General features: G+C 40.8%; 6 protein-coding genes, 1 non-coding gene and 1 pseudogene across 12 annotated transcripts; 6 read left to right on the top strand and 2 right to left on the bottom strand.

Moving 5' to 3' along the window:
* Positions 1–3,051: 3,051 nt before the first annotated feature.
* LOC135677627 (plant cysteine oxidase 3-like) lies at positions 3,052–4,704 on the top strand. Its single transcript, XM_065189992.1, has 5 exons — positions 3,052–3,423; positions 3,507–3,661; positions 3,759–3,891; positions 4,118–4,324; positions 4,396–4,704. Exons 1-5 carry the CDS (start codon positions 3,303–3,305, stop codon positions 4,515–4,517), a joined length of 738 nt encoding a protein of 245 aa, XP_065046064.1. The 5' UTR covers positions 3,052–3,302; the 3' UTR covers positions 4,518–4,704.
* A 4,357-nt stretch (positions 4,705–9,061) lies between these two features.
* LOC135675672 (ABC transporter G family member 1-like) lies at positions 9,062–11,778 on the top strand. The gene is made up of 7 exons (XM_065186050.1): positions 9,062–9,463; positions 9,564–10,028; positions 10,099–10,185; positions 10,269–10,397; positions 10,471–10,662; positions 10,761–10,847; positions 10,929–11,778. Exons 1-7 carry the CDS (start codon positions 9,131–9,133, stop codon positions 11,610–11,612), a joined length of 1,977 nt encoding a protein of 658 aa, XP_065042122.1. The 5' UTR covers positions 9,062–9,130; the 3' UTR covers positions 11,613–11,778.
* Positions 11,779–15,300: 3,522 nt separating this feature from the next.
* On the bottom strand, positions 15,301–16,506 carry LOC135675671 (protein EXORDIUM-like 2). The gene has a single exon (XM_065186049.1). It carries the CDS (start codon positions 16,442–16,444, stop codon positions 15,527–15,529), a length of 918 nt encoding a protein of 305 aa, XP_065042121.1. The 5' UTR covers positions 16,445–16,506; the 3' UTR covers positions 15,301–15,526.
* A 3,775-nt stretch (positions 16,507–20,281) lies between these two features.
* On the top strand, positions 20,282–20,404 carry LOC135677964 (small nucleolar RNA snoR83). The gene has a single exon (XR_010514793.1). It is a non-coding gene; the product is annotated as a small nucleolar RNA snoR83 (small nucleolar RNA).
* Positions 20,405–24,040: 3,636 nt separating this feature from the next.
* On the top strand, positions 24,041–28,681 carry LOC135675670 (cryptochrome-1-like). The gene is made up of 5 exons (XM_065186048.1): positions 24,041–24,603; positions 25,554–25,772; positions 26,166–26,872; positions 27,221–27,990; positions 28,440–28,681. The coding sequence occupies exons 1-5, from the start codon at positions 24,255–24,257 to the stop codon at positions 28,489–28,491; spliced, it is 2,097 nt and encodes a 698-aa protein (XP_065042120.1). The 5' UTR covers positions 24,041–24,254; the 3' UTR covers positions 28,492–28,681.
* Positions 28,682–29,802: 1,121 nt separating this feature from the next.
* On the top strand, positions 29,803–36,023 carry LOC103986707 (DIS3-like exonuclease 2). The gene is made up of 7 exons (XM_009404796.3): positions 29,803–30,289; positions 30,390–30,715; positions 30,796–30,849; positions 30,935–31,003; positions 31,910–34,171; positions 34,971–35,042; positions 35,117–36,023. Exons 1-7 carry the CDS (start codon positions 30,166–30,168, stop codon positions 35,510–35,512), a joined length of 3,303 nt encoding a protein of 1,100 aa, XP_009403071.2. The 5' UTR covers positions 29,803–30,165; the 3' UTR covers positions 35,513–36,023.
* A 317-nt stretch (positions 36,024–36,340) lies between these two features.
* LOC135675669 (uncharacterized) lies at positions 36,341–40,041 on the top strand (annotated as a pseudogene).
* A 3,561-nt stretch (positions 40,042–43,602) lies between these two features.
* Positions 43,603–51,522, bottom strand: LOC135675667 (protein LNK1-like). Of its 6 annotated transcripts, none has more exons than XM_065186041.1 (12): positions 51,393–51,522; positions 51,181–51,247; positions 51,006–51,072; positions 47,227–47,440; positions 46,902–47,115; positions 46,541–46,805; positions 46,354–46,434; positions 45,866–45,938; positions 45,264–45,775; positions 44,853–44,995; positions 44,315–44,461; positions 43,603–44,204 (listed from the first exon to the last, which is right to left on the bottom strand). In XM_065186041.1, the coding sequence occupies exons 3-11, from the start codon at positions 51,027–51,029 to the stop codon at positions 44,320–44,322; spliced, it is 1,668 nt and encodes a 555-aa protein (XP_065042113.1). In that variant the 5' UTR covers positions 51,030–51,072; positions 51,181–51,247; positions 51,393–51,522; the 3' UTR covers positions 43,603–44,204; positions 44,315–44,319. The 6 variants fall into 6 exon arrangements, with proteins under 6 accessions (XP_065042113.1, XP_065042115.1, XP_065042116.1 ...); XM_065186043.1 differs by having other exon boundaries at positions 44,315–44,458; XM_065186044.1 differs by having other exon boundaries at positions 45,866–45,932.
* Between the last annotated feature and the right edge of the window lie 1,520 nt (positions 51,523–53,042).

Below are 53,042 nucleotides of genomic sequence, written 5' to 3'. Positions count from 1 at the left end.
TCTGGAATGGTCTCTCACATCTATCTTTTGCATCCACAGATCCACAGTGTTTGCATCAGGAGATATATCTTCCTTCAACAAAGATTAAATGACTTTGTTATGCTTCAACCAAGCTTCTTAAGCTGAAACTATACAACATAATGCAAGAAAGAGAATTGGGTCACATTTCCTTGAACATTAGACGAGTTGGCTCCTCAACCAGTGCAACGTAAAAGATATTTGAATGGCATAATCACCATGGAGCATCAGGAGACATGGACACACAAAATGTAGGATCTTACACCCTTCTAATGCATGTAGACTCCAAACCCATGGTGTCTGATAGAGGACAAAATGGATCATCTCAAGACTGACACATGTTTACATCCACCTCAGCAACGAAAGTCGACACCTCAGCAAGTCACTTACGACATGTAGCCGTGTAAGGTGTCATTGAGATATCTTGATTGACGGTTATGCCATCTTGGCAGGTGGTCGAGCCCCGTCAGCAAATGTTACGCCCACATCGATAAGTAATTGAGTCACATCAGCAAAGGTTATCCCACCTCAGCTACTATCTTAGCAGGCGGTTGCACCACCTCCACTATCATCTTTGACTGCTTAAATCGCTTGCGTATAAATACATTCTCTTCTTAATGAAGAAACAAAATCAGATTTTTTTTCTATTAGAAATTATTGGAAATCACCACGTTTAAAACATTTGCAAATTCAAATAATAATTATGGGAATTTATAATTATAAAAAACATGTTATCTGAAAATAGGGTTTCTATGATACCAAAGAAATGTTCTAATTTTTATAATACTTTCATGAGTACTTTTTAGCAAGGTTCGCAATATCGTACCGTACCGATATTTTGACCTGGGCTCGGTACCGATACGATACGGTATATCGAGCGGTACACTCAGATGTACCAAGTGGTACACTCAGGTGTGCCGTATACTGTAGCACTACTACGGTGCTACAGTGCACTCGGACCGGTAACAGGTGGTCCGTATACCGGCAATCGATCGGACCGGTACGTACCTCCCATATCAGGCGGTGTAGTTCGGTACTGCAGACCCTACTTTTTAGCTCCACATTTCAAGGTTACTAATAATATAGAGCTAATTATAGAGGTGAAGAATAGAGAAATTAGAATATATTATCTTATCGACTGAAATTTTTAGATAGGATGAGATTAATAAAAATAAATTAGGAACAGCAATGGTTTGTTAATATCTTGAAAGTAGTGATCCAGCAAGCAGAAAGTTGAATGTAATTGTTTTGAGATGGTCAAAGAACACTCCTAATTTGGTGTAATGTGTGAAGGTTTGCTCAGCATTTCCATTCTTTTATCTTCTCCGGTTAAGACCACTTCAAACTCTAACCTCCTCCTCCTCGATTTGCTGCCGACGACTGCCGTTTCTCACTCTAAACCAAAGACATGAATCCTCCCGAACCTGCGTATAAAAGGCCACCGTCTCGTGCTACTCCCTTCGCGCGCGTGCTGTACTCGTGCGTTCCTCAAACATAAACTACAAGGAAGTGGCGGACATGGCTCTCGGCAAGGGAGTGATGGCTCTGTTGATCGCGGCGGTGGTGGCCGCGGCGACGGTGGAGCAGGCCAGGGCCGACTTCGACGACCCCGAGAATTGCTACTGCCCCTGCATGAGAGACCAGTGCATGCTCCTCGTTGGAGCCACCAAGGGGGTGTGCTCCCGCGCCTGCGACAAGGGCTGCCGTGAAGCTGGCTACGGTGGCCAGCCCAATCGTTTCGAGTTCTGCGGCTTCTGATCTCCATGCACGATGCCCGATCCTGCACGCGTCCATCCATGTCAAGACTCTCGAGCATGGCCTTCTCTCTTTTCTTTTCTTTTCTTTTCTTTTCTTTGGTGGTGTTATAGGTGGGTTTTTGTCATTTCTCTTCTTGTTCTCGTGATGTTAAACATAGCGATATAATTTTAATGCGTGCTTCGGATCTGTGGGATTACATATGGTGACTTGGTCCTTTGCTCATACGATTTAAGTAGAGAGATTTCGATATATATTGATGGGTTGCACTAAGAGAGAGACTTCTGCTGGTGCATCTTCCAATCGATCAAAAGCGACCACAGTTTCATCAAAAAGGAAAGAGAAAAAAATAGGCCACCGCAGTAACGTGGACGAGAAACTGTGTCCTTTTTAACCTTCCAATGGCGGCCACACTGCTCCCTCTGATTTGTCGTTCATCGAGTAAGGAGAAAAGAACTGCAAGGCTTGTCACCGGTTTGACGTCGCCCCATCTAAAGTGTTGGGTTTCATACTCGTTCGCTACTCATCTTTCTCGGTAAGCTCATTCCTGTGGTCTGCTTCCGGTTTTCCCAAGTCATATGACGAGTCTTGTGGTTGAGATTATTCCGCTCTTTCCTGCACCACTCCCAGAAGTCTCCACAAAGCTGTGGGCTGTGTCGATCCTTGTCTCAGGGCATTCCCGATACCAAAAAGTGATGCTTCTCAATAATCTATGAGTTCCTTCTTGGTCATCGAAATCTGATGTGATGAAGAACTGCTCCGGTTGATGGATCCGTCTCCTTGGTTCTTTGAGATCTATGAGTTCCTGCACCACTCTCATTAGCTGTGGGAGGTCAACTCATCGCAATCTTCCTTCGTTAGTTTCGACAAGCAAAAATATTGTTTTTGTTTTATGTCTTTCTGCGTGTGCTTTTTCTTTTAGGAAACAAGTAATGGTTGGATGGTAATAAACGCATCGCCAGTTAGATGATGTGTTCCACAACCTGTGTCTCGGGCGCCACGTGGCTATACCAATACCTTACAAGTGGAGCCAGGAGAATACCGGGGGAATGGCCCACCAAATCGGACGCTCCTGGTTTGCCGGTACGGTGCGCAGGGTGGCCGCTGTTTCCCTGGAGACGGCTCAAGGTTCACGCCGGTTTACAATTACCACCTGTACAATCACCGCAGCGCGAAAGAAGGCTTGTCCTTCGAGGCGGGTTTCATAGAACACTATTTTTCTTCCTTGAATTAATTTCTAATTTAGTCTTTATATCAATTAATGTGCCATATTGAAATATAAATAGACTTTGTGCAGTAGAAGAAAATGATTTTTGCCGGAAGCCATTTGACTGCTTAGATTTCCGTGGGGAGAAGAAGCCCATTGTTTCAAATAACGTACAAAGCGTGGAAAAACTCGCCCCTTCATTTGAGACTCGCAGCCTCACACAAACAGCGGCGATGGACGCCGACGCATATAAATAATCTGAGGAGTTGGATCGACTATTCCATTAATACATCTCCGACGAATTCGTCAAGCTTTCACGACAATGGAGGTGGCGGTGAGGAACAAAGTGCAGAGGCTGTACGACGCATGCGCCAGTGTCTTCCGCACCGGGGAGGATGAACCGCTCACGTTCGAGCAGATCCGGTGGCTGCAAAGCCTCCTGGGTAGCAATCTCTTCTCCGACACGAATCTATATGCGTCGTTAGTGGCTCTGCAACTGATTACTGACCTCGTCGAAGGCATGCAGATGGCGTGGGGCCGGCCGACGTCGGAATCGATGGATACGGAGACGAAGGGCCGCGAGTAGATGAGAGGAGTCCGACGAGCCGCCGTGGACTGGTGCTAGGGCATGCGTTGGAGCAGATTACCTATATACACAACCATGAGTGCCAAGATTTCTCGGTACGTCGGCCTCTCAACTCCAAATAGGATGTATTCATGTTCATGAAACTCCTTGTTCGTTTTCGTCAGTAGCTAAATGGATACGATTGCCAAACAGATGGGGGTATTCTGCTTCCCGGCTGGTGCAACGATGCCTCTGCATGATCACCCGGGAATGGTGGTGCTCACCAAGGTTTTGTACGGTTCAGTGTCATGGAACGCCTATGATTGGGTCTCCAACCCCAGAAAGAGTGAGCACCTTATTCTCAGTTCCACCCCTTTAATTCCTTCGTTGTTGAGATCAGAAAACATCTCTTAATCTTCCCTCGAAGAAAAGCAAGTTTGTGAGTGTGTAACCGACACGAAACTTGTGGAGTGCTCAACTCATAATAGGAGCACAGAAGAGAACAGCATTACTCTAAAAAGCTTAGAAAGATTGAGATAGAGTTTATGACACCGTCGAGGTACTCCTTGCAGATGGACTAGCAAAGGTTGTGGCAGAAGAACGCATACTCCAAGCATCCACCAGGACATCGGTCTTGTTCCCGAGGAGCGGAGGAAACATACACTCTTTCACTGCTCTAACTCCCTGTGCTATACTTGATGTGTTGACTCCTCCGTATTCTGATGAACTTGGAAGGCCATCAACCTACTACATCGACATACCCATACCTTGGCTTCCGGGTAAGCTTGAACCTGCTGCGTTTTGCTGCTTTCGCAGTCATGGGAGAATGACGAGATGTGGATGCATTCAGGTTTCTGCATACTTGAAGAGGCAGAATTGCCGGATGATCTGGTCGTTGCCGGAGCGCCATACCTTGGTCCTGAGCTCATTGTTGGTGATGAAGAAGAAGAAGATGATGATGACATGTATTGATTAGCTTTTCTTGTACACTGCACATATTTTTCCAGTTGTACAGGTTCAGCTAAGTCGGATAACTTCTGCTGCTTCCCGTGATGATAATGATGTAAAGAGATGATGAATCACTTGACTTTTTTTTTTTTACCTAAAAATTAATATTGATGGAAGTATAAAAATTAAATTATTTTTATTATATAAAAATTTTAATATCAAGAGTTGAAATCAAATAATTATAAATAAAATTTTAGATTTATGTATCTTTGATGTTATTAAAAAAATATATCTGATATTTAAGTATATCATCATTTAAAAAATTACAATGATAGATTTTAATATGCAAAGAGAATTAAATTTATTATTTTTCTTTCTATATATATTTCATAGAATTATTGTAAATGATAAAACAGAGCTTAAGGGAAAATGAGAGAAAATTTATAATCTCTCTTATATATATTATCACGTATAGAGTCTGACGTTCTATTTATTTACAAACGAGAACAGGAGATTTAGAATAAGTATTTAAAAAAATTTCTATAATCATATTTATCTTCTAAGAAATCATATCATAATTAGGTTTTTCTATTATTTGATGATCATAATTAGAATCTTATTATATTTATAAAAAAATTAAATAACATCATATAATATAATATTCTTTCATTTGATCTATTAATTGATAAGATTTAAAAAAATAATAAATAATTTTAAAATAATTTTATTAATTGAAATATACATATTTAAAAAATATTTTACATGTGTATATAAATTTCATAAAATATATTAATAAATCTAATAAATATAATAATATTATATTAAGTTTGACTATCAATGCGAGTAAATGATTGTGTGTCATTTATATTATACTCGATATCATAACATAATTAGTTTTTCCTAATATTTATCTATAATGATCCTTATAATTTATTTTATTAAGATAATAATATATATATACATAAATGTAAATATCATAATAGGTTGTTGTCTTATTGTGCTATGACACGCAATGGTGTAACGCTGACGACCAAGACAAGTCATCCCAATGCTTAGGCTACTGCACATATGCAGTTGTCATTGCACGCAACAACACTAGTATTTACATAGTCGCTGCTCTTGATTAGACCAATGAAGGGCATCACCCTCAATAATATTAATGTTGACAACGGCCCGTTTCATAAATATGGGCAGCATACTTTGATGGTTCTACCTAGATTACATAACTCGCAAGCAGACGATGAGCACAAAGAAATAGTTTCACAAATCAGATATAATACATTACAGATTAATTCAGTAATAATCATGTTAGTTGGGATCATGTTGACAATGCCTAAAAGGCATTTAACACGTGCTCCAACGCACTAGTTTCTGGGTTGATATTGGGCCACTGGTGTAACCAGTGGGCCAATGTGTTGGATCGCATGTTTAGTTAACAAATAAATTTAAATTTCATTAAATAATTATATATATGTATATATTAATATATATTTTCCTCTTAATTTAATAATAAAGCCCAACTAGTCCCAACTTGATGTCGCTTGTCACCCTCAATGAGTGAGTAGATCAGTCTGCTTTGTTGGTTTTTACCTCCATATATCAATTAGATTTCTTAGATTCTATTGGTGTGACATATTCATCTAATGCAGCCACGTATCGAGCTACTACCTAAGATGCCCCATCCATCTCCTCTGGTCCCGACGATCATTGCACGACAAGTAAGCACATTTAACTTCATGCTTCTCTGTCATTTGAAGCGTGAGATGTGCACGCGGTCTGAACGTGTACACGAAGAAGATCGACTTGGAAGGAAACCAAACTCCTCGCGTGTAGCAGGAGGAGTTCATGCCGGACAACACAAGAGTCCACGTAGAGTCAAAGACATGCAAAGAGCACACGTGGAGTCAACGTTCAAACCTTTTCGAGACAGCATTCCTACATCTTCGACGACGAACAACGGTTTTGACTCCACATCTTATTCCTCTTCCCATCAAATAGTCGAGCTACCTAATATTTCCCATCTCCTCTGGTCACGAGGAAAGAGAGGATCGATGCATGACCAGTGAGCACATTTAACTTCATGCTTCTCTCCCATTTGATGTGTCAGATGTGCACGCGGTATGAACGTGTACACGAAGAAGATCGACTTGGAAGGAAACCAAACTCCTCGCATGTAGCAGGAGAGGTTCATGCCGGACAACACAAGAGTCCACGCAGAGCCAAAGACAGGCAAAGAGCACACGTGGAGTCAACATTCAAACCTTTTCGAGACAGCATTCCTACATCTTCGACGACGAACAACGGTTTTGACTCCACATCTTATTCATCTTCCCATTAAATGGTCGAGAAGATTAGATTTCTTGCAACTGTACATACTGCAGAGTCGTTTCGGAAAGCTTGGAATAGCGACCATTAACAAACTACGTACGATCGACCCTTATTCATAGGTATAAAAATCAACCCGTGACCAACGTCAAGAGAGGATTTCGAGCATTTAAATCTCTTTTAATTTATTTAATACTAACTTAAACTTTGGAGGGGTTAAGTCGAAAAATCTTCTTTCCGACTTCAGCTTGTGTGTAGGAGTTTTGTAACAAAGAAGCAGACAACCTGCCAAGGGAGAATGTAAGCCTAGGGAAATGAGGCTCGAAATGAACCTTACTCGATACTCACTTCCACCATCTGAGGTGGACAACGTTATGCATCCGGGATTGAATCGAGCCGTGTCGACCCTTGTGCATGGAGTAAAATTTTCCCAACACCAGCCCACTTCTAACCGTACCATACGCATGTGTGTGCGGTTGCTAGTTTGCCTATGCGTCTCTCTCGCGCCTTAAAACCAGAGGTTGAAACGAGGCTGTCGTGTAACAAATGCCTTGTTCCAAATATAAATTATATATCTACACAACGGTGACAGACTGCACGAAAGAACAAAAATGTTTGATTTCTCTAAGTCTTCCTTTCTGCCTGTACATTGTGTTGCTTAGCCGTCACAACCACCAATTTGCGTGTGGAAGCCACCGGTTTGAGCTTATATTTTTGGATTAGTTGAAGCTACTACAAACATCCAAGCACGAAGGCTTTCTTACGGGCAACATCTTTGAACCTCGTTTGATCTTTTGTATTCGGCTTGTTTTTATCTGAAAATTTCGAGCTTTTTTAGTTTTGTTTCCACCAAAATGGTAGGAAGAACAGTTGCAGGTTTTTCTCATGTGTCTATTTTGAAGTCCTTGCCACATGTTTGGCAGATTCTGGCTCTGCGTTGCACAGTTTAGAGCCTTTAGCTCAGCCGTGAGATATGTGGCTCCTACTCGAGATAGAGATCGAGCTTTAAATCTTCATAGAAAAACCGATATGATGGCTTGTTCGATTATGACTTTGATATCTTGTCAAGAACGCATAGTAAGGTAATTTGGATCCCCATCAGAGAAGTAGGAACAGGAAATCTCGAGTGTGGATTTGCTGGAACTGTTCTCTGCATTCAAAGTCACTTGAACAGATCTCCTTCCACGCCTATGGCAATCGTGTTGGCTCCTCCACCAGAAGAGAAAGGACCGAAACATGCATGCATGGGGTCTTCTGTCATTGTGATCGTGACACACCCTTGACGCACGTGACAAACACCTTCAAACCATCAAACTTCTTCGGACAGGCCGTCAAAGCATCCTTGTCAGTCTGGTTTGCACGAGAATAATGGTTTGACACGGCTGATTTGGTAATGGAAGTCCTTCATCAAGAAATTTCTTGTGCTCGCTCCATTCTCTCTCTCTCTCTCTCTCTCTCTCTCGGGCCGGCGTTTCTCGTTTGTTTCCTTGCCGCTGCTGCTTCTAAATTTACTACAAGAGATGAGGATGATCGAGTTAGGTTATATGAATGAAATGATGTTGCGAAAGACAATTAAACATCCTTCAAATCTCTTCGCCCAGTATTGGATTTCTCTTTGGCAGTGCATCGAACATGTCCAGTTCCGGTCACTTCCAGCATTACTAACAAGTGGTTCAGCTCTTCCCGGACATCAATAGTCTCCATGAACAGTGTCACTTTCCGGCAGGACGAACAAGTGGTTCAGCTCTTCTCTGACGATAATAATCTCCATCTCCATCAACGGTGTTGTTATTGTTAATCAAATATCTGCAAGTTTAGTTGGGAAGTGACAGAAGACTTTTTCGTCTATGAGCATAAAATGTACAGATGTTAGTCCAATGGTTCATCAAATTTTTTTCTCTTAATTAGCTTCTATTCAAATAATGTATAAGATATTCACACGTGAATTCCAACTTCAGATACATCAACTGTGTATCAATGTATTTAAGTCGTGGATTCGAGTACAAAATAACTATTCTTGTTGGAATAACATTCGTTATATATATATATATATATATATATATATATATCGCATGTTTTACATGTCGCATGGGCCAGGGTTCGTTACAATGTTGACATCCCGCTAGTTCATGTTTCACGTTGCGGTTGCAGAGTCATTAGGTCCGACCTGCCCAATCAATGACGCTCATCTGTACGTCTTCTTTCTTCCCTTACCCATTTATATAAGTAGATAAGTAGATCGACGGAGAATGTAACCCAAGCCAACCCTCTCTCTCTTTCTCTCTCTCTGATCTCTTTCGTTAGCATAATTAATGGCAGAAGAGATAGCTCAGGAAATGGGACTGGTGACCCAGAACCGGCAGCCGGAGCATGTTGTTCCGGTCGGGCCGAGTGAAAGGGGAGTGTATCTGACGTGGGAGGATCTGTGGGTAACCGCATCCAACGGGAGGAGTGCGTCGCACGTTATACTCGACGGCCTGACCGGATATGCCCAGCCTGGCGAGGTCACCGCCATCATGGGTCCTTCCGGCTGCGGCAAGTCCACCCTTCTCGATGCATTAGCAGGGAGATTAGGGTCCAGCACAAGGCAGTCTGGGCACATCTTGGTGAATGGCCGACGACAGAGGTTGTCTTTTGGGACTTCGGTGAGATTGCTAGTCTCGTTTACATTTCCATGGTTGAATCTCTTTCACAGCTGCTACTTGTCTTTCGTCTCTAACGATCTCCTCCGACGTGATGACTCAGGCTTATGTGACGCAAGATGACATCCTGATGACGACGCTGACGGTACGAGAAGCGGTGTACTACTCTGCGGAACTGCAGCTGCCGAAGACGATGACCAAGTCGGAGAAGAGGGAGAGAGCAGACATGACCATCGGAGAGATGGGGCTGCAGGACGCCATGGACACAAGAATCGGCGGCTACTCGTCCAAAGGCATCAGCGGCGGCCAGAAGAGAAGGGTGAGCATCTGCGTCGAGATCCTCACTCGCCCCAAGCTTCTCTTCTTGGACGAGCCCACCAGCGGCCTCGACAGCGCCGCTTCCTACCACGTCATGCATCGCATCGTCAACCTTGCAAGGCACGACGGAATGACCATTCTTGCCTCCATTCATCAACCCAGCAGCGAAGTCTTTGAGCTCTTCGACAACTTGTGCCTTCTCTCTTCTGGCAGAACCGTTTACTTCGGACCAACTTCCAGAACCAACGAGGTAAATCCACATCCTTCGCAACATAACATCTGTGCAACATCGTTTTAGCTGATATGATTCGGTTCTGCAGTTCTTTGCGTCGAATGGTTTTCCATGCCCAACCTTCAGAAACCCCTCCGATCACTACCTTCGAACCATAAACAAGGACTTCGATAAGGTCAGATGATGAATTCTCATTCTGTCATGTGCATGCTTTGGAGCTTCTTCCTCGAAGCTCATGAAAGTTGTTGCTCTGTGCAGGAGTCTAAAGAAGGATGTAGTGAGAGGTTGAACAACGCCAACAAAGCTATCGATGTACTGACGATGTCATACAAGCAGTCCGAGACGTGCAAACATGTGGCGAGACGAGTCAATGAGATATGCAATACGGTGAGCTAATGGTCACTTATCGGCATCGATCACTTCGCTAAATCTGAGCTCACAGGGAGTTTGACTTTTGCAGGAAGGAGATCTGGTAAAGAACAAAAGGCAAGCCAGTTTTGCTGCCCAGTGCGTTGTGCTCACGAAGAGATCCTTCGTGAACATGTACAGGGATTTAGGCTACTATTGGTTGCGACTTGCGATCTACATCATGCTCTGTCTTTGCATTGGTACCGTCTTCTATGATGTTGGACTCAGCTATGGGTCGATTCAGGTGAGATGATCAACCCTGTCGTGTTATGCTTGGCTATAAGCAAGTCATACTTGAAGGATGGAAACCGATCACACGCATGCACTCGCTAAATCTTACAGGCAAGGGGTTCGATGCTGATGTTCGTAGCAGGATTCCTCACTTTCATGGCGATTGGAGGATTTCCATCCTTCGTGGAAGACATGAAGGTGAGAGGCACTCTGTTTTTACTGTCTTCATGATCTAAATGCTGTCCAGCAACTGAATTGGGCACGATACGCTTCCTGCAGATTTTTCGACGCGAGAGACTCAACGGGCACTACGGCGTGGCGGCGTTCGTGATCAGCAACACGCTCTCGTCGGCGCCCTACCTAGCGCTCGTCTCGCTACTACCGGCGGCCATGGCGTACTACCTCGCCGGTCTCCAACGAGGGTTTGAACACTTCATCTTCTTCAGCCTGGTGCTCTACATGTGCATGCTGCTGGTGGAGGGGCTGATGATGATCGTCGCCAGCATCGTGCCCAACTTCCTCATGGGCATCATCACCGGTGCCGGAATCCAAGCGGTGATGATACTGTCAAGTGGCTTCTTCCGATTGCCCAGAGACCTACCCAAGCCGGTGTGGAAGTACCCGGTCTACCACATCGCCTTCCACAAGTACGCCAACCAGGGCTACTTCAAGAACGAGTTCATCGGTCTGACCTTCCCCGGCAGCGAAGCAGGCGGAGCAGCCGCTGTGACTGGGGAGACTGTGGTGAGAGATTACTGGCAGATGGAGGTGGGCTACTCCAAGTGGGTTGATCTGGCCATACTGTTCCTCATGGCGATCCTTTACAGGCTCTTGTTCTTGGTCATCATAAAGGTGAGTGAGAAGGCGAAGCCAATGCTCATGGAGCTGCTGAATGCTCCACCCAAGAAGGTCATGCAGGTCATGGAACAGCCCCTAGAAGATGACACAGAACCAAACCCTTGATTGATGCAGCAATTTTGACTTTCTCTGGGTGGAATTAGTTTCTTCATCATCATTAACATGTTTTTTTTTACTGTACCATTTTCTTTGCCTTTTTTCTTTTTTTTTTGGACTGTAAGAGTTAGTGATTTTTGTATATTGTCTACAGAAATAAATAGGGTTTTGTGTACTGTGATATGCCAGCAAATTAAGCTTATTTGTTCCTCCCATCTATTCATTAGAAATATGATTAAAGTGATTTTAGGATGCCTTTGAATATATATTAAGATTTCAATATGAATTAATGCTTGATATTTTTTTAAAAAAATTATATTTAACCCATATGATACATTAAAAATGTTCTTCAAATATTGACATTACTTTAGGGTAACATTAGCATTTTAATATTTATAGAATGTTAATATTTATTTTTTTTAAAAAATTAAAGGTACTTTATAATATTCTATAAAATAAAAAATTACCATAGAAATTCTAACCCTCATTTTCCTCCCCTTTCTTTTGATTTCTTCCCCAACCAACATTATATATGTTTTTATATGATAGAGTATTATTTTATTTTTATATTTTAAATATTATTTAACATTCATTTATATGATTATATTTTTTATTTATTATATATTTAAGCCATTCAAATTTTTTTTGTAACACTACTTGAGTTCATTTTCTCTATTTTATATATTAATTTAAATAAAAAATATATTTCTGATGAAATATAAAAAATATCATTATGGTTAATCATATAACATTCAGTGGACTTTTGAAATATGATTTTACTAAACAGTTATGTCTATATATATATATATATATATATATATATATATATATATATATATATATATATATATATATACATATATATATATATACATATATACATATATATACATATATATATATACATACATATATATATATATATATACGTACATATATATATATATATATATATATATATATATATATATATATATATACATACATATATATATATTCCATTTATTGTTTACCAATTCATCCTTCATCGAATGTACCAATTAACTTAGTTAATTAAAACTTTAAAGTTTTGCATTTGAACCTAAAAAAAAGATTAATATGTCTGATTTATTAATTTTATTGTGTTTGAATCATTCACTGCTTCTCACCCAAACTTAGCACGCCGAATACTATCATTTATCATGATCAAATCCTACAACTTAATTAACATATTCATCACATTGAGTCTAAACCACTCGTACAAGTGCTATGAGATATATTCAATGGATTATGGTTTCACGAGGCCCGGACTCAATTTCCGTTCGTGAGAGCCATCACGGCGGCGGCGGCGGCGGCCGAGGTACGGTGGCCGCGAAGAGGTCGAGGAAAGCCTGGCATGGGGCTCAGTCTTAATGGGCCACATGAAACTCCAGAGAGAGAACATTGGGCTTCAAAAGAGAGATAGATAACAATCATAACAATTAATCCTGACTTTAATTCCAGCTTATGATGGTTCATCACGACTTAATTATATCCAAAAGTATTTTGTCTAATCATTTGCCATTTTTTTGCAGTAAACCTAATTAATATTTCTGCAATTGAGATAACAAGATGACTTGGTACAGTTGTTGCCTGGTCTTTTTCTTTCAAGTTCTGGAAGACTGGATTTGGCAGGTGAAATGGACTCCATCTTTATCTGAGGATTCTGAGCTGACGGAATTGACCACACTCAACATCAAAATCTCATATCTCGATCATAATGATTAATATCCACAAAGAATTATGGAACCGATCACACTTTTTGATATAGAAATTTATATTAGATGGTGCAGATTCAATGATCCGATTGGTTACCGACATCAACAATATCGTATCAGATATCTCGGGTCTTCACCCATGCTAATCTTCCAAGATAACAAGTGTTTTCTTACTGCATCTTCAAGTATTGTCTCATAGATCAAACATGGTTACAGTTTGCAGCAAATTCCTGCAGATATACACATACATACGCGTCAGATAAAGCTACTGTTGTTTTAGCTCTCTCTCTCTCTCTCTCTCTCTCTCTCTCTCTCTCTCTATATATATATATATATATATATTGTTGCCGTCCATTTTAATCCTATCAACTGCTCCAAACTGTGACCTATGATGTTCAGATATTGCATGATTTGGTGATGGGAAGGTGTTTTGGTTGAATATGGCACCAAAGCAGTGGTTGTTGTCATGGTGCCAATCTCCGTGTGTTGATGAGCACAGTGAAACTTTGAACACTGTCGATGAGGTTGCCATGTCGATTGATTATTCAGTGTCCCAATTAAGATCTCGAGAGAGGAAGGGTTCCATCTCATCCATGATTCAGCAGCTTTAAACACTCCTCCATGGAATCATACTACTTCAAACCCGAGGAGATGAGTACCGAGTACAGGCTCCATGAAAGCTCTACTGTCGATGAAGTTGCCAAGCCGATCAATATCCAGAGCAGCTGAGTACAAGTCCTCGTAAGCTACCGTGGCCCTCGAAGCTCCCAACACTGCCGAGCTGATCGATATCCAGAGCTCATGGGTACAGTTCATTTGAAAGCTCTGGTACGTAGCCCCATGATGGCTTGACATCTGGAAGCTATGACAGCCCTAGGGTTTACATCCATGCACCTGCATGCTCCCAAGGCCAAATAAATGATGCGCAAGAGACATCATAACTACTGGCGATGGAAAGATACATGAATCGAAAGGGATGATAAGTTTCTTTTCTTCTTTTGTTCGGGTCCTCATGGTGAAAACTGATGCTGTGCAGGAGAAGGGAAACAGCGTGGTTGACCAGAAAAGGGAGGAAGAGGAGAAGATTTGAGTGCAGTGCGTGAGAATCTCGTTTCATGTACTTGATTCCTGCATCTTCTTTTCTTCTGGCATGCTGACAACTTGAAGGAGATATGTATCTATTTATTGGTAGTATTTTAATGCCTGCCGACATTATTGAATTGGGAGGAGGGGGCCATGGCATCTGTCAAAGAGAAGCTGAGTGGTCATAATCCAAATCGATCTCTTCCTTTCAGCAAACAATGCACCAAAATAATTGATGTCAGAATGTCGATCAGCCCATGAACAAGCATGTAGAACAGCAGCATGCTTGAATGGAGCGTGGGGCATAAGGAGGCGGAAGGGTGGCAAATGGGCATGGAGAGGGCACGATGGCCGACATGCATGGAGAAGGTCAGCGAAAGGATAAGAAGCACAAGGAGCTCATGTCCCACCATATATCATCAACGATTCAACCAGCTTTTAGATGATCTTGGAGATGAGGAAACAGTTCGCATCATCACAATGGTTAATAGGGAAAAAGACAACTCCATACGTCGAGTTTTTGGCTTTTTCTCAGGTATTTTGCATAACCCCTCCTCCTCCTCCTTTCTCTCTCTCTCTCTCTCTCTCTCTCTCTCTCTCTCTCTCTCTATGTGAATTAGTCAAGTTGGGAACGCAATGGCAATACAAAACTATGATTACAAGAACAACCATAGATTAGAATATTTGAGTCAATTATGTGGGAGCGTATAATGGAGAACAGGTGTTCTTCATATTTCTAAGTTTGTTCGTGTCATCAATCAATCAAACACCCTCCTAAATCTGCTTGAACATGTTCTAGCACATGATTCCTTCCATAAAGAAAAAGCTTGAAGATGCACAGTCTGTTTTGCTCTGCTCTGCTCTGTATCAATCTGTGGTTTACATAACACAAATCTTGTATTATACTGTACTACATATTCATGCTGACAACAGACATATATAACCTTTCGACAATATATATCATCCCGCTATCTCTTCCCTCGTCTTCCTTTCTTTTCCTTCCCCTTAACCTTATTCACTTCTACAACAGTTGTATAGACTGCGAACAGAGACAACACCACCTTAAACGCTAGAGAGGCCACTGTGATCACGATGCGCGAATCTTCACACTAACGTGGAGCACTGGGACGTGACGGGGTCCCACATGGCGGGCAGCAGGTACTTCCTCCCTCCGAGTCCCCTCGCGTTATAGCTGGCCCCGCTCGTGGGGTCCACCAGGACCATGCCCGGGTACCCCGGGTACGCCCCGCTGCCGAACACCCCCGTGCACGCCGTCACCGCCTCCAGCGGCGCGTCCGCCGGCCCCTGGAAGTAGCCGTCGCCGTTGGGGTTGGTTGCCGCGCCTGCCAGCAGCGTCGCCAGGTTGATGACGACGCCGTCCATCCCCACGTCGCCGCTGGGCGCCACCAGCGGCGGCGCCTGCGGCCCGTAGATCGGCTGGTGGAATGGCCACGCGCACTGGCCCGGGCACTGCCTCGCCGAGTCGCCCACCCAGACGAACCCGGCGGAGCCCGCGAGCCGCCCGTGCGTCCCGCACCGGCTGGAGCAGAATCCCTCGACCGCCACGTCGCCGTCGGTGACGACCACCCCAATGGCCCGGTGCCCGCCCCCGGCCGCCGCCTTTCCGGCCAGCGCGGCGATGTCGGAGGAGGATAACAGCTTCCCCTTGGAGTAGGACTCGTCCAGCAGCTGCGGGCCGAGAGAGAGGTGCACGTCGCCGCCGGCGTAGCTGGCGGTGGTGCGCCACCAGGAGGCTACGGAGGGAGGCGGGAGGGAGGCCCCGGTGGGGGTGAGGGAGCGAACGAAGTCGACGACGATGGAACGCTGGGCGGCAGAGAAACGGCCGTAGAAGAGCAGGCTCAGGGTGTAGTTACCCCTAAGGAGCGGGCCATTGTGGTACTTGAGGACGAGGGGTGGCTGCTGCACCAGGACAAGCTTCCTGGGGGCAGCTGCGAAGGAGTAGGAGCAGAGCAGGAGTGAGCACAAGAGAAGCAGAGTGGAAGAAGCGGCCATTCTATCCATCCACTCGGGCGATGTTTATTGGTTGTACCGTGAGCCAATGGAGCGAGGAAGAGAGGAGCAATGAGGGAGATATATATAGCGATGGGGAGTAAGGAAGCGGAGGTGTGGAGGTGGTGTGCATGAGTGGCCTTGGATGCAGCAACTTCGCAAGGTGGGACCGGGCGAAGTAAACTGGAAGCAGCCAAATGATTGCCGGGGTCGGTGGACTTTGACTGATGCCGTGCGCAGCTTTGCTTACCCTCCAACCAAAAACAAGTGGAAAGTAATTTACGACCCAATGGAATTGCCGTGTGGACGTGAACGCCATGCACGTATGTCGAGCACCTTTTAATTATCAGTATTGCAAGTCAATTTATATCATTATTTCCCGAGAAAAAGGTGAAAAATATGCCAAAGTAACCAAATAAACGGGGACAATTGTGGCTCATGGGACCAAGGACCGCGTGTGATTAACACGTGACAGATGTGACGTGAGGAATGAAAACAAAAAAGATGGTACACAACAAGGAACACCATGGACCAATTTATATTGAGATATAAACGAAGGAATCATGTCCACTCAAGTCCTTCCATGCATTTGTATTCATAATGTATCGTGATATATAGTGCGAAATGTAGCATCAATCTATTTAGGATGTCGGCTTGAATGATTGAGCAAGTGTGGGCGACTGCTTGAACCCATGAAGCTGGTTCAGTGAACCAGCAGATATGAAGTCAATTATATTATTGTTATTTGCAATTTAAACTAATATACATATGTCATGCTACATTCTTTTATGGCACAGGAATACTGCCAGATCATATAGCAGGATTAAAGTTGACCATTGACTGCCGGCAAGTAAGACCGTGGTCAACAGTGGGTACCACTTCATGAATTGGTACCTAACGTGTCCACGACGATACCAATTTGCCAAGTAGAATAATAGGATTAAATATTTTATTTTTGTAAATATAGATATCTTAATTTAATTTTTGAAGGTATAAAGATCGTGATGTTAAGAATAATTAATTATAAATATAATATATAATTAATCTTGTAAAACAAATCATCTTTTTACATAACTTACAAAATGGCAGTATAATGGAAGTCGAATGATGGATACCGGTCGCCTCGAGAAACTTGAGATCGTATTCCACCACGGTCAGCTTTTCTCCGGATCAAACCCTAACCCTCTGTCTCGCCGGGGGACTCCTCATGGGAGTGAGGAGTTGGCCTTGGTTTTGGTGGAGGATGGGATCGGGAGGTCGTGAATGGAGAAGGCCAGACGGTGGATTTGATCTAGTTGGGGGCTTGGTGGAGGATCTCTTTGCTGAGGAGCTGAGGCAGAGAATGGCTGGACCGACGATGGAAGAGCAGCTTCCGGGCTTAATGAGCGGATTGGAAGGGCAATGGGGAAGCCGGAGGAGAAGGATGACTGTGGATGATTCCGAGTTGGGCGATCGCTTGCCAAAGGGATGGAAACTGCTTCTTGGCCTCGAGGGGAAGGTGAAGTATTGTCGGTGCTACATCAGGTTTGCCTCCTTGCTTTTCCCTTCTTTGCTGGTTCACTGTTGAAAAATGAAGGTGAATGATTTGAATTGGTTGTTGCGGAACATACTTATCTTTGTTTAGATCTATTGTAACATTAAGTTGCGATGCCACTGGATGATGCCCTTATCCATCCCATTTTGCAAGAATATCGCATATGCATGCACATATTTGTATGTTTGTTAATGTGCTCGTTGCCATTTTTCTGTTTTGTGGATGATCTTTGTTTTGTGGCCTGAATGAGGTTGTAGAGACATGAAAAAACTTGAAAATGTTTGAACATCTTCATAGGGCGTAAGGGCAATGAAGACTTGAAGAGACACTTTGATAACTTGTGATGTTTGCCCACATGACAAAGTTAAAAATTGGTCATTGCAGCAGCTACAGTGGCATGTTCTTAATATTGATGACAAATTTGCTGGGCTTGTTTGTGTACGATGACCCAAAAAGCTGATATATTTCAGAGGGTTGAAAAATGGATCAGCCCTTTCACCATTAAAAGTGTCAAGTTCTTTTGTAGTTCCCTGTTCAGGGAATTTGATCAGTCTGAAATTCATGGGATCAACTTAGATCAGTCCGTCTGTTTTTCTTCCTTCTCTTTCTGACTCTAGTTTGTTATCTTCTGTATTAACTGTTTGGGGAATCATATTGTTCTGGATTGGCCAATACCCATGGGGTCAACTTACATCACTCCATTTTTCTCCTTTCTCTTTTTGCCCCTGTTTTTCTATCTTCTATATATAAACAGATGCAAAGGCGATGAACCACTCATCACACACATCACTTTCAACACAAAGAATTGGAAAATAACAAAAACAGGATATGAGGAGAGGCAGAGAGGAACCCTAGCTAAAAAAATGTATCCTGTTTTATGGACAAAATGTAGACTCAAAGCAACACAGTAAATTTTCTTTTTTCAGCAACACAGTAAAGTTATAATGCTGATTTTGATTGAGTTTTCTTCACTTCCCTTCATGTTCCTTATATCTGTGAAATTTAGCATTTTCTATTGTGTTAATTAATTTGGAGAGGGGCCACACAGTGTCCTGCTAAAAGACTGTTTTTGCAGCAGTCAGTGGTGTTGATTAGAAGCAGAAAAGATATCTGGTCTTGATGAGCTGTCATTGGATGTTTAAATTTGTTCACTTGGATGGTCAAGATTCTCTGTGCCCAAGCCACCCATTGAATTGTGTTATGTGATAGATCTAAGCAATGTGGGTTGTTCCTCTGTTCAGTTAGTGTGGGATATCTCTTTGCAGAACAATGCATAGGAACTGACATCTATTTGTGTGTGGTACATAGAGAGTTCAGCCTTGTTGCTGCTGATACTGAAGAAGAATCTGATATATTTTGCTTCATTTATCCTGCATGCACATCTCAAGGTACTAAGCAATAAATCATCTCATTAAATACTGACTTGCCTCATGTTCATGCAAGTTTTTTGAAAAAAATTGTCTTTTAACTAACCACTGTTGATGGATTATGTTTCCAGAAGCACTGTCCTCGTAAGTTCTTGACTGATATTTTCTTGTGCAAGTTCCCTGTCCATTTTTTTTAATGATTATGGTCAGCAATCCAACATGGGTAACCATATTATAATGTATTTGTGCTCCATGATGTAAGTGTATTAATTTAGTATTTAGTTTGTTAGTTATTCATTTAAAAATAGCTAAAGCCAAAATTTGTCCTGAATTGGGTCCGGTTTTATGCCAGTTGATATTACAGGATCAGTTGCTCATTGTTTCTCCTTTATTGTGCAGTGGTGCAACTCTTACAAAGGAGTACTCATGTGGTCCGTAATAGTAATAGTTCTTCAATCTGGATGAAACCTTTCTTGTCTGTTTTTCATGGACGTGCCAGTGAGATAAATATAATGAGAAGTATTTTATCTACTGTATTATATCTCAGGCTTTAGCTAAGAAACTTGAACATGTTGTTGACCTTCTTGTTTCTCAACAACTAAAGATATAGATAACTTTATTATTTGCTTGTGATGTAATGTTATGGGATCTTTTGTATCTGTTGGGTAACCGTGTTTATCAAATAACCATGGCACTTCCCTTAGGCACACTTTTGATTGCACTATTCAAGAGATCTGAATTATTTTCATGTGTATATTAACTACCGAAGATTTATGATTGGCTGTGTTATTATATATTTTTGCCTTAATTTCCTTCTTTTCAATCTTAGTTCGATCATGATGCCTGCTTCCATAATTTTGTTTTGCGAGGATCCATAAGCTATTTGATGAAAGTTCATTTCTCTGATTCTCTTTTTTTTGTCCTCTGATTTACCCATGTGCCTTCATAATCCCAGATAATCTTGATCAAATTTTTATCTGATTCATGGGAGGCCAATACCAATGATGGGAGTTTTGCTGATAGCACTTTTTTATACATGGAGGTGTCTCATTAGTTGCTCACTACACATTGCCACTTCTCTCTTTTCGTTTCATGCTTATGTTGACAATTTCTTCCAAAAAAATATGTTTATCTTCTGTTTTATGCTTATTTCATTTTTCTGCGAATTCTCATATTTGATACTTCAAATATCAGCCCTTAACTTCTGTCTTTGTGTGAGTTGATTCTTGTGGCACTGAGTTTACATATTATAAGTTAATATGGTTTATTAGTCGCTTCAGACATTCCTTTGTCTTTATGTTAATGAGTTTTTGTTGAGAACTTTCACTATAAACCTAGACTGTATCATTTTGGGTTATGGTTCTCTGTTTCTCTTCATGCCTCGAGAACTTGAGAAAGATTATAATCAGTTGCCCTGTGGACATTAATTTTGCTGGTGTTTTGTTGTATCCTGTGTTGTCCAAGAGGATAGGAAATTATAGTTTGCACAATTTGGAAGTGAAGCTTCTTTCACCTGAACTATGTAGTTTAAGCAGCATGCATAGGGTCATCAATTTTGGTCTCTAGCTCACATGTTACTTCTTCCACTGGGCTAATTTGACATTGGAACTAACAAGATGTCATAATGCATATGTATCTTGGTTTATAATTTTGTAGCTTTCTGCACACCAGATTTGTCTATGATCTTAAAAGGACATACTTCACTGCTACATGTCTGACTCTGTAGGTCATTCACTAGTAATGGGCTCAAGAAAATTTGTCACGGAAGTAACCAATCCTGAGGAAGGCATACAAAGAAAATGGTATGTTCTCGTGGCAAAGTCGCTATAGAAATTGCTTCAGCAAGGTATGTATCTGGCAGTTGAAAGGTGCTTCGTGCTGAGATATTTTTCCTTTTTTTTTCCTGAAAATGCATATATTGATATCTGTAGATCAGTTGAACATGATTTATGATGTTTAAGACAATTAGAAATAAATATTGCATGTTTTTTACATATTAAAGTAAACATTTTAAACTGTATAAAGTATATTTTGAATTGATCAATTTTGTTACAAGTTTTAAAATAAGTTGCATCATTTCATATATTCATTCGACGTCAACAACAAAGTTATAAAGACCCAACTACAAAGACGCAAAGCGTCATATCCTTAGTAGTGTTTAAATGCTTGATAGTTTGATCAATATAATTTATTTTGATGCTACAATCATGGTTCCTTAAGAAACAATTTTATGTATAAAAGCTTTATGATGCTATTCATTCTCTGATAGTTCCATGAACATACAAAACATATCTAAACTATATGAATTTTTTTCATTGAATATCTTGAATCCTGATCATGCTTACAATGTTCATCTTCGGTTTAGACCCTTTTTGATATGTTAGGTGATAAAATTGACTGAATGCTTAATCCTTGTGACAGGATTACATCTCAATTCTCAATTCTCTTTTCTAACTTTTGCAAGTGCTGATCAATTGTCACGAGATGTTTTATTTACTAAATGTTTTTTCCTTCAATTTTGCTGGATGGTGAGGAGTAAGAAGAGATTTATCTAGCGAACAGAAAAATCATTTTATGAATTCATTCATCAAGTCTCATAACTCGCATGAAACAAAATATTCTGGAACACGACAGATCTGGACCCCACAACCAAATTTTGCATTAAGGGCAAAAAGAGTGCATGCTATATTCTTCATAGCAATAAAATGGAACAACCAGTAGTCAAATTCCATCTGAAATGCTACATATTACATGTAAGCTATGATACTAGGAAACAATGTAACTTTAGAATCGCCATCATCTATTTGAATAAGCTGCATATAGATCCAACGTAGGAATTTTATTTTGATGTAAATCATAAGTTCGTTCATCCACAAATGAGCATAATTTGTGGTCCTGGCTGACAAGTTGCTGTGGTGCCAAACTTCAACCACAAGCATATTTTTGTCCTGTGGAGACTGCTGTTTTCTGGTAAACAATTTTCCTTGCAAAAAAAATTCCTATTCCTATGAATTGTGTTGTTTCTTTCTGCTGCTTTGCATATTGTTCACAACCTCTTTTCAAAAAAAAAAAAAAAAACCCTTGGCGACACCATATCTTACATGACTGAAATACTACAATCCTGATATTGTTCCATCAAATTTGTTAATTTCTTCACAGTTTGTTAAGCCTGACATTATTATGGTTTTGCAGAAAGGTAGGTTTGGCATGTCAGATTTGCAGCTCCAGAATGATTTGGAGCAAGTGATCGTGATTTTAACTGCAAGTAGAAAAGATAAATCTAAGGTTTGCCGAAAAGCTTAGATTCATCTAGACCTTATCTCTTATTGCCATCGATATGGTTTTGCAGAAAGGTAGGTTTGGCATGTCAGGTCTCAAGCTACAAGAGGATTTGGATCAAGAAGTGATTGTGATTTTTACTGCAAGTAGAAAAGATAAATCTAAACAGGTTTGCTGAAAATCATAGATTCATCTTAGACCTGATCTCTAATTGTCACTGACATGGTTTTGCAGAAAGGTAGGTTTGGCATGTCAGATATGCAGCTACAAGAGGGTTTGGAACAAGATGTGATTGTGGTTTGAAGTGCAACTAGAAAAAGATAAATCTAAACAGGCTTGCTGAAAAGCTTAGATTCATCTAGACCTTATCTCTTATTGTCATTGAGATAACTATGACATCCACATCCAGATAGTGAGATTTCAACTGATACGTGTTCCAGAACGCACTGCTGAATCAAAACTAGCTTTGTTCCTCTCAATCTTGGCAGCTTTGCTCCCTTCCCCCAGCTTTCAGCATCATGCACGAATCCTTTTTTTTTTTTTTTTCTTTCTTTTCTTTTTTGTTCTTTTGAGTCAAAACATGGGGACATCAAGCTATTGACTTGGTATGGCCTGACATCATATCCAATCAACTAGGAAAATTAGGGTGGGAACAACATTAGTCTTTACAAGCATCTTCATTATCCACATGACATCTATAACAATGACATGATCAGAATCTGAAGGGGTTTATATGTTCACAAGGGAAATTTCCATCTCTAAGGTTACAGTGGTCTGTTCCTTCACATGATATCCTCCATTTAGAAAAAAAAATATTTTGATCAGTGTGTTATTTTGAATGTCAAGCCTGTTTATAAGGCTTTGTTAGCTGAAGGAAACTCTTGTATATATATATATATATATATATATATATATATATATATATATATATATATATATATATATATATAGAGAGAGAGAGAGAGAGAGAGAGAGAGAGAGAGATTAGTCGTGTTTAAAAGTAGAAAAAGAGGAATATGAAAAGATTATTCGAGTGGTGGCAGGGGAATGCACAACGCAATCCACACGTACACATTGAAGGTCCCAACACAGGCGAATGAGGAGAAGATAAGAGTCACGAATAGCTGCTGACAACTCACGAACGAGTACGTGGGCATCCACCGGGAAGTAAGGATGCCCTCTCACCGGAGCCCAAGTCGTGCGTCGAGTCGAGTGACGGAGTACGTGTGAAATAATTATAGCACGCAGAGGTGGTATTTACGAAATGTATTTATTAGCACGTGTGAAATAATTCATTTATAGGATATAAATCATTTGCACGTGTAAAATAAAGCAACGATTGGGCGAGAAGAGAAATCAGTGCTAATTTATTTCGGAATAGGAAATAGAAAAAGAAGCAGAGGAAAATCCAGTACCATTCATCTCAATCCCCACATCCATTTGGGCAAGCCATGGCTGTCCCCCACCAGAAAAAGAGACGCCAAAGGGGCCAAAACCAATTCCCACAACCCACCAGCCATAGGCTGCAGCTTTCCCCTCATCTCCACTTTGATTCATGGTGGCATAAGCTAATCTAAATCTTCTCCCATTATACTGTGATTTGTAGTAGCAGGAAAAGAGAGAGAGAGAGAAAGAGGGATTGATGCCTGGTGGCCGCGGCGGCAGCAGCAGCAACAACAGTAGCAGCAACCAAACTAGCGTAGTATGGTTCAGAAGGGACTTGAGGGTGGAGGACAACCCAGCCCTGGCTGCTGGGGTGAGGGCAGGGGCGGTGGTGGCCCTGTACATATGGGCTCCTGAGGAGGAGGGGTCTTTCTACCCTGGGAGGGTGTCCAGGTGGTGGCTCAGCCAGAGCCTCCACCACCTTGACTCCTCCCTCAGGAGCCTGGGCACCCCCCTCATCACCAAGAGGTCACTGGATACGGCTTCCACCCTCCTTGAGGTCGTTCGCTCCACTGCTGCCACCAGCCTCTTCTTCAACCACCTCTATGGTCAGTCTCTCTTGTAGCTACTGCCTTTTTGTTAAAGGCTGTTAATTTTGTTGTTATCGTAAAAGCTAGATCTGTGAGATATCCTTCCATGTGTGGTTGATCCTTGTTTGTAGCTTCTTTTCATTTTTTGTATTAACTTTACTTTCTCCTTGATATATTTTTATGTCTTTTTTCCAATCATTATATTGATCTTGGCGTTCTTTGTTCAATCAGTTGATGCCATTTACTTCTCCCCTTTCTGATATATTATGGTCTCGATTAATGATAGTTTTCTTTTTCTGATTTCTATCAGATTCCTATCGTATTATTATTTTTTAATTTCCTATCACTGATAAAATCTGTGTGACAGATTATAACAGTCTTTAGCTACTTATTTGTTTCACTAATTAAAGCTAAGAAATGGTTGTAATTCATTCCTGCTATTTGATTGTTGAGTTCCTGTTATAATCAGGTTTAATCTCGTGCCTATTATTTGTATCCTTCTATCGGTCAATGTTCTAAATTTTTTGAGCAAAATTCAGATGCATATTGTGATTTTATGGATTGCCATTTGTAATCTAAAGGCTACAGATCTTCAATTTGATGCACGCTTGGATTATCCATCAAGATTTAGCCAATTATGAGGTTGGATCATTTAAAGTGTGTTCAATTTGTTGTATACTTTCTTTCTTCGTCATGACTGAATTGTCTCTAGTATCTCATGATTGAATAGTGGTGCTACGATTTTGCAAGCACAGGGTCATTCATGTTCAAGATTTTCTCGTATTGATTTATATATATAAATTTTGCAAAAAAAAAATATCTCTGAATAATTGGAAACAAGTTTTTCATCACTTTAGCCTCCATATATTATCTAGCTTGTTGTATGCAGGTATCACTGAACTATCCTGATTCCTGACAATTTGACTTGAAATAGTTCTTTAGATCCATTTATCCCTTTGTTCTTGCAGATCCTCTCTCTCTTGTTAGGGATCATGGGCTGAAGGAACTTCTGACTGCTCAAGGCATAAGAGTTTGCTCGTTCAATGCGGATTTGCTCTATGAACCATGGGAAGTCAATGATGAAAATGGTCAACCATTTACAACTTTTGCTCCTTTCTGGAATAGATGCCTCAGCATGCCTTATGATCCAGCTGCACCTTTGTTGCCGCCGAAAAGAGTAGTACCAGGTGCTTTAGATTTATGAAGTTCAGCATTTATTCTTTAATTTCCATGGTACAAATTCTTGCAGTCTAACCACTCATGTATTTCAGGGTACGGTCATCAGATTTCAACATTTCCTAGTGTTATTTATGCCTCTTGTTAGTCAATCTTTCCCAGGGCTAGCTGAGGATATGGGTAGTTGGTAGTTATTGGCAATGTTACTCAAGAGTAGCTCTTGTCCTTTTAGATAAATCAATTCAATTGCCAGCTGCTTACAAAAAATTTAGAAGCATTGAAATTGAATTCCTTGATCCGACCTTATAAAATTTCTTTTCTCCCAAAGGTTGATTTTTGATATCATTGGTTAACTTAATTCAGTTATTGTTGCTTCCTCATGTCTTTGATTTTGGTTCTATCAGGCGATGTATCAGGATGCCCTTCAGATATTCTGGTCTTTGAGGATGAGTCTGAGAAGGGAAGCAATGCCCTTCTTGCTCGAGCATGGTCACCAGGATGGCGTAATGCTGACAAGTCTCTGACTTCCTTCATTAATGGACCTTTGATTGAGTACTCTGTGAATCGAAGGAAAGCAGATAGTGCATCTACATCACTACTTTCACCTCATTTGCATTTTGGGGAGCTAAGTGTCCGCAAAGTCTTCCATCTTGTTCGTATGAAGCAGCTTGTGTGGACCAATGAGGGGAATAAAGCAGCCGAAGAGAGCTGTGATTTGTTCCTTAAATCTATTGGTCTTCGGGAGTACTCTAGATACTTGAGTTTCAACCACCCTTACAGTCATGAGAAACCTCTCTTGGTCCACCTTAGGTTCTTTCCTTGGGTGATCGATGAAGATTATTTCAAAGCTTGGAGACAAGGTAGAACGGGTTATCCTCTCGTAGATGCTGGCATGAGAGAGCTTTGGGCCACTGGCTGGCTGCATGATCGAATACGTGTGGTTGTGGCCAGCTTCTTTGTGAAGGTCTTGCAACTTCCTTGGAGGTGGGGAATGAAGTACTTTTGGGACACTTTATTAGATGCCGATCTTGAAAGTGATGCCCTGGGTTGGCAGTACATATCTGGGTCTCTTCCTGATGGTCGTGAGCTGGATCGCATTGATAACCCTCAGGTATTGTTCTTGTTTAGTAGCTGTCAACCAGATTACTATCCACTCTCCCGTCCATCAAGCTATTTCATGCTCATGCGTTCCCTGATATTACTGTGGCACAGTTCCTTTCCTGGGGAAGTACAAAACTACCAAGCAACATTATGAACTATGATATCTTAGCATATACAGTTTTTGGCGGAAATTTTAGCTGTAGCTATTTTTATTTCCTTTTTTGAAGTTTCTTTAGTCAATCCTTGAATAATGTCTAACATGTATGCATTACAGATTTAATTATAAACATACTTATGTACATAAAGCCCCTGATTGTTTACTTCTTCTTTTTTTCCATATTTTTGTTTTGATCTACAGTTCGAGGGCTACAAGTTTGATCCGCATGGAGAATATGTACGACGTTGGCTTCCTGAGCTTGCAAGGTTACCAACTCAATGGATACACCATCCATGGGATGCACCTGAATCTGTACTACAAGCTGCAGGGGTTGAACTTGGTTCCAACTACCCTCTCCCTATTGTAGAAATTGCTGCAGCTGTAGCCAGACTTCAAGAAGCTCTTGCTGAGATGTGGCAACTAGAGGCTGCATCAAGAGCTGCACTAGAGAATGGAACAGAGGAAGGCCTTGGTGACTCATCAGAACTACCCGTAATAGATTTTCCTCGGGAGGTATATATGGAAGTGGAGCAGGAACAATTAAGGATCAACAATTCCCCAGCTTCAGGCAGGAGACATCAAGATCAGATGGTTCCAAGCATGACCTCTTCACTGGTTAGAGTTGAAGAGGAGGAAGTTTCTACTAGTTCAGGAAATGCTGATGCTGATAGCAGAGCAGAAGTACCGTCACACACAACTTACGGTCTGCTGCCTCAAAGAGAACCCACTGATCAGGCTGGCATGCATACCGTCAGAGATAATGTAACTCAACATTTCAACCCAACCAGGTTGGAGATGCCTGAACATTCCATAGGGCCATCATCTGGTAGTTGGAGGGAAAGAGACAGTGGCGTTGTTCCTGTTTGGTCCCCTCCAACAACTTCTAGCTGCTCAGGGCTTTTAGCAACCGAGGATGGTGGGCATCCACATTCCCGCCAATTGATGAATTGGGGGCAGCTTTCACAGACAAGGTCACTCCAAACTCAGTTGTATAATACCATTTTACTAGAGATTTTTCACATTTTCTGTTATGCTTGAGTTTCTATGAGCTCCACATATTGTGCTGGTTGATTTGGCTGTTCTTCAACCTATATGACTTTTGTTCAGAATGACTAATCCCTCTGACCTCAAAAGTGCATCTTTATGCTTTTTTTTTTCTGGTCTTCTTAGTATGAGCTAACATCACTGAAGCAATTTGTCGACTCCGGCATACAAGTTTTTAACTAACCAGTCATTATGCAGTATATGCATACACCATTGTGGTTTTAAATGAGGATGAACTGTTCACATGCCAGTTGTTGGCATTTTATCCTTTGTAAAGTGTGGACTCGTATAAGGTTTATGTTTATTTAGGTATTTCTTATTCCTATGGGTTTGCTATTACTATCTTATTGATTGTTGACAACTCTTTATGTGGCAGGACGAGAAGTTGGGAGGTGGAAAACACTCTGCAGCCGAATGCCATCGGATAGGCTATGTAGTAAGACTACCTATGTAAATTGTCTATCGCTCCCCCTTTATAACTTGCATATGATCATCCTCGTATAGGAATGTTTAAATCTGTGTTGACAGTTTAATCCTATAGTACTTATGTACCATTAAGATGTCGTGTAGCTATTTTTTAGAGTATTTCTCCTGCAAATATGTTTTTCTCTTCTCTCATGAACACGCGTGCATGTGCCTCGCTTTGCTGAACAGTGTCGCCGATGCATTATTCTTCGATCTGAGCACCAGTAAACGAGTTGAGCACTGCAATTGCCCTATTGTATGATCCGGAAATGATATAACAGGGTGATGTTGGAGATGATTGTCAACACAAGCCAAAAATGTTTCTTATTATTCCTGTGAAGGTTGTAGTTCTCACTCTGTCTCTGCTCAACTTGTTCTACAACACCTGAGGAATTCTTTTTTCTTGCCATGGATTCACCACATCAGTGGCACTTACCACAATTCCCTTGTTGAATGCTTTTTTTGTCATACTTTTCATCTTTTTTGCATCTTCATATTATCTCTTTCTTTATGTTTATGTATTCTTTATAACTGACCTCAAATAATTTGCATTATATTTGTTTCACTTGTTGACCTATTTAATATCATAGAATTTGTTAAAAAATATATAAATATATAGATCATATCTCATCTATTAACTTAAGTTTTTAGATGTAATAATGATGTTGATGAAAAATTTAAAAAGCCTTACATTTTTTTTTCAAAACAATGAGATAAAATAATTCCAAAAGATAAGTGCTTTATATTTCTTCTTCTTCTTTTTTCTGGAGTCATTTCTAATTCCTTTTCTGTCGAGTCCATTGATGTTATCACTTAGTTGGCTTCTCGATAACGGTACACAAATCACGTGCATTTGCACGTGATAATTTTGTATCGCAAATCCATCAACCCTCTTTAGGGTTTGTAGCGGTGGCGTCGCACCGCGGCATCGAACCGGAATTCCCAATCGAGGCCGACCGAAACCTGTTCGAGGAATTGCCACTAACAGCAATTACCCGACCCGCGAGAGCGCAAGAGTACAAATCACGCACAAATCCCGGCGCCGCCCATGAACTCGGTGGAAGGCAGTACCATCGTGTACAAACCCAGATATAAGGCTCAGCCTGTCACTCTCGAGACAGGAAACACGGTTCTCGCTCCACTAGAAGGCGAAGGATGGCGTGGGTCCCGAACGTCCCTTGCGAGATGAGCGTAGGATTCCCCTGTATCCTGCTCGGTGGGCGCGCTCCACCCCTTGATGAGACCGGGGCCGATGTTCGCCACGAGAAGAGTGTGCGGTGGGCGTCACCACTCTGGCAAGAGAGAGAGAGAGAGAGAGAGAGAGAAAAAGGCAAAGCGAGCGAGAAAGAGGTCGGCGCAATCGTCTTTGCCGCCAATCATGTCGTCTGCTCCTCCTCCTCCTCGCAATTAACCCTCGTCCACACGAAAATATAAGCCAAAAGCTTCGATCTCTTCCCGTTCCTTTCGTACCATTTCCGATAATTATTATTTTTTCCTGTTATCGGAAAGAAGAATCGATCGATCGGTCTCCAGATCTAGGGTTCCTTATTGCCCTCTCTCTCTCCTTTTCTTCTCCGATCTCTACTTTATTCCGGTTCTTTGTTCTCCACTTCTGTTTGTGGGAATCGATTCCAACCATGAGCGCCGTGGGCGAGCAGGTGGCGGCAGCGGCAGCAGTAGCGGTGAAAGAGGCCGATAAAGAGAAGAGGCGGCGGCGGCGCCAGAACCGCCGCCCCAAGCAGAACTCGGCCTTCCTACCAGGTCGCCTTCTGTTTACCAGGGTTTTGATTTGATTTGCTTCGGTCAAGATTTGATCTAAAGATCGGCTTTGTCTTTGGTGTTTTGTGGGGAGGATGGGCAGATGGAGGGTGCGGGTCTGTGGACTCGGCGTGCGGGCGGCCAGAGATTTGGACTGGCATCATGGGCGCCAGCCTAATCAGCGCGTCCGAAATTGCCTTCACTTCCCTGCCCGCTATGCACTTGAACGGCGACGTGGATGTGGCGGGGTTGAACTCCACATCGCCACCTGCCGGCGTGGTTGGCGGGGAAATCTCGAAATCGTGCCCCTTGCCAGCTTCCTCGTTTCCTGTAGATGAGGTCAATGTTGGTGTGGCAGCTCCTCCTCGCAATTCAAAGAAGTATTTTGATCCTCATTGGTCAGACCAGGCTGTTGAAGAGGCGATCGAGGTAATCAATATCCGTGGTTTTGTACGTACCGAGTAATCTCTCTCCCGCTTATTCTTATGTGTGTGTCTTTAATTTTGTAGAAAGGTCGCGCCTTTAAAGCAACATTTCGTGTGAATGCATACAACCGGCTTGAGGTGAAACACAAAGTTTGTCTTTGAAACGTATAAATTCTATTCTTGTTTGAATTCTTAGAGGGTAGTGGTTTCTTGGTTGCTGTAGGCCTACTGTACCATAGATGGTCTCCCCGTGGATGTTCTTATCAATGGAGTTGCTGCCCAAAATAGAGCGGTATGTGTGCTGTCCTGATCCTGCATGTATTCTCCACCATTTCTGCTTCTTTCTACAAAGAGTTGGTAGATCTATGGTACAGATTAAAAAATAGCCAATTTGACAATGTGTATATATCTGGTGAATATAATTGGGTTGGTTTTCTGAAAAATTTACAATATCTTCTACTTTATTAAACTGTTCTATTGGAGTTATATGACATATGCCATGTTTGTTTGGATTGTCAATAGCATTAATCAAAAGCACATAAGACAGTTAAAGACCAGGTTTAACGATGATTAGCATATTTGGTTACCCAAAACCTCAGCTCTGTGCTATCAGAATCTTTGACTATCCCCCGATTCCATTATCAATCCTTTACTTTGATCTTTGCATTAGTTGCTGGATTCTTGATCGTGGAGATGGTTGTCCACTGCATAAGTTTTGTTGGTTACATGATCTGTTGTAGCTATATATGAGTTTTTTCTTGAAACAAAGTACATCTAATCTAAAATTCTAATTAACTAAAAGAAAGTTCATGTATGACTCATCCTTTATTTTTCTTAAGTTCGTGCAACGTGCTTAGGGAGCTGATAAATGCACAGGGATGTGTTGGCAACTTTTTCTTTCTTCAAGAACAACTTTATGTGTTTCTCTGCAAAGCAGAGGAAGAGGCTGTGAGTATTCATTTTGAGATGTATGCATTTTTGAAGATTCTTTTGCAGATATCACCAATATATTAGAAGTTTTAGGGATTTTGTGGTATCATTAGTTTCATATGCACAGGTATTCATTTATTGATGCAAGGTGTACTATCTTTACACAATGCACATAAATATTTATTTATGATACAGCGAAACTCTATATGGATGTCACCTTGATGATTCATGTATATACTCTTGTTTGGTGTTTTTAATGATTTTGTAGATAGAAGGTGATATCGTTGCTGTAATGTTGGATCCTGTTGCATACTGGACGAAGTTGAGAGGATTAAGTATGCGTAGCAGTCCTGTTGCATCAGGTGGTTCAGATTTTCCAACTGAGACCAGTGAAGTGATTGACAAAAATGACGCCAAGAAAGAACAAGTTGATGCCAACTGCAAATCCTATACTCCTGGTAATGGCATGCACCCAATGAACAAGGGGTATCAAAATCATGAAAACAGTGGTTTTAGTGAAGCTGTTAGTAATGATATTGGAAATGGATCTGTGACATCTGATAACAGGAACAGCGGATGGAACTCTAAGTCTTCAACAGGTTCAACTAGAAATTGGGAATCTGAGCAGGGAGAAGCTGCAAGAGCTTTAGAGAGAATACATGCAATGATAAGTTCTAACCAATCAAAACGACCTACTGGTAGAGTCTTGTCTATCATCAGGAACTCTCCTCGCCGTGGGGCAGTGATTGGTTTTCTTGCTTTGAAGCCATGGCTTCCTGAAGAGGAAGAAAAGAGCAACGGACAGTTGTCTAAGAAAAACAAGGAATCTGTATTTTCAGCTGGCTTGGACTACATACAGCTGGTACCTACGGATTCTAAATTCCCAAAGATGGTAGTTTCTGTGAAAAGACTTCCAGATTGTGCAAAGGAAAGACTTAAGAATGGTGACATATCAATTGAAACTGAATTAGTTGCTGCTCAAATAGATGAGTGGAATGAAGAAAATATTTGCCCCAAAGCCCAAGTTGTTCATATATTGGGACGAGGCGGGGAAATTGAACCTCATATAAGTGCCATATTGTTTGAACATGCGATAAGTGTTGCAAACTTTACTCCTGAGTCATTGGCTTGTCTTCCAAATGTGCCATGGAAGGTTCCTGTGGAGGAATGTAAAACTAGAAAGGATCTTAGAAACATTTGCACATTTACAATTGATCCTTCTTCTTCTAATGACTTGGACGATGCATTATCTGTTGAGAAAGTGTCTGATAAAATATTCCGAATTGGTGTTCACATTGCTGATGTTTCATGCTTTGTTCTCCCAGACACAGCCTTGGATGCTGAAGCCCAAGTTCGGTCAACCAGTGTATATATTTTACAACATAAACTGCCAATGTTGCCTCCAAGACTTTCTGAAGTGTGTTCCCTTTTGCCAGGTGTGGATAGGCTTGCCTTCTCGATTATTTGGGACATTAATGACTCTGGAAACATCATCCAGTGCTGGATTGGACGGTCTGTGATTTGTTCATGCTGCAAGCTATCATATGATTACGTGCAGGATATCATTGATGAAGGATTTGAGATTGATCAATTTGGTCTTTCTGGAAAACTGCATCCTGAATTGTGTGGGCAGTTTGAATTCAAGGATGTTATTCAATCTGTTAGAAGCCTTCACGAGATCTCTAAGAAGCGGAGGGAGATTAGATTTAAACAGGGAGCCCTTGGGCTCCAGAATCCTAAGCTTGTCTTCTTGTTTGATGAGAATGGGACTCCATATGATAGCTTTCTTGACGAGAGAAAACAGTCCTGTTCACTTGTTGAGGAATTTATGCTGTTGGCAAATAAATCAGTTGCAGAGGTTATATCCAGGGCTTTTCCTGATTGTGCTCTACTTCGGAGGCATCCTGAACCTAACCTAAGGAAACTTCAAGAGTTTGAAGCATTTTGTAGCAAACATGGTTTCGAGTTAGATGCTTCATCATCTGGCAAACTTCACCTATCACTATCTAAAATAAGAGAGAAACTAAAGGATGATCCTGTGCTGTTTGACATTCTAGTCTCATATGCTTTGAAGCCTATGCAGTCAGCAACCTACTTCTGCTCGGGAGATTTAATAGGCAGGGAAAATGAGTGGGCACATTATGCACTGTCAGTTCCACTCTATACACATTTCACTTCTCCATTGCGGAGATATCCTGATATTGTTGTACATCGAACATTATCTGCGGTTGTTGAAGCTGAAGAAGTTTATGTGAAGCAAAGACAGACTTTGGTTACAGTTAACAATGGCCAAATATCTGGTGATGGAATTGTTGGTCGATGCTTTAGTGGTCTTTATTTTGATAATGATGTTGCAGAATCTGAGCAAGTTAGAGAAATACTATTATCTGCTGCTTTGAAATATAAAGTTCCTGGATCTGAAGTGCTTGCAGAAGTTGCTGCATATTGTAATGAAAGAAAACAAGCTAGCAAGCATGCTGAGGAAGCTGGAGAAAAGCTTTATCTCTGGACTCTATTGAAGAGGAGGGAGGTAATTTAATTTTGTTTTTTCACTTAGTTTATGACCTTGAGTTACACTGCTAATAAATTGTCACATGGTGTCAAGCTTCAACCAAGGAATATGAGGTTATCTGAAACATTTCACTTCTGAAATGCTTGATTCTAGTATATCACTCGTGTAGCTATTCCTGCAGGCCTGTCAATTTTCTCGACTCACAGTTAGACTGCTAACAAATATTTTATGGTAGTAAAAAAAAAAAATTATACGTATTCTATACAGAATATCCAAAACTTACTACTTTCAATTTTGATAATTCATGATTAAACTTGTTGTAACTCCAGTTCTTCTCTAATCATCAAATAAGTTAAGTTTGGAGCAATGTAAAATGACAATAAACTATTAGAAACTATTTTAAAAGAGCACATGCAGGTTCTGTGATCAAATTAAAATCCATGACATGTATCTTCTTTGTAAAATTATCCCTAGTTCCTCAAGAGGTTTAAGCCATATTCTATTATTTTCTTTTCTTTTGCCACAACAGTGGGAGACAACAAATTCATTGGTCTCAATCATAGTTCATGATATTGGTCAATTTTGGTTTCATTCGGCCAACCCGTATCAGTATCTTTAAGACTGATTTAATTTTAGCCGATCTCTCCTCTTAATAATTAGATATCGCTAAAATTAAACAAACCCAATTGGAGTTGACTGATATTGGCCAAAGCTAGCTGATTTCTCATATTTACTCTTAAATTCCAACCCAAGTTTTTTCGCTTAATATTCTTGTTTGAGCCGAATATTTTGTTATTAATCTGGTTATCCTTTGCAGGTGCTGCTTTCTGAAGCCAGGGTTCTGGGACTGGGACCAAGATTCATGACAGTTTACATAAACAATTTTGCTGTAAGGATCCTAACCCAGACACAATCGATTCTTTAACCATCTTTAATCTCATGGCTTTCTCTTTTTCTAAATAGCTCGAGAGGCGGATATATTATGATGAAGTTGAAGGCTTGGCTGTTGAGTGGTTGGAAACTTCTGGTACATTAGTTCTGGATATACCAAAGACTAAACCCTTCCAGAGAAGGGTTATCCCTGGGAAATTACGTGTAATCGAAGATGTAGCCTTGGTGCTGAACACATCTGGGTTGGTTATACCTGAAGAAGAAAATGAAGACAACACCACCTTACCTAGTACTTCCAATCTACTCCCAGCAGTTCCTGCAGCAGAAAACGATGCAACTGTTCCCCTGTGCTTTCCTTTGGTGCTCCGACTTCTATCCACCATTCCCGTTGCTCTTCATGCGGTTGGGGGGGAAAAAGGTCCAGTAGATATCGCGGCAAGACTGTATATGTGCTCGTACTTCAAATGAGGTCAGAAGATGCTCAGAAAGCATGAGAAATATGCACACACACACACACAAGTGGAATATTTCTGTCGACAGAAATCAAGGTCATGGATGGAGGATTCGACGACTTAAATGGGGTTGTACTGTGTAGATATAACATCCATGTGTAGTTGTAGGATAGCGACACCGAGGAACCTTAAAAGTAGATGGATGTTTGTTAATAATGTACTTGGAAAGGTCTCTCCTAGAGGAAGATTTAAATTTCTGTTTTGAGGTAGTGGTTGGTTTGGAGTTTCAGGTGGCCTGACTTTTTTAATCAGCCAGCTGCTTGCTGGAGTTGGGATTTGCTTAGGGCTATTTTTCAAATTGGGCAAATCCTACCCAGGGTGCTCCTGACCTCCACTTTCTATGTTATGAACTATAGCCCATCTGTGTTTTTGGTTGGTGGGCTTGATTGTAGTAATCTGTTTCACTTCCCATGTTCCCAACTCTGGATTATTACTGCCTAAAACTATACATTTCAAGTGCTTTCATAGAGCTTCTGTTATGCCCTTTTGTTGGTCTTTTATACATTATGTGGCACAGGTGAATTTAAGCAGATGTTATGATGCCATAGTCTTCTTACCTTATGATTGTTTTACTGAGTCCTTTACATATTGTTTTACTGAGTCTTTGACATATGGTTCAAGAAATCTCCCATGTGATGGTTTCTATGCAGTCAACAGAACACCTTAATGTCTTCTTTTTATTGTTAAGCAATAAACTGCTATAATATTATTTATTTTTCTAATAAATACAAATATATATATATATATATATATATATATATATATATATATTATTGGTCGAAAGGGACGAATGAGCGGCGCGAGCAGCAGCGACTCCAGAAAGCCATGGAGGATAGGGCTAAGAAACGACGGCACCCTGAAGACGATTTCGACCCGTCGCCGACATCGTCGCCGCCCTTAGCGTACGCCTGTGTCCCTCTACCCTTCTCCCGAATCCCTCTCTCGGTTTCTTGCTTAGAATCTACGGTTTCTTGATTGATGTCGGGGTGGGCGCCGATCGCAGGCAGAGGCCGGCGCGATTCCCCAAGGGAAAGACAGCTAAGAGGGGCGACGAATGACTCCCGGTCGATGGGGCCGGCGGAGATGATCTCGACAATTGGATGGATCCCCTGCTCGCCGCCAAGGAGCGTGCCAAGCGCCGCAACCGGACACGGGAGGACGAGCTCTTCGGCCCCCAGGAGGATGTCTCCTCGGCTGAAGTCCGATATGAGGTACTGCTAGCTGTTCTTGTTCTGCAAATTCCCGAAATAGGTGATGGAGATTGATCTTGGAGTTCTGTTCGTTTGTGATTCATGTTTCAAGAAACATGGCATATTTGGTAAGTCAGGTCACCTGAGAATGTTTCCTGATGGACTATTGATCATGGAGTCAAGCGATATATCTTCCTGCTCCGTTTTGGAGCTTTCTTGTTAATCTTTTGTTCAGAGGGGAGCATAAAGTGGACCACTAGGGTTTCTTTGATCTTTTGTTGTGGCCTCGGCCGTATAAGGTCTGAGTTGTGGAGTAATCACAGCGCAAATGAGCATGGTGTTGTACAACCGACCTCTCTTAATACCTAAAATGGTTGAAGCATCGATCAACTTTTTCTGATCCTTTTTGTTTCCAACAATGTGTGCAGATGGGCATGCAGCTGTGCAAACGACATATGTTGGGTGGAGGCAGCATGAGTGGGTCAATGTTTTCTAATCCTTTTGTTTCTAACAATGTTTTGTGCATTCTCTGGTCACCACACTTCTGTTAGTTTCAAGCTACAAAAGATTAGCAACATATCTATCATGCATCTAACATGACTGGTATGGTACTGAAATTAATTTTGGTACAAAACCAAACGCACTAAAGGTTCAACAGTGCATAAACAACCTTAATTATTCAATTATGACTAAATGTTAATAGTTTGGTTTAAATGTCAGCTTGTGTCAATTATATGTTTAATTGCTTAGTTTATCAGCCATACCTTAATTTGCATCGGTTCACTTGGTTAGAAGCATCCTAGACTGGTAATCTTGGAACTGATTAACGTCCTCCTTTTCTCTTTTCTCTTTCCATGTTCTTTTTCTTTTCCTGGCCAATTCCAAATAGTTGGGGCCTTGCGTCTTCTTCTTGTTGTATATGCCTTTTCCTTGCTGCATTTTGAAGCTATTGTATGTCGTAACTAGGTATTTCTATCGAATTGAGTTAAGAATTTTATATAATAATTGAGGATGAAGCTTTCAGTTGTGCTTTTGGTTGGCACACAAAAAAGTAGCTTCGAGGTGGCAAATGTACTAGTGACCATGTTATATGTTGGATTCATAGCCATCATTATGAAGAAAACATTGATAGGTGAAACAAATTTGGTCCTATAGGTTATATATGCAGAGGCATGATAGATTTTCCCCATCTTTGGATGTTTGTAATGATAAATTTTTTGTTCTCTAAAGCCTGATAATCGTTATATTGGATACCTGTGCATTATGTGGCTTCTTTGTGTTTTTAGCCTCTCATTTAGTGAGCTACCTAGACCAATTCCCCACACTTCTTGGTTGCTAGAAGTAATTTTGGTGCGGGCATCATGAGTCATGCTACAACAAGCCTGACTGTGTTTGGAGCTGGATCTGGTGGCTTTGAAACCCACACTGAGGAGTAAAAACAATGATCCACTGTGTTCAATATGATATACACTGTCTATCAGTATCCATCAACTTCCTTAAGACAATGTTAAAGATGATGTTCTTGGTCAAATCAACAAGACTGCCTTGCGGGCCATCTCTTTTTAGTGTTACTATGGAAAGCATTGTTCTGTCTGAAGCTGGATCGGGTGGCTTTAAAACCCACACTGAGGGGTAGAAACAATGATTCACGGTGTTCAATATGATATACACTTTCTGGCTATTGGTATTCAGTATTCATCAACATCCTTAAGAGAACCTTGAAGATAATGTTCGTGGTCAAATCAACAAGATGGTATTGCTGGCCTTATCTCTGTTTGGTTTTATTATGGAAACCATTACTCTTGTGATTTTGTTATTGTTTTCGTTATCCTTTTACTATGGTCATAGTTGTTTATCTCATAACCGTGATGTTAGCAGGTTGTTAATTAAAGGACTAGAGCATGATCCTAATTTGGCATAATTTCCCATGTACATTAAAAATTTAATCACATTACATCATTTCGACCAATTTGGTTCTTGTTCACATTGTCTTAATGTTGTTTCTTAATATGAAAGTATTTGTTTATGTTGATTTTGTTGACCTCTAATCTGTTCAATTTTTTCATTTGCTGTTGTTTCTTAATGTTGTTTATGTTGTTCACAATTGTTTATGATGATTATCTTTGGCAGGATAATGATAACTTTGAGGATGATGGTATTCGAATAGAACCATTCAATTTGAAACAAGAGAGAAGGTTACTTTGATGCAAATGGGAATTTGTTGAATATGCCAAACAAAATGAAATCAAGGTGATGTTCCTCCTTTACATTTTCTTATTTTTTTTTCTTTTTATTTTTCTTGAATGTTTGTTCTTCTCCTTCTCCCCTGTTTTCCTACTCCTTTCTATGTCTATATGTACTGTGAGATGTCCACGACTTTATTTCTTCTTAATCCAGGATACATGGCTGGATAGTGTTGAAGTTGACACTAGGTTTGCAGAAAAGTTTCAGCGAAAATTAACTGTAAAAGTGGTATATGAGGACCTTTCTTCAGGTGATATAGGAAAAATAAAAAGAAGAATTGCAAATGCACTTCAGCCAGGAGAAATGGTAACTTCAATAGTATATTAATACCTTCTAGGCAACATTTTTTTCTGCTGTTCATTACGATCAGTGATCGATGAACTTGGCTAGTGCTCATCTCATCACATTGGAGTCTTAACTTGTGTAGGAGATAATTGAACTGACTTATTAGTTTTTTTCAACTTCTTGAATTTATTAGTTACTACAATACATATAATTATTAGTTGTCATCTGGGAGGAAAATTAAACCCATTTTGTTAGGTTTTCATCTTTATTTCTTTTAATGAGTTTGTAGCTGATGATATAGTTGCACATTTATTCTTGTTCTGGTTGTAATTTATATTTGGTAGGGATTAATCCTTTGTTTTGTCAAAGCACCGAAGCAGTTTGCTCAAGTAGTGACACATGGAGGGATAGTGGATGAAAAACAATAAAGCTGGATGGATATTGAAGCTTACAGCATGGAGAATTGGTATGGTTAGCAAAGAAGTCCCTGGATCTTAATGCATTAAGATGCATGCTCTGTAGTAGTTATACTTGCAGCATGGAAAATGGTATGGTTAGCAAAGAAGTCCTTGAATAATAATGCATTAAAATGCTTTGCAGTTTTATTCATAACTAGCAAAGAAGTCCTTGAATAATAATAATCCATAGAACCAGACTTTGAAAGCACCGGCTGTTGAATATATTTGAAAGCACATACATCTCTGTTCTGATTCTAGAAAACTTTCTGTCTCGTAAGAACACTAAATGAATTTTCTGTTTACAGAAATTCTTTCTTCGTCCAAAAATTGTACCTTGATTAACAATTTTTGCATCATATGCATGAGACATGTTCTGGTAACTCGAACATTTTGGGTATATCAGCTAATAAACAATTCTGTGTAGGTAAAGAGATTTAAGACCCTAGAAAGTTATTACTCTTATGAATATTATCCTCCTCTTCTGTAACCCATTCTTGATTTTTTTTTTTTAATTAAATGTGGTAACAGAATGGAGTGGTGAATTTCTTGACTGAACTTTACGTTCCCTGCATCACAATCAATCTTTGATCTCCATGTATGTCTCTTTTTCACTATTCTCTCCTTTTATAAATAATTAAATAGATTATTTGTCTTCTTTTCTTTATTGGCATATTGTTAAAATCTGGCTTATGATGGCACACCCCAAACGTTGGACAATCATTATCATCTTTGGAGACTTCATTTCAAAATTTTGGTTGTAGACTTTCTCCAAGATGAGAAAATTGCACTAAAGATCCAAGAAGCATTAACATGTTGAACGTGAGGAAGAGCTTGCCGTGAAATCAAGGCAACTCTTCCAAATTCTTTGCTATAATTTATATGGGGAAAGGGTAGAGATAAGCGGCAATTTTACTTAATCTAGAGTCTTTTGGATATAATAAGCCTTTTTGTTAGAGTACAACCTGATGCATTAATTGAATTAAATATAGTTTTTTGTGCCAAGTATGCCCACTAGCTCAAACACCACTTGACGTGGGTTTTAGGTGGGCTACACTTTAAAAAGTTGCATCGACGACCTTATAATTATGAAAGTAAAATATCTAGGTCGATTTATCCTAATGACGTCAGATTTAGCGATGGAAACATGAAAAGAAAGGGCAAAAAGGTAATGTTAACGTTCGATGGCGGACGATGATGTTGGTGGTAGCGGATGGCGTCGCTGGCATCGACATCGACACGATTGCTTGGCTACCTTCGACGACGATAAGATCCGCTCTCACTATAACGTCACCTGCTCCAATGAGAAGTGCGTCGTCGACCTCATCACTGCCCTCCTCGCATTGCTATACATCTATGTTAGCGTAGACGTGGATGGTGGTGGTCGTCGTAGCACTTATGGCGAAGATGGTGGCTGCCTTGCCGTTGACCCGTTAAGCAAATCCTAACCTCAAGTCGAAGCTAGGGTCGTCGAAGCTCTTGTCGCTCCCCTTGTTGTGTCAATTCTGGCACTATCTCTCGTCGAGCGACCCTTTTGCTCCTCGACAACTACGTTGACGCCGAAGTAGATTTAGAGCGACGAAATGGTCGCTCAGCAGGAGGTGGTGTCGAAACTGACACGAGAGAGACAAGAGCTCTGGCGACCCCAGCTTTGGGTCAAGGTTGGGATCTGCCCAACGGGTTAGTGGCGAGGCAGCCACCATCTTCGTCGTAGATGCCCTGCGACCACCACCATCTGTGTCGACACTGACGCAATTGCCGCTCGGCAATTGTGTCAACGTCAATACAAATGCAGAGCGTGGCGTGCTCCTCGTGGAGGCGAGTAACATTACGGTGAGAGCAAACCTTATCGTTGTCGGAGGCGGCTAGGTAACTGTGTCGGCGGCGACGTCCGCCATTGAATGTTAAAGTTATCTTTTTTGTCTTTTGTTTTAGTTAATAAAACTGATGTCGTTAGAGTAAATGAACCTAGATGTTTCACTTTCGTAACTATAGGGATGTCAATATAATTTTTTGAAGTGTAGAGACTGTGACGCTAAATGTAACTAACTACAAGAGATAATATGTAATTAACCCTTTTTAAACTCACTGACAAGGTGGGTTTCTATTTCTTTGAATATTTGATATATTTTGTTTCAAATAAGTCAAGGTGCATATTAGTTGTCTGCTTGATATATACACTCATGACACTATTGTGATCCCAAGTCAAGGTGCATATTATTTTGTTTCAAATAAGTCAAGGTGCATATAAGACAAGCTATCGTATACTTTGTTATATAGATATATACACTCATGACACTACTGTGATCCCAAGTGATAGAATATGATCATGACTGTTGATACGTATGTTGCATTTTCTCGAGACAGATGCATTAAATGACAAAGAAACAACTTTGCTTTTAAAGGAAGGCTGCTTATATTGACTCCCACCTTGCATTGGGAAGAACCTCGTGTACCGAGTGCCCCTATCGTAGATGATATATCATTCCCCAAACCCACCAAAGGAAAGTGAAATCAACTTTTCTAATGGTACAACATATATGGATGGACCAACAGGATGTACTGAGTGTACCAACTCTTGGTACAAACTCATACACAGCCATTTTTTAATGACCATGTCTCCTTAACCCAACCAAGTATACAAACTCATACAAACCCAACTTGGATACCTATTTTTTCTATCCATGTTCATCCTAAATCCTATTTATCCATTTTCTTGATCGGTGAGTGCCCAAATCATGACTCAAGCAGGTTGGATGAGCATGGTACCTAAAAATACCTGAATGGTTGCCATGCCTAAAAGAGGACCATGTGAAGCTATGTCACCTCACTACTGATTACTCATCTGCTAAAAAGATTTCATTGGGTTGTATTAATGAATCAGGAATTCTTATCATGCTTATCGAGTCCTCAGTGACTTTATTATGCATGCTATCACAGTACTGATCTGCATAATTGGCAGAGCATACTGCACTTTGGGACAGTGATATTCTGCTGCAAGTATCCTAACGATATTGATTTTATTGACGGAAATATGAAAACAAAAGGTAAAAAAGTAATCTTAATGTTCGATGGCGAATGACGACGATGTCGTTGGCGTTGACGTTAACATAGTCACCTGGTCACATTCGATGATGATAAGGTTCGATCTCATTGCGACATCATTGGTATCCATGAGGAGTGCGTCATCGACCTCATCATAGCTTATCTTATGTCGCTCTGCGTCGATATTGGCATAGTTGTTGAGCGGCAATTACGTCGATCTCGACGCATATGGTGTTGGTCGCTATGGCATCTATGATGAAGATGATGGTTGTCTCGTCGTTGACTCAATTGGATCCTAACCTCAACTTGAAGCTAGGGAAGTTGGAGCTCCTATCGCTCCACAACTACCTCAACACAAATGCAGAGTGACAAAAGGATCGCCCAACGAGGTGTCGAAACTAACACGACAACAAGGGGAGTGACATAAGTTACAACGGCCCCAACTTTAGGTTGTGGCTAGGATTTGCTCAACATGTCAGCTACGAGGTTGACGCTAGCGATGTCGTCCGCTACCATCAAACATTAAAATCATGTTTTTGCTATTTGTTTTTATAATTCTATCGATAAAATTGATATTGTTAGGATAAATATACCTAGATGTTTTATTTTAACATGCTAATGTAACTACCTTAAATGTTTCAATAATACATGTATGTATATACCTACCAGAAACAAACACCTTCTTAAACTGAAATCCTTCTGCTTACGTTTGAGATTCATGAGATGTTGATATTTGTTGTCAGTTATGCAAGCAACTGCAAATTTGATCGACAACCATTAGTATTAGTTACATGATTTTGGTGTCGTTATTAGAATTCAAAGACACCTTGGTATAATCTATATACTTGTATTAATTATGCAAGCAACTGAACAATTTTTAACACGTGTTCAGATACACATATTTGACGAACCAAAATGGTACGCACAGTGAGAGAGATTCAGAGCGCTGCGACCAACTGATAGGTGAAGGGAATATTATAAATTTCTTGGATCGATCGGAACCCTCTCTCTCTCTCTCTCTATCTTATTCGCTTGGTGTTGGATCGGACTTGAGCCCAGTGGGGAAAATCTTCATGCGAACAAAATTAAATCCATGACATGAAGTCCAAGCCTGTGACGTAAGCTTAGATTGATAGTACTGACACTTACTAAATTTATATTCTCTTGTGCACATGACTGACTGGGATTATGATAGAGAGATGGAATATATATATATATATATATATATATATATATATATATATATATATAATCTCAACAGATGATTCATATTTACTTTGAACTTTTCCTTTTCACTCTTCCGGATAGAAAAGCTGGTGGGTACACTCCGCCTGTGGAGATGATTCAACAGTATGTAAATTTTTGTAACCTCCAGTACCTGTATAAATCAAATACTTCCCGCAGGATAGGATTTACTAACCTGTCAAGCCTGTCACAATCCTAAAGTTAGCTAAAGTTCAAAAATAAAAAAACTTGAAACAACAGTTAGGACCATCATTATATTCACAGAATAAAAGGAAAAAAAAAAAAAAGTCTTACCGTCATCATATGAGACTCGAGAGCGACATAGCATCATCATCAGCAAATCTATTTGCACTCTCTGGCGGTCTATGGAAAAGTAGGTGCGCCACCGACCGATCGATGGGATTTGTCTCTGTTTCCATGTCCACGTATGCTGCAGACCTGCTTATGACCAGAAACATAAAAGATTAAGAAAACCACATCATATATGGTGCAGAAAACTATGCTGCTTTGTGCTGCTTTCAATCCTTCTCTTGAGAGAGATTGAACAAGAAAGTACATGGAAATCCTTATCCATGTAACTGAATATACCAGTTGAAAATATATTTCAAAAACCAAATGCAACACATCATTGGCTTAGTGCAAAACCATGTTGTAACACAACTTTTGAACAAAAAAAATGCAGCATTAATAACTAATGGTCCTAAATATTTCAGGCTGTGGGAAATTATAAGCACACACTGGAAACCAAGTTCGGTTCACTATTACAGTTCCTTCCAAGACAAAACAACAAAAAAGGAATTTTGCTAAATCATACAGTTAAATTTAGGCTTACTTTCTTAAATTTGCTGTACCATGTACTCCTCTTCGACACTCTACCTTCTCATTGTTTGCAGCAGCAAAACCGTGTCTCTGTTCTGCACTCCTGGCCAATCGGTATAAACTGTCCCTTATACATAGCTTTGTTCTAAGATCCAACTGCAATGAGAACAACCAGAATTAAATTCATTTTAATGTAATGTGAACCTCTCACTTACTGCCTAATTCATAGACAACCTATTTATGAAAGAGACTGGCGAAGCATGTAAGTTGATCTTTTTCTACATAGCATGCATGTAAGATAAAGATACAAAGTTCAACTTCTGATGCAAGAAGAGACAATGCACAAATCAGGTAGTGAGCATAACAAAGCACACAGGCATACTTAAAAAATGAAATTGTCCAACTGCAACAATCAGAAATATACCTGACCTATGACATCCTGAAGCTGCTGAAAGCTAATAGCTTTTACAGCAGCATCTTCAGAGAAAACAGATGGTATTGACGAGCTTTTCCCCACTGTAAAATCCATATCTGTTGCATGAAGCTCTAAACCCATGTTCCCTGTGTCACTAACAATCATTTGTTCGAGATTATCAGGCTGCTCCTTAACTGAATTATCCAGCTCTAGTAGTCCTATGCTTGGTTTTTCTACCATTTCTTTGAGATGCTTGACTGGATCTTTTGATATAAGATCAGGTAAATTCTCCATGCCATGGGAGGTGTTACTAATAGCCTGAGCTGAGATCTCAAAAGAGGAGGAAGGATTTTGTTTGCATTCATTTATAGAGCTCGACATTGTGGGCATAAGAAGATCCTGGTACAGAAGTTTGTCCTCAATATGAGCATCAAGTTTGAGGGCAGGCATATAACTTGAAGGGTCGGATTTCATGAAACAATTATGCTTTGGAAGAATCTGAGATTGATAAGGTTCAAAACCTGCAAAACATCAGCCCAAATATTTCATACTGACCAATTGTTGTATGTCTAAGGGCAAAGAAAGATAACTTGTGTCGATCAGATCCTAACCTTTTCCCTCTACTTCAGATGGGCAGTGCCTACTAAGCTGCTCTGTTTGGATATTGATATGGGGCTGCTGAAACTTTAAAAAAGAGATATATCAACTAATATCCATAAACCAATTCCTCTTTACGCGTAGCGATGATTAACAATGAAAGTCCAAACAGATGTTTAACCATGCAGAAGAGAGTAGGAGTTATGAGCATACACAATGTTAACTTGTTCTAGTCCAAGACTTCCAAGTAACATGATCTTTTGAAGGAAAAAAAATCATGATCTTTTCAAGTAGGCTGACTTTCAACCATTGATCCATTGGATTAGGTTAATTGAACTAATAAAAGAACAAGTTAGATTATCAAGAATAAACTAAGGAGTTATATCTCAATCTTCTATTGAATTCAGCACAAACAGCCAACCAACTCTCGATCACTTTAGAAACTACAAATATACATGGCAACTCAACAATAGCAAGAATGCATAAGGTTTAACCCAGCTACCTCACATTCATTCAAGCTATTCACATTGCCAAATTCTGTTAGAGCTGATTTCGTCTCGCTCCCTCCACCACCATCATATGGCTGCAGGGATAAATTAAACAAATTTTGAAAAAGGTTTCATGGATAATCATTCAACAATGTCAGTCAAACACAACAGTTATACGGTGAGATGGAACTGTATAATAACCTGTTCTGTGCTTCTGAGTAATTCAAAGGACTGGTTGGCCAGACATGATTGCCTATGATTATTAACCTCTGGTGTATTGCTTTCAGGCAAGGAACTGATGTTTGCACAATATGCTGATGCATCATTAAAGTCTCTGAATTCTAAAGTCGATGATTCAAAGCCTGAAATGAAAGTATCTTCTGGATAAAAAATGTCATTTGAAGAAGATGAAATCCGTGACCAGCCATCTGTATTGCTCCATTGCCCAAACGTAGGGTCACAATTTCTCCAAAAGAAACAGAATAAATGAAAACAGATGGTCATACAAGAATACAAAATTAGAATTAAAGCCTTAATCTGAAATACCAACTTTCTGACCTACCTGAACATTGTATCAACGTCCTCAAAATTGCTTATATCAGACCAGTCATAGTACAGAAGATCGGTTTCTCGATCATTGTCATTCTCCAAAAAAGTAAGTTTAGAATCAGCTGTAGTATTATTATCAAATGACAGTTGGCAGATGCCGATCTCTTCTACAGTGCCCCTACTTGCACCAATAGAATAGCTTGTGCTGCACGTGTTGCTGTCTAAACCTACATTGTGTTTAAGTTGTCAGGAATTTGACGATTCCCAGGAGTTGAAAAGGTACGGACAAAGGATCATGTGAGGCTGACAAGTTATTTTTATAGCATGAGGCAACAAACCTGCAACGATCCTGGAATTTCCAATTTCCAAAGGGCAAATGTTTGTCCCTTCTTTTCTCCAAACGCCGTTAGTCTTGGACACTATGCTATCTTCACTTGTTTCAGTGACAAGAATATCACCCGAAGCTAGAGACTCTTTGACTGGTCTACCATGTCGGTGGGCCACTCTTTGGTCATCGTTTTCGCCAAATTTACCAAAAACAATATCCTCAATCTGGATGGTCAGTTAAAAGCCATATAAAAAGTTACCACTGTAATCTGTAGATAAAGTTCAATTTGTTTATGACAGAGGAAGAATAACTCAAAACTAACAAATAATTGACTTTCAAAAAGAGTGAGGCATGATTCATGGATGATCTATTTTGTCTTGCTTCAAAAAGGAGACAAAAGGAAAATTTGTGCCTCATGTCAACTAGCATATTAAAATCATCACTTCCTGGAAGATATTTATAAAGCAAAATGTTCCCACTTTTCATTTGTTCCTTTTTTTTTTCTCTTTTTCAAGTAAGAAACAATGCATAAAATGACTCCAGTCTTATCCTTTTCTCCCTTGTGAAGAGAGCATTTCGGTGAATTTCGGCCACCACAAAAGGTCAGAACTCTTAAAAGACCATGCAATTATAATCTTCGGTGTTCCTTGCTCTCTCCCACAGATGCAAAAGGGGAAACATCAAAGATATTAGATGCACAAACAAAACTCAACCAAACTATACCACTTGCATTCAGGACACCATGGCTTCTATATGTGTGTGTGTGTGTGTACAAGGGGCTGGTGAAATTGAAAATAATGTCATTTTCCAAGAGACGCAAAAATATGATTGTCAGCCAGGAACAAGGGGAAAGCCAAATAGCACAAAATAAACACAACCACCATTATTTTAAATTTCATAGCATGCTAGGTTTCAAAATTGGAACCATTTGAGTAATTATCACGCCAATGGTTAAGTTCTCTCACACGATGCTTGCTGAATTGTTCACACTTCTGTTTCTGTTGCAGGATATAACAAATAGATACGCAGGTCACCGTACTAGTCCGAAGACTAAATGAACTGTAAAATTTTTAAAAAGTTGCCAAAGGAGGCACATGCGGAAGGTTGAAAAATGGCTAAAACATATGTTCCTTGGAATAAAATATTCTTGTTCATCATAATAAAGTAAAGTTGCATATAATAACCCTCCCTAGGCCCTGTGTTGTCAAAAGTCTAGAGCTCTAGGTTAAGCCCTTTTTTTATCTTTAGAAAATGAAACTTTCCATAACAAGCATTCGTCACCCTGTGACTGTTTGTTGCCTCCTATTCATACCATTCCCAAGGGACATGCAAAGACTGGTTGATAACTTTCAAGGTAGTACCTATTGTGTTGATCACATTGGAAGAGAAACATGGTGACATCTTCAGTCTAGTAACAAATACCAGCTGCCGAATCTCTTCCAAAGTGGTTCAGGATGGCCGGCATCTTACTTGGGGATATCTCTCAAATCTATTTACTGTGGACTCAGTCCCAAGGTCATCTATTCTGCAGCCGCAGCTACTCTTGATATTATCCAGTGCAGATGGACAATGAATCAATATTTCTCTTTTAAATCCTTCTGTGCTTTTCAAAAAGGTTGGTCCTTCCTCTGGCAAGAATTTTTGGCTAAAAGATCACATGCAAGTGTGTCTTCTTTACATCATTAGCTGCTCATAGTTGTATACTGAAGAAGCAGAACTTCCTTGCATTTACATGTCGATTCATTTTTCCATTCAGCTACAGAGACTGATGATCACTTACTCTTATCTGCCCTTTTGTTATAATTCATTGGAGGGATTGTGTTTCCAACTAAGGCATTTGATGTCACCTTGTGTTAGGATCCTTTTATTTTCTGAGCTTTGAATAATGTTTTATTGAGTTTGTCTAGTTCAATAAAAATTGGACACATATTTATTTGATATTTATTTATTATTTAAGAGTCAAAGTCCTAAGGGACTCTGGGTGGAACTCTATAAATAGGAATGTATCTATTTCTTTTCAGCAATCAATGAAATATTATTTCAGTCTTCTAACAAACCCAAAGAGACTGATCCCCTCGAAATGATCAAAGAGGTCGGTCCCCTCGACCATCGTCGCTGTTTCCCGGACAGCGGACCACCCCCATCCTGCTCGAGCGAGAAAGCGCCACCGCCTCTGTTTCCTAACCGTTGTCCTCGGCATCTCTATAGCCGCCTTAGTCGCGCCTCTACCGGAGACAGCGCAGCCAACATCTCCTACCCTCGACGAACCATCCCAGCCCTCAGTAGCGTGCCTCCCAGCCGAAAGCAACGTGAGGGCAGTTGCACCCCATCCCGCTCGAGCGAGAAAGGGCCACCGCCTCTGTTTCCCAGTCGCGGTCTTCGGCATCTCTACAGTCGCCTCAACCGCGCCTCCGTCGGAGACGACGCTGCTAGCATCTCCTACCATCGGCGGACCATCCCAACCCTCAGCAACGCACCTCCCAGCCGAGAGCAGCGTGACGACAGCCACACCCCATCCTACTCGAGCGATAAAGGGTCGCCGTCGTTGCTTCCCGGCCAGCGAACCACCCCCTTCGTCGCTCCCCACGCTGACGCTACCGCCTTCCAGCCCCCACAGCCGCACTATCGTCTCCCTCCTAGCCTAGGCGATCACTCCCCTTGGGTCACAACAGCCGCAGCCGCCCTCGGGCGCTCCAGCCCCACAGCCTCAGCCCTCGACCGCTCACGATCCCTCGGCGCTCGCACCCCATACAACGACAGAAACAAGGCTGCAACCTTTCCTCCTCGCAGCGACTGCAGCAAGCCTTTACGTTGCCCTCGGCATCTGCTTCCTCAGCAGCTTCGCACTCTCTTACGCCCTCAATGATGCCTCAAGCCAAACTTCACAACAGTCGCACCGGATAGTGCAGTACTGATGCCCTTGAACTGACACCAGAAACAGGAGTTGGAGATTACAGATCTGCAGTCTTATGCAATGGCTACTGATAACTCAGTGAAAGCCCAATTAGAAGCCTTGGAAACCATAATTAAGAACTGGCTGCAAGAAACCCTTAACAATTTTAAAAAGAGTCTATTGGAGAGCTCTAGCAAGTTTCAACAAAATGAAACTTCAAGTCTTACATTGAACTGATCCGGAGACATAGGAAAAATAAACCAAGAATAAAACACAAGCTATCCACACATGAAGGTGGAATTCCCAAGATGAGAACGATAGAGATCCGACCGGTTGGATCTCTAGAACAGAAAAAATTTTCCGTTTTCACATTACTCCAGAAGAATCCAAGGATTATGTTCCCAAAGCTTGCATATACAAGACTAAGCATCAACTACACCTAACAAATCGCTCAAATCCAAATGAATGTCTTCATTCAAAGAAAATTAGATAACGCATCATGATAAAACCCATCCCCATAGCTAAAAACACATCGTTGTGGACAGATGTAACTGAATCACGAAGAATCCAAAAACCTAACTATGAAATCTGCCAAGAGTTGTCGATCTCAAAGTGTGGTATCAGAAAAAGAGAATCTAGCATCAATTACTACCTTATCTACCCGAAGAAACTAAACACCTAACTATGAAGTCTACCGAGAAGGTGCCGATCTCAAAGTGTGGAGAGAGAGAGAGAGAGAGAGAGAGAGAGAGAGAGATTCTAGCATCAATTACTACCTTATATACCCGAAAAAACGATAAATAGCATATTACAAGAAATCCACAAGATAAAAAAGGCAATAAATAAAAGAAAACAAAACAAAAATCTGCTATAAATTCGAGTGTAAGAAAATATACCTCGCGCTCGTTCCAAGTTGCCATCCTTCAGCCGGAGCCCGTCAAGTCCCCTTAAATCCAATTCTCCCTGCAAAATCGACACTCTATAGTCAGACCGCAAGAACAAACAACCCACCATCCTAAATGCTCCATATCAAGAAAAGAAAGAAATGATCACATCAAAAGAATCACAAACCTCAGATCAACAGATACCTCACGAACTCAAGAACCAGGAATCATGGAGACGAGCGGGACCAGAAACCCTGAACATGAAAGCAAAAAAGATTCAGATATCAAATAGAAACTCAAACTCGGATCAACAGAGACCTCATGAATCCCCTCCCTGTCCACCTCAAGATCTCAAGAACCAGGAATCATCTACCGAAGAACGGAACCAGAAACCCCAACCTTAAAAAGAAGCTGTACTGTATCTGGGTTGGCTGCCTCCTCTCTCTCTCTCTCTCTCTCTGTCTCTAGAGACTTCTTCTCCTCTGGTCGGCGTCCCGGAACGAATTCTTTTACCGGGATAGAAGAGCAAAAATTGGGTGAGAACTTATTTTATGTATCCCGACTCTCTAAACGAGGGCGGCAGCGGGTCCCGCTGTGGGTGCGTGGCGACGCAGCCGGAAACCAGCGGGCCCCGCCAGGTCGCAACTCACGGCTGAGGCGAATGGTACGGGATCCGATCCGTTGCCGGTTGCCCATTGGCGCATCGCCTCCCCGCCCTCCGCCACGTGCCGGTCCACCGCCGCCTCTCGTGGGTCGCGTCACATCTGTTACAATGATAACGTACGTAACGGTTCCGTTTTAAATCTAAACCGGCAAAATATGCGCGAGAGTTTTGGTGATTTCATGTGGGAAGTCATACCGCTGATCAATAACTTCAGTCCGATCTGTAACTATTTACATCGGATTAACAAGCGAAATAAGTAAAATCCTCAACGTTACATGATAATTATATGACACCGTTACAAACCAAATAACGGTGTAAGAATCGTGCTGCTACGCGCGAGGTATATCCGTGACCGGATCTTTTCGTCAGAGACCGGAGCTGGAATTCGTGGCGGAGATGGCTCGGGGGGGGGGGTTGCGGGGCCCGATGCTTTGTGTGGACCGGCGGAGAGGAGATGGTTATCGTGTTACCACGCCGTTGAGAGAGGCTCGACGACGCGTGGAGATCTGTGGAGGCACCACGTAGCGCGAACACGAAGTTGGCGCGGAGCAACTCGTGCGGATATGGGACACGAACGAGACGGGTACCGGAAGGGGGCGGAGACACGAGAAAAGTAGGTTGGCACGGCCTAACAGTTGGGCAAGAGGAACCAACTTGAGCTAATGTTGGTGCATGGCCTTGTGATAGCTCTTCTTTCCCATAAGATTTGCTTCACTGCGACTTAACACATTTGGCCACCCAACTAAGAATCGGCTTAATACATCTGTAACTTTATCCACGACGTTATGTAACTGTTTACATCTGATTACCAAGTAAAACAAATAAAATCCACAGATAATTATGTGACTTGCTGTTACAAACCAAATAACAGATGGGTTGTCGCGGCCTAACAGTTAGGTAAGAGGAATCAAATGTCGGTGCATGACCCTGTAATAGCTCCTCCGTTACATGCAGGAATATTTGGTGCCACTCGTTAATTGATATTTGGCACACAATCATACATATAAATTGTCCACATTAAAGTTTTTTTTTCCTTCTAATTTTATGTTTTTTATTTCATTTATAAAATACTGCTAACGTATCATTTCACTGTTAGGATGAAAGTTTTGTACGATGAAAGTGTTGCACTAAAGTTTTGTACGATGAAACTTTATTTCATTTATAAAGTTTTGCACTGAGAGAGAGGGGGGAGGGGGTTTAATTAATACAACGAAAAACGTTCGTCGATTAAAAACAACTTTTTGTATGAAAGTGTTTTCGATTAAAATCATTTCGAAAAGTTTTTCAACTTAAGATGAAACAAAAGTATAGTTAAAGTAAAATAACGGAGGCTGTTTGTAATTAACTTTTACTTCTTTTGAAAAGACGGGCTTAGGAGATAACTC

This window comes from Musa acuminata, chromosome BXJ1-6 (genome assembly GCF_036884655.1).
Source record: "Musa acuminata AAA Group cultivar baxijiao chromosome BXJ1-6, Cavendish_Baxijiao_AAA, whole genome shotgun sequence".
Classification (NCBI taxonomy): Eukaryota; Viridiplantae; Streptophyta; class Magnoliopsida; order Zingiberales; family Musaceae; genus Musa; species Musa acuminata.
This window is presented reverse-complemented; position numbering and strand designations above follow the sequence as displayed.

What these genes read in the sequence shown, in the direction of transcription:
- LOC135675670 (XM_065186048.1), top strand. Translation starts at nt 24,255, where the DNA reads ATGCCTGGTGGCCGCGGCGGCAGCAGCAGCAACAACAGTAGCAGCAAC. An exon ending in ATCGCATTGATAACCCTCAG is followed by an intron (nt 26,873 to 27,220) that starts GTATTGTTCTTG and finishes TTTGATCTACAG; the next exon opens with TTCGAGGGCTACAAGTTTGA. An exon ending in GGGCAGCTTTCACAGACAAG is followed by an intron (nt 27,991 to 28,439) that starts GTCACTCCAAAC and finishes TTTATGTGGCAG; the next exon opens with GACGAGAAGTTGGGAGGTGG.
- LOC135675672 (XM_065186050.1), top strand. Translation starts at nt 9,131, where the DNA reads ATGGCAGAAGAGATAGCTCAGGAAATGGGACTGGTGACCCAGAACCGG. An exon ending in GGTTGTCTTTTGGGACTTCG is followed by an intron (nt 9,464 to 9,563) that starts GTGAGATTGCTA and finishes GTGATGACTCAG; the next exon opens with GCTTATGTGACGCAAGATGA. An exon ending in TCAGCTATGGGTCGATTCAG is followed by an intron (nt 10,663 to 10,760) that starts GTGAGATGATCA and finishes TAAATCTTACAG; the next exon opens with GCAAGGGGTTCGATGCTGAT.
- LOC135677627 (XM_065189992.1), top strand. Translation starts at nt 3,303, where the DNA reads ATGGAGGTGGCGGTGAGGAACAAAGTGCAGAGGCTGTACGACGCATGC. An exon ending in ATGAGTGCCAAGATTTCTCG is followed by an intron (nt 3,662 to 3,758) that starts GTACGTCGGCCT and finishes ATTGCCAAACAG; the next exon opens with ATGGGGGTATTCTGCTTCCC. An exon ending in GGTCTCCAACCCCAGAAAGA is followed by an intron (nt 3,892 to 4,117) that starts GTGAGCACCTTA and finishes TACTCCTTGCAG; the next exon opens with ATGGACTAGCAAAGGTTGTG.
- LOC103986707 (XM_009404796.3), top strand. Translation starts at nt 30,166, where the DNA reads ATGAGCGCCGTGGGCGAGCAGGTGGCGGCAGCGGCAGCAGTAGCGGTG. An exon ending in TTGCTGCCCAAAATAGAGCG is followed by an intron (nt 31,004 to 31,909) that starts GTATGTGTGCTG and finishes ATGATTTTGTAG; the next exon opens with ATAGAAGGTGATATCGTTGC. An exon ending in CTCTATTGAAGAGGAGGGAG is followed by an intron (nt 34,172 to 34,970) that starts GTAATTTAATTT and finishes TATCCTTTGCAG; the next exon opens with GTGCTGCTTTCTGAAGCCAG.
- LOC135675671 (XM_065186049.1), bottom strand. Translation starts at nt 16,444, where the DNA reads ATGGATAGAATGGCCGCTTCTTCCACTCTGCTTCTCTTGTGCTCACTC.
- LOC135675667 (XM_065186041.1), bottom strand. Translation starts at nt 51,029, where the DNA reads ATGGCAACTTGGAACGAGCGCGAG. An exon ending in GACGTTGATACAATGTTCAG is followed by an intron (nt 46,806 to 46,901) that starts GTAGGTCAGAAA and finishes TTTCTTTTGGAG; the next exon opens with AAATTGTGACCCTACGTTTG. An exon ending in TTCAGGATGTCATAGGTCAG is followed by an intron (nt 44,996 to 45,263) that starts GTATATTTCTGA and finishes TTCTCATTGCAG; the next exon opens with TTGGATCTTAGAACAAAGCT.